The 72,089-nt window shown below is 36.2% G+C and overlaps 3 protein-coding genes and 1 long non-coding RNA gene across 5 annotated transcripts; 3 read left to right on the top strand and 1 right to left on the bottom strand.

Annotated features, from left to right (window-relative positions):
- Positions 1–23,305: 23,305 nt before the first annotated feature.
- On the top strand, positions 23,306–27,627 carry LOC108999621 (beta-glucosidase 12-like). 2 transcript variants are annotated; one of them, XM_035685538.1, is made up of 13 exons: positions 23,306–23,555; positions 23,671–23,743; positions 24,546–24,604; positions 25,080–25,155; positions 25,307–25,384; positions 25,499–25,586; positions 25,685–25,940; positions 26,086–26,201; positions 26,327–26,547; positions 26,657–26,688; positions 26,855–26,957; positions 27,063–27,171; positions 27,267–27,627. In XM_035685538.1, the coding sequence occupies exons 1-13, from the start codon at positions 23,391–23,393 to the stop codon at positions 27,433–27,435; spliced, it is 1,545 nt and encodes a 514-aa protein (XP_035541431.1). In that variant the 5' UTR covers positions 23,306–23,390; the 3' UTR covers positions 27,436–27,627. The 2 variants fall into 2 exon arrangements, with proteins under 2 accessions (XP_035541431.1, XP_035541430.1); XM_035685537.1 differs by having other exon boundaries at positions 23,363–23,555; positions 26,855–27,171.
- A 14,597-nt stretch (positions 27,628–42,224) lies between these two features.
- LOC109018336 lies at positions 42,225–44,424 on the bottom strand. Its single transcript, XM_019000489.2, has 5 exons — positions 43,938–44,424; positions 43,195–43,725; positions 43,055–43,101; positions 42,795–42,890; positions 42,225–42,671 (listed from the first exon to the last, which is right to left on the bottom strand). The coding sequence occupies exons 2-5, from the start codon at positions 43,214–43,216 to the stop codon at positions 42,456–42,458; spliced, it is 381 nt and encodes a 126-aa protein (XP_018856034.1). The 5' UTR covers positions 43,217–43,725; positions 43,938–44,424; the 3' UTR covers positions 42,225–42,455.
- Positions 44,425–45,788: 1,364 nt separating this feature from the next.
- On the top strand, positions 45,789–49,340 carry LOC118344548. The gene is made up of 4 exons (XR_004798361.1): positions 45,789–46,145; positions 46,832–47,166; positions 47,266–47,376; positions 49,092–49,340. It is a non-coding gene; the product is annotated as an uncharacterized LOC118344548 (long non-coding RNA).
- Positions 49,341–49,779: 439 nt separating this feature from the next.
- Positions 49,780–50,822, top strand: LOC118344547. The gene is made up of 2 exons (XM_035685536.1): positions 49,780–50,352; positions 50,685–50,822. The coding sequence occupies exons 1-2, from the start codon at positions 49,800–49,802 to the stop codon at positions 50,717–50,719; spliced, it is 588 nt and encodes a 195-aa protein (XP_035541429.1). The 5' UTR covers positions 49,780–49,799; the 3' UTR covers positions 50,720–50,822.
- The last annotated feature ends 21,267 nt before the right edge of the window (positions 50,823–72,089 follow it).

The raw sequence follows: 72,089 nt of genomic DNA, 5'->3' as shown, positions 1-72,089 counted from the left end.
TGGTATACAGATACAAAACATTTTATTTTCATGTGCATATCTCAAAACGTATTATTAGAAAAATCAGAGCGACATTTCAACCTTTTCATATTCATAAACCATTTCATATTCAAGAACACTTTGGCATAACATAACTGAATATTTTCATCTTATCATATTTTATCTTATCATATCAAATACCATGTTCAACCCCCGTGATAGGGTTGTGCTATCCCAGGTGGCCAAACCAGGCAGTATCACATTATGAAACTTCCCATTTTTCAATCTCGGAGCCCCGAGTGTGTGCACAGGAAAGAACACATAAAAGACCACTTTGTTTCTAAAGTGGTTGCACTCATATCATATCATGTTTGTACCAACCATATCACGTGAACCAGTATCATCATATCAAAACCATATTCATATCAGAATAAAAACAGATAAGTATGCCAAAGGTTTTTCATATCCATATCATATCAAACCACATGCTAAACACATTCACATCATTTCTATTTGATCAAAAATAGATCCAAATCATTTTCATATCATATATACAAAAATTCACAAATATCATATTCACTCTTTTGCACATTTCATAAACATGTCAAATATTGCTCATGTCCACACTATTCATGTCAAGAAAAAGTATTTTCCTCTTTCATTTAGATTTTCATGAGTGAGTACAAAACACACATACTGAGGTCGTTTTCACATTTTCTTTTAAAAAACATATCATGCATATTTTATAAACCAACCTCAGTTTATTTTCTTTATTTTTTTATGCAAATCTAGCATAGTAACCCCATTTACCTGACTCTTGCAGTGTATTATCTATGCCTTGAAAATGACCTCGATCAGTCTCGTCACATAAACATAAAATAAAATATATAACGAAGTGTTAAAAGACAATTTTACACATCTTCTATCTAATAATTAAAACCCATAATCCCCAAATCCTATTATAGCAAAAACAACTCACTAAGACAACCATATAGAAATCTGGACAGCCTGTATTTCAACCCAAAATACTATATACCAATCTTAATGTTGACCTTTACGCCCACCAAAATCAACGTCAAATTCAAACAATCAAAATATCAACCCCACTTCAATGGCCCCTAACTCCATGCAATCGTCACGACTCAACCAAAACGACAACAATGCAACTCCAAATAATCAATAATTCACACTCATTTCAATGGCTCATAACCCCAGGCAACCACCAATAATTTAACCAAAACAACACTACACAATTCCAAAACTCCTCCCGCACAACCTCGACAAAACCCAAAAGTCCCAATGTGTAACAGTCACTTTACCCTTTCACAAACTCCATTATCGCACCAATCCCCAACACTACATCAGCTACTCTCTACATCTTTCCTGCAGCATGAACGATAACAAGACCCCCAACTAGCCACAACAATTCCCAACCGCTCAACACAGCCAACCGAGTTTCATATACTTAAGCCATTCATCCATGAATATTCTAACAATGCATAAATCACATCAATTTCCAAAGCTAGCGTTCATGATTACCCACTTCGAAATGAGACCGTGCTACTCCACTTTCCACTGAACCCGATAGCAGTACACTCCGAGGTGATAAATTCAGTGTGAGCAACGTCAACTCGTAAGAGTCTTGAGAATGAAGGTGCACGACGAAGTGATTTGTGAAAATAAAACCTTGTGAGTGAAAAACAGAGAGCGGTTACGCGAGGGTGAGATACATTGGATCCAATGAAGAAAAACAGAGTGCAGAAAAAAAGAAAGAAAAAGAAAAAGACAAAAGAAAGAAGAAAAGAAAAAAAAATGATTTACCTGTACCAAACTGAAAATTTTCACAAAGCACACTGCAGTACCACAAGTAGCCGATCAATAGAAGATCGTGTGTGTGTGTGTGTGTGTGTGAGAGAGAGAGAGAGAGAGAGAGAGAGAGAAACTCACAATCTACAGCAAAAAAGAAAATGGAGGGACGCGTGAGGGAGGAACACCCAATCTGCAGAAAGATGGAGGAAATTAAGGGCATGCGATTCGGACTCACAAAACCAACCAAACGAAGAGGAAGAGATGAAAATGGGAAGTGAAAGTGGATTACGCGTGGAAGAGGCGTCTGAGTGAGGAAAACCCAGAAAAATAAAAGAAACTGAAAGAGAAAGAGGGGGAGAAAGAATCGGGGAAGAAGAGAGGTTGAGGAAGGAAATACTTACCCCCAAAACGACGCCGTTCGCACACCTCCAAGGAAAAGGGTTGGGCCCTCACGCACGAACCAGCCTCACAAACAGAACTGGGCCTTACAAGGTGGGTCTACCAATAGTGGAATTCTGATATGGTAAATTTATGTGTTTCATCAAAGCAATAGACCACCAAAAAAGGGCACAAATGATTTTGTAATTGGAACTTGAAAATTCAAAGTAAAACTCAGTTAATATTATAAATATGAATATTGCGCAATACGATACTTTCTTAGTGTTCAAATAATAAAATAAAATAAAATAATCAATTATGAATAAAATCATTCATAAAGATATTGATTTCTCAAAAAGAGAAATTATATTTAGAATATGAAACTTGAAAGAAAAAGGTCCTACCAGGAGTTGAACCCAGGCAACGATGCCTCAGTCATGAGAGGGTTGGGCTTCATGCCTTGGGGAGTCGATGATAGTCTTAGGGTTTCAAATTTGGGAAAGGATGGATGGGAGGAATGGAGGCGATGATGGCTTAATGGTGAGGGGCTTCAGGCCTTAGAGAGTCGATGAAATTTTGGGAGTGGTGTTGTGGAAAGCGATGACAAAAAGGAAAGTACACACGAAAAGAACATTCAAACAAACACACGACACAAGATTTACATGGTTCGGCAACTTACCTACGTCCAAGGGAGCTACAGAGGATTTTATTTCTTGAGGAATAACACGACACTCGGGCAAACCTATTTATTGGCCAAATATTCGAGCAATTTATCGAACGGCTCAAGAGCGAACTCACTACTTAACTCTATAAAATTATATCAAACATTACTCTTCTAAATATTGGTGAGTGTTGACTCCACACATGTGTGATGTCAGGGTATTGACAACAAGTTGAATTGGGTCATTATTTGAACAAAATGAGGTTGTCCTACAATTCTTACCTTGCAAAGAACTTCAGTTGGTTCTGTTGGTATTGTTGATGTCGTATTTTGCACGGCCTTGGGCCAGGCCCCAGCAACTCGGGTCTTCAGAGATGGGCCTCGATCGGTGTTGTGTGAACCCTCGGCAGTGATCCGATGTGGCTATACAGTGCCGGTTCGTATGTCCATGGCGATGAACAATATTTAAATGCATAAAATAAAGAGATGAACACACAGATTTTACGGGGTTCTGCAATGGGCCTACGTCCACGAGGATTTAGGAAAAGGAGATTCCACTATAATAAGCTTGTTTACAGTCTCTCATTGGCTCTCATTTCTCACTGTACAATAGAAGTTGTATAGCTATTTACTGGAGAATCCGTTCTCTCTGGAGCTCTCTGGATAAAGATGAAGTCTTCTAGTCCAAAGAAATCGAAGTAGCCAATCCCAAAAGTGAAGAAGTGTCCCCTCCAAAAAAGTCCTGAATCCGTAGGTCCCCCCCCCCCCCTCTCTCTATCTTCTGCTCCTCACTTACTTTAAGTCAGTTCCCTCCTTTTCTCTCCTGACTCCTTATACCTTACTTTATATCACCTCCCTACTTTTCCTCTCCTGACACCCCTTGCCTTAATCCCTTCTTATGCCCTTACCTTCCCTCATACTTTATTTTCTAGTGAGTCCCCCCTCATGTCTGGGCATACGACACTCTATGGGCCGAGGAAAAACCCTCTTACATCACCCTGCCAATTCCTATCGGACTTTTTCAATAGGAACTTCATAGTCTGTTTTTTCCTGCTAGTCGGTCCTTAGGAGGGGTTCTACCCCGCCGAACCTTTATGTCGTTGCTTTGTCGTTTCGATTTTCTTTATTCTTCTTTCCCTTTTCTTTTCCTTTGATCACCTTTTCCATCTACTTATGTCTTTCCTTTTGCCGCCTTTTTCCTATTGCCGCAATCATTTTGCCCCTTTTCTTTAGCCACCTTTTTCATAGTCGCTCCTATTTTATACCCCACCAAGCCTTTCATCTCTCCTTTTTCTTTCCTTTAACTTTGTCCTCCCGCTTTTCCTTAGTTTTTTTTTTTTTTTTTCATTTGCTCATTCCTGCATTATAATAGCGATAGTTTCTATCTTAGAAGATTCATCTTGATAGAGATTCCACCGATAAATATTTTGTAGCAGACCCCACCGAACAATATTTTCTAGGAGATCCTGTCAAATAATATTTCATAGAAGATCTAGCCGAATAATATTTAGTAGATGATGATCCTGCTGATAACTATTTATAGATGAAGATCCTCCTGGGAAGGATAGTAGGAGACTTCCTGTATAAAATGACTTTGTGTACTTGATTGTGTACTTCCTGCATATTATTTCCAGTTTCCCCTGCACTGTCTTTTTATGCGCATTGTTATTGTACCGCTTCCATGTTTTGTTTTGTGTTGTTTCCATACTTTTCCTTACTGTATTTCTTCACGTACTCCTGCTGCTCTCCCCATTTTTTTGTAACTCTGCATTGAGTAATAAAGTAAATATGTGTATCCGAATGTACCTTCTCCGTATGCTTTTTGTTTGCTAATGCTTTGTGCGGCTTCTCTTCTCGTTATTTTGCTTCTTTTTCATGGAACTTCCTTTCTTCAGCCAGTTGTAAGAGTCAAACCCGCTCTCCATTGGGGTAGGGTCGAGCTACCTCAAGCTAACCTACCCTTTTTTCTCCCCCAAGGACGTCACTTCTTCGGGCTGCTAGTACAGTAGTCCACTCCTTCGCCATGATGGGAATCAGGGTATTTTATTCTGGATGGCTGTATGACGGTCCCATTCTCCTCTGCTAGAGGGATAAAGCCACCTTTAGGCAGACTTTTCCCTTTTTGGCCCCGCAAGAAGGTAGGTTGTTCGGATAGTTTGTAACTGGACTTGCTCCCACTCATTGACATCACAGGGAAGGGTAATACTTTGAGCCAGACTAGTGCTAGACTCACTCTTCACTCACAGTGAAGGTTGGGGTAAGTATTCAGGAAGGATGTATACCAGTCTCGTTCTCCTCTGTGGGAGGGATAAGGCCATTCTCGAGCCGACCTTGCCCTATGGCATCCCACGAGAAGGTAAGTTTTCGGGCAGTCTGTTCTTGTACCCGCTCTCGCCTGTTGACACTTATGAGGAAGGTAAAGATCTCTAACATCGGGTAGCTGAGGACTACCCGCACTTCATCGAGAGAGAAATTAGGCAACCTTAAGGTCTACTTTTCCCTATGGTATCCCTTTGGGATGTAAGTTAGGACAGTAATTGGTTGGCCGCTCCTTCACCATGAGGGGGGTTTGGGTAATTTATTCTAGAGGGTTGTATGTCTATCCCGCTCTCCCCTATGAGTAGGTCGAGTTGCCCTCTCGCCTATCACCATTCGTGGGGAGGTAATCTGTTCCAGCAGTCTATTAATGAACCCGCTCTTGTCTGTTGACATTACAGGGAATGGTAGGTTGGGTCAAGCCAACACTGATCCCACACTTCTTCGCAGCGGAGGTTGGGGTAAGTCATTCGGGCAACTGTAAGCTAAGCCCGCTCTCCTTCGCAGGAGCGATAAGGCCACCCTCAGGCTGACCTTTCCCTATGGTGTCCTGCGGGGAGGTAAGTTATTGGGACAGTATGTTACTAGACCCACCCCTGCCTATTGACGCTTACGAGGAAGGTAAATTTTTATCTTCGGGTAACCAATGACCGACCCGCACTCCTCCATAAGAGGGGTAGAGCAGCCTTTAGGCATTACACTCATCCCTTTCAACTCGCGAGGAGGTAAGTTGTTGATGGAATTCCTGTTTAGTAGAGTTGACTTTGTTGATGGAGCTTGGTTGGCTATGTCATTTTAGTGTCGTGTCATACAAAATAGAATTCACACCACAAGAAATAATTACGTTAGTAAACCAGAATTCACATAGGTTTTGAATAAGACAAACCAGAGCATGTTGTTGTTGGGTGGATTTCTTGCTATTGCTTGTACGAAATTGCCTGCAATTGTTTTGTCATTTCATTTCTTCGTTGCTCTTCCTCTTTTTTTTGGGAAGTCACTTGTCTTCAAATTTGTTCATCTTCCCCTGATCGTGTACTGTCGTGATGTTGTCCATTGAGTAAGGTGGTGGACCACGTGCTCACCATGCGCGACCATGCATGACCGTGATGTCCTTCGTTGACAGATTTTGCCTGATGTGCATTGCTGCATGGAAGTGAGAAGAAGACCATATGTACTGGTTGGCAAAGTGGACCAAGGAGCTGACCAAGTGCACTGGCTAAGGAGTTCCACTCAACCTATGTGGAAAAGGAGTGTGCTATTCGAGAAGTAATGGGACAACGTGCCATTGTGCACAGCTAAGGAGTGATTTCTCGCTGCTGTCTGGCCGTGGAAAGGGAATAGTTGTGCTTGGCCGCATTGCATGGCAATGGGGAGGAACCGTAGAGGTGAGGCTGTGGAGGTGATGCCGTGTAGCTGAAGCCGTGGAGTGGCTACGTAGTGTTTGTTAAGCCTGTGCAGAAGGACCGCGGAGTGCATCCTCCAGCCTTTGACAAGGGCCGTGGAGAGGCACCATGAAGAGGTTGGTTGATGAGCCATGGCTGCTGGTGGTACTAGCCGGGGAGAGGGTTGTGGAAGTGTTAGGGACCCCGGTCTAGTCCTCCAGCACTTGCCTCGCCAATCCAAGGTTAGTCTTGATGTGACCGAGTCTAAGTTCCTCTCTTGCTTGGTCCACGTCCAAAGGTGGTCAAGATGACCAATATGCCAATGTGAGGTTAAGGATTTCGGCTAGTAAAAGTATAGGATGTTGGGATTGGAAGATGGAAGTGCACGGCTTGGAAGTGAGTAGGGAAGCACGGCACTAGTGTAGGTTTAGGGTTGTCCGAAATGGAAAGGGAAGTGGTGTCTAGGGTTTGCCTAAAGTGGGATGTGGAATGATGAGTAAGCTAGGGTTAGCCGAAATGGAATGGATGGTGGGCGGCTAGGGTTACCAAAAATGGTAAGGGGGACAAGAAAGTGAAGTTAAGGTTTGCCAAGTTGGAATGGATGGTGGGCGGCTAGGGTTACCAATAATGGTAAGGGGGATAAGAAAGTGAAGTTAAGGTTTGCCAAGTTGGGATGGATGGTGGGCGGCTAGGGTTACCAATAATGGTAAGGGGGACAAGAAAGTGAAGTTAAGGTTTGCCAAGTTGGGATGTTGAGTGGGCGGCTAGGGTTGTCTAAAAGGGGTTAGGGTCACTTTTGGAAAGTGGCTAACACCTTTGTTGGCCGAATGCAAGGGGGTACACGGATTGAAGGAATGACAAGGGTGGATAATTTTATGAACAAAGATGAACTAGGATGAACATCCAAGAACACGTGAAGAACACTAATGCACTAGGATAGATAAAATAGCAAACATACAATCAAGTCTTGATTCACGAATTGCACATGAAATGATAAACTACAAAGATAGATAAATCAAGTGGGGATTCACGGATTGCACCCCAACTTGCCCAAGTGCTCTTGCACCGAATTGTTGATCTCTCACAAGTGTTCTCTCTCAAGAGTTTTTGCCAATAGATCCTAAGGCAAATGCATAAGGTTCTATATATAGGGAAAACAATTTGGAAACCCCCATTGGGTCCCTTCCATAAATAAAATAACTCAAATAAAATAAATGAAAAACTATAAGTGAATGGCCATGGACCAAGCCTTAGCCGTGGCATGCATGGCCCATGATGGCTAGGGTGATGCATGGTTGTCTCGGGCTGGATCATGGTCACATGGTGCTGCGTGGTTGGCTGCAGGTGCTGCATGGTGCTTCATGGTGCTGCATGGTTGGCTGCGTGGTTGGCTGCTGGTCAGCCATGGTGCTGCATGGTGGGCTGCAAGGCATGGGCTGGGTGGCATGCCTGGTGGGCATGCCACTGGCCTGCTCTGCATGGCACGGGCTGGGGCCGTTTGCTGGATGGCATGCCTAAGGGCATGCCACTAGCCTTGCGGGTGTGCTACTGGTAGGCCATGGTTCTGGACTGGGGCTGTGCGCGCTGGCTAGTCTGGCTTGTCTGGCTGGGCTGGCTGGGCTGGCCATGCTGCACAAGGTTGTGCGCATGGCCCTGTGGCACCTGGGCGCGCCCAGGGCCTTGCGGCTCCTTAGCGCGCGTGCAGGCCTACGCACTGGGTTGTGCATGCACGCACGGCTTGCTGCTGCGCCCCATGCCATGCGCATGGGCTGTGCTGCGCGCAGGTTGGCTTGCACGTGCTTGCCATGCTGCATGCATGGCTATGCGTGCGGGCTGTAGCCCACTAACCTCTCCAGCCCGTGTGTTGGGCGCCCCATGGTTGGTTTCCCACTCACCAAGGCATGGTTGAGGGCTAGCCAAGTTGTCCCCCCCCCCCACCATGGCTAGGGCATGGGCGGCTTCTCTACGGGCAACTCGACGTGGGGGTCTAACAAGAAGCCAGTTGTTGACCGCGTAGAGTCCATTAGGAGGTGGAGCCTCGTCCGCTGTGCATGACCATGTACAGAGGATCTCAACATGGTGTAGGGCCGTGGAGGGAGGTGGTCAGGGACCACCGCAAGGACAGGAGACGATGCCGGTGATCTATTTGGTGGTCGCCAGAGCTAGGCCGTGGAGAACTCTGGGTGTGCTTCATGGTCGGGTGGCAATGGGCCATCGCCTGCCCGCCTCAGTGGTCGGAGACCGTCACCATAGCGACAGAAGGCACCAGCAGTACTGTTGGTGACCATAGGTGCAACCCCCTGGCTACGCCACGGCGGGGTCGTGGCTTACTAGGTGCATTTTTGTGCGCCATCATGCGCGGCGAGGATGGGTAGGACAGCCCACGAGTGGGGGCCCCCGGGCCAGGTAGAAACTGCCGATGACCGGTCGTTGGAGGGTCAATAAACTCCACGACGAGGTGGCGTGTGGCGCCCCCAATCCCCCTTATATAAATACGCCGGGATCGAGACGCCCGGATGGTGACAACACGGTCATGCATCCCAACGAAATGTGCCCAAGTGTGTGCAACGCACAAATGTGCACAACCAAAATTTGCAGCGGATAATATTATAAGTCAACTAAGTACCAGAAGTTTAAATACAAATATCCAAATAATTTATCTTTAAAAATTTATACAGTCATCCCAAATATATTGCGAAAGATAAATATTAAAAAGACTAACATAATACTATCGATGCACGAGAGCAATCCCAGATCGCTCTCCTCATGAAGCCAAAGCCTAAGACTCATCATCCTCATCTGCATCAAAAGCTGCGATACCATAAAACGGTACCGCAGGTAAGTATAACCCAAGTAACAACGTAATAAAAACGCATTAAGTACGACCAACATGCATGCATAAAAGAATATATATTTCTCTCAAAAACATCGTTTTCTCCGAAAACGATTAAATACAACACACTCCAAAATCTCATTCGTAAAATACTTTTCCAGAAAATGGGTTAGGTAGAACCCAACCATTTATCGGACACTGTAGGCGGGACTCACAGGCGGGACTATACCACCATCCCTGCTTACCACCATCCCTACCGCGTGCACCGTAGGCTGGAATCACAGGCGGGACACAACCACCATCCCTGCTTACCACCATCCCTACCGCGTGCACCGTAGGCGGGAATCACAGGCGGGACTCTACCACCGTCTCTGCTTACCACCATCCCTACAGTTCCTTTCCACACAATAGATACGTATCAGAGCACTGTAGGGGGGGGAATCACAGGCGGGACTGTACCACCGTCCCTGCTTACCACCATCCCTACTGCATGCACCATAGGCGGGAATCACAGGCGGGACAAAACCACCATCCCTGTTTACCACCGTCCCTACTGCATGCACCGTAGGCGAGAATCGCAGGCGGGACTCTACCACCGTCCGTGCTTACCACCATCCCCCCAGTTTCTTTCCCCTTTTTCCTCAAACCAGTCAATCCAAACATTTCAACATATTCAAACCATTTTTCACACATGAAATAATGATTTTCCAATCACACATGCACATGAATGCAAAACACGAAAACCCAGTTTTCTTTACAATCATGGTTACGCATGAAATAATGACATGAACATGCACCAACACCAATCCATAACAATCAACAACCAATTCAACCAAACAACTCCAATCGCAATTCCATCCGACCCCCGAACTCCTCGGCCTCAGTCCGGCATATCAAACAAATACAGTGTATGTGTTAGTGTAAAAATACATTTAAATTACGAAAGTTCTTTGGAGAAATACTTACAATGCAATATTGCAATTTCCGAAGGATCCCGAAGTTGAAAGAGGCGACGTCTGAGCAACACCACAATGTAAAATACACTGTGGCCGTGGGTCACAAATACAAACTTTTCAACGGAGACAAACGAAGACCCAAAAATGATAGGGTAGGGCCTAGAGAGGTCGGTGAAACCAATGGTGGTGGTGGTTTGCCGTGGGTGGCGGCGCAAGGGGTGGTTTTAGGCCAAAAATGTACAAATCGGAAATGGACTTGTGGGACTTCACCGGTGACGGATCGGAGCTAGGGTTGGGTCCATTGGGTTGCCAAGAGGTCGGGGATGAAGTGGTGAGAAGATGGTGGCCGGAGGTGGCGCGACGGCGGCGTTGGAGCGAGTGGTGGCCGAGCGTTTTGAAGGTGCGTGGGGGCTAACGGCGGCGCGGATGGAGGTGGAAATGAAGGGGGGTGGTCGCCGGCCGGTGGGGAAGCCAATGGGAGGGGCGGAGTCGCGCACGGCGGCGCGACGGCGGCGGTCTAGGTGAGGAAGGGTGGCACGACGAGAGAGAGAGAGAGAGAGAGAGAGAGAGAAAATCGCACTGGAGAGAGGGAGAGGAGAGAGAAAAAGAAGAGAAAAAGAAAAGAAAAAGGGAAAAAGAAAAATGGAGGGAAAAAATGAGGTCCAGTACTAACATCTTGGATCACAAAAATGATCTAATGGCAACGATTTTAAAACAGCAAATCATTTAAAATAATTTAAACGTAATGATACAATGAAAATAAAATAATTAAATCTCACAATCAATTAATTTAAAAGAAGAACAATTTAAATGTACAACAATAAATAAATATTAAGAAACCGTAACAATTTAATTTTCACAATTTAAAGATCATAAAATAACCCATTTAAAATATCCGATAATTTTAAAACAAGAGAATAAATTTTTGAATAAATAATAATAAATCCTTCAACAAAAATACACTAAAATACGGGGTGTTACATGGCGCAGGGCCCCTCGTGCACTGTGGATGGCACTATGCGTGCCATGCACAGTCTTGAACATGCATGGCACAGTGCTCGGCTTCTGTACACCCGTGTATGCCCCCAGTATTTTTCAACTGTATTGCAAAGCACACGCAATGCATTCCCATCTTAGTGGCCGAGAAGTTTGGTTCCCGGCCTCTCGTGCTTTGTGTGCATGGAAAGCACTTTTGTGCACGTCCACTTGATCACTTAGACGAGGGAAAGTTCACTCGCTCCTTTCTTTTGCAGTATTTTTATAAAATTAAAAGTCGAAAGGTTGAGGTCACTTATCTGAAAGATTTTCATCCGTTCCTCCGATATGAGCTCCTTGTTTTCTTTGCGAAGGATTTGCACTTTGTCGATCAACTTCATCACCCATTCTTCTATGATTTTCAGCCTTGCCTCCATGCCTTCCTCTGTGTCTCTTCCGAGTCGCCCAGAACGGGTTGTCGCAGGCAGACGAATAATACACAAGATCTATTATGATCTCATATATGGCACCATTGTTGATATCATATTTTGTATGCCTTTGGACTAAGCCCCAACAACTAGGGTCTTCAGAGATGGGCCTCGATTGGTACTATGTGTGAGCCCCCAACAGTGGTCTACGACTGTACGGTGTCGATCCATACGTCCATGGCGATAAACAATACTTCACATGGTTTGGTACTGGGTCTACGTCCATGGGGGTTTGGAGAGCGGAGATTCCACTATAATAAAGTTGTTTACAGTCTCTTATTGATTTTCATTTCTCACTGTACAATGGAAGTTGTATAGCTTTTTTCTAGAGAATCCGTTCTCTCTAGAGCTCTCTGGATGAAGATGAAGTCTCCCAGCCAAAGAAGTCGAAGAAGCTAATCCCAAAAATGAAGAAGTGTCTCCCCTTAAATAGTCTCGAATCCGTAGGTTCCCCCCACCGTCTATCCCTCAATTGTTTTAAATCACTTTCCTCATTTTTTCTCTTGATACTTTACACCTTACTTTATGTCATCTCCCTACTTTTCCACTCTTGACACCCCTTGCCTTAGTCTCTTATTGTTCCCTCACCTTTGCTCAGACTTTATTTTCTAGTGAGTGATCCCCCCTCAATGCGTGGGCCTATGACACTATGGACCGAGGAAAAAACCCCCCTTCCAGGTATAATGCGTTATTTCTTCCCTCTCTTTCTCCAATTATGTAAATTTTCAAGCCCAGAAATAATATGGACAACCAAATTTGAAAATCAGGTCAAAGACGGGCTGTGGGCTCTTGAATCTCGATCCATAGGCATTTGCATGTGTGCAGAACGCCTATTGTGTAGTGTCAAAAACGTGCACTTTGTTGAAACGAGACGTGCATCTTTCTCCTTTTAATAGTCACTTTGAATGCAAAGAGGTGTTAAGTGACGTGATATAGTTTTACAAAATTAAATTTATAAATAGTTGATGTGATACATTAAATTTATTTTATAATAGAAAAATTTTACAATCTAATAATATATTATATCAATCCATATCTATCTATAAATTTATTTTATTAAGATCTTTTTGTGATTTTAACTTTTTTTTTTGTTTTAAATATAATATTGATGTTACGTAAAATTTTGATTTCGGTTGAAAATTCGAATCGTAAAATATAATATTATAAAATTAAGACAACTTGAAATAATTAGATAGGTCGAGTCATAAGATACTTTGTTATATTCTTTTATTCCGTAGACCATATTAGGATAATCCCAAAGAGAGGCAAGTCCCCGCTGCAAGTCACCGCTAATGTAAAGGTAATATTTTTTTTTATTTATATTTTTTATCATTTTTAAATATTTTTAAAAAATATAAAAAATATGTCAATATACTAAAAATTACTTCATTAATCATGAAGTAAAAGAAAAAAAAAATCTCTAAACTTTCAAATGGAGCGATAACTATTAAGTGGCATAGTAGTTTTTTTCTAATCCCAAAATATCATTTTAATTTCATTCTTTCCTCTTCTTTCAAAATTAATAATATTTCATGAGTTTAATCTAGATCGATGTGTTCCTCCTAAAAATAAACACTTAAAAACAAAACAAGGAAGGAAATGAGGGGAGGAGCTCCTCCCAAAGCTCCCACCCCCTCAAGCTGTTTCGGATTGGAGAAGTCTTTTTTTTAGAGAGAAGTTAGAGGTTCTCTCTCTAGGGATTGTTGAGATCGGCTAAAGCATCTCTATTTTTTAAATGTTCCCTTGAGGGCTAGTATTCCCATCTGTAGTGGCTGATGGCTAAGATCTCTCGATTTGCTTTTACTGTATTTATGTTCATGTTGAGCTGCAGAATTTGCTCAAATATATGGCACGATGTTCTTACTATTTCCCCTTGCCTTCGTGACATGATCTGGATGGTATCTCTTAAATGACGAGAGAAATAAACATCGATCATATACATAATTTGGGAAACTTAATGTGCATCGATTCTGTAACATAATTTGGTTGGAAAATTTACTTCTGGATGTAGCTTAAACTTCTTGCCCCTTGCCTTCAAAGAATTCCTATAAGATATTATTCATTAGGTTTTTAGTCGAAAGAATTTTTGTTTTGGATTGTATAATTTACTTTGTAGTCAAATAATAATAGATCACAAACACTTTAGGCCCTTCAGCTTTTGTTTCATGATTGATGCAGTCTCAATGCTTGTTCAGTTAGAGTGACAATATATTTTTCAGTTTTGATCATCTCATGTATTTTGGCAGTCAAATATATATGGTCATGATCTGTTGTCAAATATATTTAGGAAGTCAAATAGATACATAGTTGTCAATAAAAGAGGAGAAAACAAAAAAAAGATGATGATCTTACTACTATTTAATGTACCTTAAATAGCAGCCTCGTTTTTTTTCTAAGATGAAAGTTGAAAGTTGAATAAAATATTATTATATATTTTTTTTAATATTATTTTTGTTTTAGGATTTGAAAAAGTCGAATTGTTTATTATATTTTATGTGAAAATTTAGAAAAGTTGTAATGATTAGATGAGATGAGATGAGTTGAGATAAACTGTGAAAACAAACGAGGTAATAATATTATTGTTTGAGTTGCTATCATTAATTTGCTTCTCATCTCAGAATGATTATTTTGGTCTTGCTAATTATAAGTTTGACAGTCCATTTTGCCTTTTAAAGATGGCAGTACCAGCTATTGCTTAACATTGTTTATAGTTGTTATATATAAAGATATATGCTCATAAAACTGATGTGATAATTTTGTGATTATGGTTCTTATCTGAATTCCATTGTTTGAAGTGCTGATCAAGTTATTCTGTATTCTTTGTGTTTGTGGTGGGAATGACAAGAATGCCTAGCCAAGTGCAAGGACAAGGAAGAATTGAGGTATTGAGGTAGTTGCCATGTTCGGTGTTCCCATGTGTTCCACCTCAAGTGTAGATCAATAGATAGCTCCACAGCCTCCAAATTATCTTGTTGTCCTCTTTGTAAATTCATGTATTAGGACTCGGATTGGTCCTGCTTTGTATAAAATTAATATTTTCATGTAACTCTTAATTTAGAAAAAAAAAATTAATAGAACCAAAAAAAATTAAAAGAATATTATTAAATTTATAATATTTTATTATTATTTTAACTAATAAATAGATAATCTAATATGAGAATAAGTTTTGAGTGAAATAACCAAATATAAAATTTTATATTTACACTTACATAATTCAATAATAATGATGGTCTTACGTATGGCATATGCTGATCATATATATTCCCAACATCATATATATTCCACATGGCCCATATGGCACGTTGGGGCTAATTCTCTGTCAGTCGGATAATAGGTCATGTTATGATTTATAATAATGTAGTCTTCCTCCTACGTACGTCGATCGGGCCGCCCGAGGCGCATTCGTCATTCTCTTTGTATATATATATAACTGCCTAGCTGGAACTTTTTATTTTTTTCCGATTATTGAATATATTATCTTATAATGAAATAATATAAGATATGAAATTAACAATATTGCAAGAACAGCCAGGTCCAAGCGTTCATCGATCACGAGATTTATCGTATCTTTTTTTCGTGTCTTTTCTAATCATTATGGTGTTGCATTATTTCAAAAGCTAGCTCAGGGGAATGGATCTTATCTGCATGTATTTTTCACCGACGAAATCTATGATATCCTTGGGGGCGGGAATTAAAAAGATTATTAACCTTCAAGTCTTGTGGCTGTGAAGAGCCCAAATTGTTTGCTGTTTTTTTTTTTTAACATGTGAGAGACATTAATGTCGACCATGCATGCTTCCTTCAAGCTCGGCCTGATCTGGTCCAAACATATGGTTTTTCATCTCAGATCTTATAACGTCTAGCTAGCTCTACTACGTTTTAATGTAATATCGATGTTACTCTTTTTAAATAAAATTATAATATTATAAAATTAAGACAACTTAAAATAATTAGGTAGTCGAGTCATAAGATACTTTCGTATATATATTCTTTTATGCCGTGGACCATATTAAGATAGTCCCAAAATATCAGCATTTTAATTTCATTCTCTCTTCTACTTCCTTCTAAATTAATAAGATTTCATGAGTTTAATCTCGATCGATGTGACTAGTCATGTTTTCCATATTATGAAATTTTTAGTTTTGTCGTATCATTGAACATAATGTAGAACATTCACGTTGGGGCTAAGATATCTTAGATATCGCACATGCATGACTCATATTCTGATCCATACATATTCCATAATTGATTCCAAAATCTTGTTTTTCTGATAAAAAGAGACATTAATGTCCAATCATGCATGCATGCTTCTGTCAAGCTTGCCGGCCTGATCAGGTCCAAACATCAGATCCCGTTTAGATAGTAAAAGTATTTTATTTTATCTTATCTCATCTTATTATTATAATTTTTTTTTAATTTTCACACAAAATATAATAAATAATTCAACTTTTTCAAATTTTAAAACAATAATAATATTAAAAAAATAATATTCTAATAATATTTTATTTAACTTTCAACTTTCATCTCAACTCATCTTAGTATCCAAACACCTTAAGATCCCGTTTGAATGTTGAGCTGAGTTGAGATGAGTTGAATTCTTTATGATTAGTAGTGAGTTGAGATGGTGAATTGGGTTTTGTAGAGCCCACTTAAGATGAGTTTAAATGTGTTTGAATGTTAAGATGAGTTTAGATATATTTTTGAGAAGTTGAAAAAGGTTGTGAATCTCACGTATAAAGATATGCTGAGTTAAAAAATGTTACAAGTCCTACGTGTAAAGAAGTTTTGAGTTGAAATGAGTTTAGTAATTTGAGAGTTGGGTGTTTGAATGTTAGATTCAACTTAAAATTAGACTGAACATAATTGAGTATAAGATCTCAATTCGATCTTCTTCATTGAGTTAATAGAAATATTCTGTGAAAAAGAATGTTGATTGTGATGGGTAAAATTTAAAATACTTGTAAATGTAAATATTTGTTTGGTCATTGAATTTAATTAGAGTGAACTTCAAGATTATATAGTTGTTGGATGGAACTATCAGACCTAAAAAAAAAAAAAAATTACTTCACCAGATCTAAAATATTATTAAAAATACTCACGTATGACAGAAAAAAATTCCAAATAAATAAATCCCGACTAACATAAAACCAACATTAAATAAATTAGACATTAAAGCTTAATGCTAGGCAAACCAAGAAAATTCAACCCAAACAAACCTCACATACGTAGGGACAAATCATCGAAACCCCCGTATATATACATAATTTTTCTCCCCTTAGAGCATTGGTAGTGGCTTCTCTATCTTCATCTTCATTTTCAAATTTAAAGAATATGTCTTTAAATTCATCTACATTGGCTTATCCATCTCTAAATTTTTACATAGCTATAAATAGTGCTTCTTCAAATTTGAAGAAGCACTATTCATTCTTCAAACATTAGTTTACTATTTTTTTCTCTCTCCTACCCTTAAAATCAACTTTGTAGAATTTATATTAAGATGATTTTGATACATAAAATTTGTATTAAGTTGATAATACAAAGTGGATATTAACTGTAAAATATATATAAAAAAATAATTTTAGGAAACAAATAAAAAATAAAATAATAATAATATTTTATTATTATTTGGTTCAAAGATGCATAAACTAATGTGAGAGTTTTTTTTCATATGTAAAATCATTCTTTAAAAATAATAATTTTACATATAAAAATGCATAAACCACTACCAATACTCTCCAACCTTGCAAGAAAATATGCAACCTTATTACCTTCTCCAACTGGTAACTATCACTATCAGACGCCAAAAAAAAAAACAAAAACTATCACTTTCAGACAATAGCTACTAGCTAGGTTCAAAATTTCTATTTTTTCCTTATAATTCAAAGCATTTTGATGAGTGCCTTTCAACCGTACGTAATGTATTGTCTCTGGGCTGAAAAATTGGTCCCGGTTTTTTGGATCGGTTTTGCTGTGATTGATGGATGTACTCTGTTCAGGGAACTGCATTTATTTATCATGTCTTTGTGCGGCGGCACTGGCTGCATGGGACCTATGGCTGTTGTATCTCACGGGACCTGTTTGAACGTAACTGACATATATTTCAGGCTCAGTACTACTGGCTAGGCGGGCCAAATGACTTTGATTTTTGCCATGCAATAATTAATATTTTTTAAAAATAAAAAAATAAAAGATAATTTACGTGATCAAAACTAAAAACTTCAAAAAAGCATGTGATTTATATTATATATTAATTAGTAATAAATAGTTGTAGTATAATAATTGTTTTACTAGTTTTCACTGCAATATTCCCATAAAAATCACATGAGTGCAATAGCATGTATCGATCATATCTTAGTACTCCCAAGAAAATACAGAGCTGTATATGCCTAGCTAGTGATTAACTACGGCTTGTTATAAACTGTATTCTTCTTCTGATTTTTATTTACCCTTTTCTTATCTTCTAAAGTTTCGAACATGCGATAACTCCAAAAGACGCTCCAAATTAATTTGGCTCCTTTATTTGAGAGCCTTATCCCTGATCATCTTATCACCAGCCAATATAATGTAGCGGGCCTACTTGTATATATTGATCAAGTACAAGCTATTGTTCAATGGCATGTAATCTATTGCACAGTTGCACTCACCCAATGTACAGTACTGATTTACCTCCTTCTTAACACTGATCTGTCATTACCAAATGGCGTCAAGTATTCCATGCATGCATAATTTGCCTTTTTCTTATTATTGATCTGTCACCATCAAAGGACTTGGAACATTGCATGCATGCATGCGTACTAAAAGACACTTTACATAAAATATATACTGAATTGAGATATGTTCGTTACATGATTTACGTCAAATCTGATGCTACAGTGTATATATATATATATACAAAATATCATTTTCTCTTCCAATTAAAACAAAATTTCATTATGACATTTCGAGATCACCATACGTGGCCTATTTGTTACATTCATTTTCCAATATTTGAAAATAATTTATCTTTTAATTAATCGTTGTGGTACCAGTACTACTGGGCACAGGAACACGTTGATCGACTAACGTCCAGTCAACAATTACCAGGCCAGCCGGGACCGATGCATAGTTGTTTATTGGCATTATCTAATGATCTACACGTGCCTAGAAAGAAAGAAAAGACAAATAGATCTGGACGTATTTTCCCTTTATAAAATCTAGGTTTAGGTTTACATGATATATACACATATAATATATATAGGTATTTATATTAATATAATTACATCTTTCAATCGAGTAGCGATGAATATCATTATATCTTTCGATCGGAAGAGAAGCCAGGAAAGCCAGCTAGCTCAGGCCAAAACACGTTTTCCTTTTTCCTTTTTCCTAAAGAATTTGTTTAGAGGATAAGTTTATATGACTTTTTATTATACTGCATGCAAGCATGCTGATGATCAGCCATACATTATATACACATTAATTATACTGGAAAAGTCTAAAATTTCCAAGGGAATCAATTAGGCGCTATCTAGCTGGACCATTTATTTGAACATATATATATATATATATATGCTGAAGCTAGGAAATTATACATAGACGGTGATCTATGCATTACATGATTCAGAATCCCCACATACACTATAGTCTATAACGACAGCGGAAACACAGGTGTCTCGAGTGGCTAAAAATAATTAGAGCCAGTTTTCTGCATTTAGGCAGCCAAAAAAACAAACACAACATGCACCACTTACGATAATTCCAAATTGAGAGTCCCTCCACTGACCACATTAGTGTCGACCTTCATTCGAGAGCGGTCGAAAGCCTAATTATCTCTTGTATGTTAAATTGGAACTATCAATTTGAATCTATATATAGACACATGACACACACACACACACACACACATATATATATGTATGTATGTATGTAAATACAAAGTTTTCCAAACATTAAAATATATCTTTGTCCAATCATCTCCTATAATGAGGCCTCATACATTTATAAAATTAGGGTAACACTATATAACACAAACCATGAATTCAACACAATTATAGTACGAAAAATAAACAAGTTTCAATTTGATATAAATTGGTTTGGATCAAAATAGGTTAAGCCGATAAGACATGACTAATAAACGGATAAATTGTGGGTCAACCCGGAAACACACAATCAACCGGTATACGGCCATGAATAAGTTCTATTTTTAAAATTTATAAATCTTTAACCTTATATGTATTTTATTGTTGTTGGAAATATGTGATATTAATATTAATATTTGACTCTGTTATATCTTGAATATCTATTAAAATCTTTTTGTTGATATGTAATTTTATTTTTTTTTAAATAATAGTTTTCTTATATATTACTAGATTAGATTTTGATAATAAAATATTTAATCATATATTCAATTGTAATTGTAAATTATTTTTATAGTTATCATTGTATTACATATGAAATTATATTAATTGAATTAAAAAAATAAATCTACGGGTCATCAACTCAACCCATGCATTTATATGAAATAGGTTAAATAGGTTGAAGTGAGCTAAATGAGCTGAAACGGGTTTAATGGGTCATGTCCAAGTTAACTGAATAAAAGTTCATTACTAAATAGTTTAAGCAAACCGGTCGTATCTTATCATGTCACCCATTAATTAAATGGGATCACTACAACAAATTTGAGATTTTGGGACGAAATTATTTAGGGACGAAATTTTTTTCATCCCTAAAAGTCATTTTTTGGAACGAATTTTAAATTTCGTCCCAAAAAATCGATGAATTTAGAAAACCGTTCGAACGTCAAAATAACCGATCGAACATTTTTTTCTGCGACGAATTAAATCGTCTCAAAAAATTTTTCCCGTTCGAACGTGAAAAAATACGTTCGAACAGTAAAATTTGGCGGATAATTACTTTATTATGGCGGGAAAAGTTCAAAAACGTTCGAACGAGAATTTTTTGTGTTCGAACGGAAAATATTTGGTGGCAAATCCTGGCAGGAAGCTTTCTAAACCGTTCGAACGGAATATATTTAGTTAGAACATATTCAAGCACCACATTTATACATTCGAAGGTATAATATTAATCTCGGTACGAAACTCAAAATATAAAAAATATCTATCATATATACAAATTCATTAATTAATTTTATGTAATTAATTTTAAAATATTTTAATGATTTCTTTTACGTTAAATAAGATATTTAGTAAATAAATATTATCAATCACATACATATTAATCAACCAAATAAAGCAAATTATCAAAATGCCATATATATTGTTCATAATTACAACAAAAGAAAATATAAATAAAAGATAAAAACTATGATGCGAGGTCTCTACACACATCCTCGACTGCAGCTAATTGTGTCTCTACTTGTGTCAGTCGAGTACTAACTGTGACCTGAGTTGCATTATTGGCATTAATCGCTGTACGTAACTCATCAACCTCTGTACGTAACCCAGAGACGGTAGCCATAATCTCTGTACGCAACTCAGACATGGCAGTATGCACTGCATCAATCACTGCTGATGTGTGTACACCGATCTCAGCACGCAATATGTCAGCCATCTCCTCGCGAATATATGTGCGTGATGTCTCAGCCTGTGTAGATGTCTCACCAGCCGAGACACCAGTATCTCCTGGCTGCCCATCTCTCTGAATCTCAGCCCTGTCAGGAACAGCTCCACGAAAACGAAATCTAGAGTGTCCCGTGCTCCATGATAGGGTGGTGCTATTGATCGGTGCCATCGGAAATTGGGAACGCTCGGCAGGTTCGGACACAACCCCGGCATGTAGCAAAAATCGAGTGATGAGGATCCCAAACGGCAGTATATCTGTCGTAATAAACCGTGCCTCTGATCGGATCCTCTCAAATATATAACCAACGAGGTTGATCGGGATGCCACGAGCGACCCGTATCATAAATCTCGCTCGATCCATGGGTCAATATTGTTGGCAATGATGAAATTCATAATCTTGAAGAAAGAAGATAAATCTGCCTGCCTAATACTCTTGGAGCCATTGTACACTGGAGCATCTGGACCAACAATCAAGTCTCTGACCTCGTGATCAGCAAGTGTATCTATCTCATCTGTGTAATCTAGTCCTTCGTCCTGAGACATAGCTGCATCACCTGAAGGACCAGACTCTCTAAGCGGGAGGTTTGGATAGGCATCAAGAAGCCTAGGAATACCCAGATATGCAGCGAGTCCATCCGCTGAAAATATAACAGGAGCTCCTCGGACACAGATCCTATATGCCCCTCCATCGTCTGGGCTAGCAGCACCGAGCTCTTTATAGAACTCAGTAACGATTTCAATGAAGGAAACGAGCTCCATTCCTTCTTCTCGCTGATCTAAGATTGGTGCCCAACCACGATCATTGAATACTGATGGGAGGGAATGACCCTCCCATATAAGAGCGACAAAATCAGACAGTTTTACCTGTCGCTCAAGTAAAACGGTTCGTTCTCGAACTGTTTGGATGGAAGGTTCTCCTGATCTACCACGTTTACGGCCCCGATAAGACATTATTTATGATCCTGCAATTTAAAAAATAAAATATACATTCAAGATTAGTGATAAAATCTAATTACGACTAAAAGATTTACAAAATTATATACTAATAGCAATTTAATAAATTAATTGATAGAACATATAATCAATTAAACGATGAAAACAATTTAATAAGCTAATAAAATGTTAATGGATTTAATTTAATAATTAGCGTTCGAACGTCTAAATATATGGTCGAACGGACAATTAATAACGTTCGAACGGGTCTATCAAGTTCGAACGTACAGGTTTACCCGTTCGAACTAACTGGTTAATACCGTTCGAACGTAAAACAGATCTAACTCGGCCATGGCTGAGTCAACTCAGCAGCCATGAAAATACTCAAAAATTAATCGATTCCGTGGTTTCTTCGACTAAAAAACAAAGTACTCTTCATTTCTAAACATCCTACGATAGATTTATGATGTTTTACGGTAATTATTAATGAAAAAATGTAATTTTTCGAAAAAAACAAATAAAACCATAAAATTATAAAATAAACGGTAAAATGAGTTTGAAAATACATACCTTTAGTTGGGAGGGAAAATGTTTGACGTATGTGCAGATCACGACGGCAGATGGCGGTGAATGTAGTGCGTTCAAACGTTTTCTCGCTTTTTCAAACGGTGGGGACGGCGGCGTGAGAGAAATCGCTGCCTGCGATAACTTATACGTGCATAACCGTTCGAACATTAATAGTAAATGTTCGAACGTTAATATAAAACCGTTCGCCCGTTACTATTTCACGTTCGAACGGAAGTTTGTAAGTTTATTAAAAAATATATTAAATGTATACTATATTTATATTCATATAAATTATTATAATATATATACTATTATAGTAGATTATATATACTGTAATCTACTATGTAATATTATAATATATATTATAATAGTAGAATACTTTAAATGAAAGCATAATAACTTATAAAATATTTTCTTATAGTATAATAGTAATATATCATAAGTTAAAATGAATTATGAAAACAAACTAGCTAGGAAAAAACCCAATTGGCTTGCCTCTTCTCCTCTATAAAAAGCCGAGTTAGTGACACCCACAATCACACCAAAACCCATTATGGCGATGAAAGGGTGCATACTCATAGGCCTTCTTGTTCTTGTTTCCTCTTTCGCCAACACCATCAATGCTGAAGCTATCACTACCAGTTACGGCATTTCTACACTCAACAGGACCAGTTTTCCCGAAGGTTTCACTTTTGGTGCAGGATCATCTGACTATCAGGTAAGCCCCAGGTTTTCTACATACATGTTTATATCTTACATATTTTGATTTTTATTACGTTCACAAAATAAGTCATGCATATACGTGCATGCCCCAATAAATGTTTGAATTCCAGTATGAAGGTGCAACGCCGTTGGAAGATGGTAAAGGAGAGAGTATGTGGGATTATTACGTCCACAAATACCCAGGTCTCTAATCTCTCTCTCTCTCATTCTCTGATCTCTCTCTCTCTCTCTCTCTCTATATATATATATATATTACGTAAGAAGCTTTGATTGTTTTAGAGAATATAAAATAACTAAGTTTATCTATATCTATGGTCTCAAAAATGAGAAAATTATTATTTCAGATGACATGAAGACGAAAAACTAAGAACGTACTGCTATTTCCAGAAGAAAAAAAAACAATTTGACATTTTGGGAGAGTTTTGTATATAAAAAACCTTTTAATTCATCTCCTCTCATCTCATCTAATCTAATTATTATAACTTTTCTAGATTTTCATACAAAATACAATAAATAATTCAACTTTCTTAAATCTCAAAACAATAATAATATTAAAAAATATATTTTAACTATATTTATTCAACTTTCAAATTTCATCTCAACTCACTATCCAAATCTCTGATTAATCTCCGAAGTGAAATGCTAAGGCTATAATTGGAACACAAACTTATATCAATCAATTCCAAACCAATCATTGATAGGACTCACTACTATTTCAAATTCCAATAAAAAAGTTAAACTTATCTTAATCTACTGCATACATTCAAACCTGTATATCAACCTATTTACTTCAAACACGTTTTAATGAGACCCACAAAATACTAATATACACAAATCAACTTAGATCATGTCAACTGAAATCACCTCAGCATCTAAATATATAATATATGACCCACTAATCATTAAAATATTTTCGAACTAACTTTGTGGTTAGGCTTGTGCTTTAGTCTTAAATAATATTAATTGGATTTGTTTCAAACTGTAGAGAAAATACTGGATGGCAGTAATGGAGATGTAGCTGATGATCAATATAATCGCTTCAAGGTACGCGTATCCTTTTCTTTATAACCCGTTTTGTGGATAAATAAGAGGAGTAAAAGGTATATACCACATAAGAAAAAAATTAAATTCGGTAGCATTTTCGTTCCGCTTCCATTCTATTATGATGAGCTAGCTTTGTGATCCATATAAAAAATTATTTAAATAAAATACATGTAGCGAAAGCTATAGCATCACCCAAATATCATTTTCTCTTCCAATTAAAACAAAATTTCATTATGACATTTCGAGATCACCATACGTGGCCTTTTTGTTACATTCATTTTCCAATATTTGAAAGTAATTTGAAAATAATTTATTTTTTAATTAATCGTTGTGGTACCACTACTGGGCACACCATGTGGAACATGTTGATCGACTAACGTTATCTTGGAAAAAAAAAAGGAAAATGCTTTTTTTCTAACATTTTTATGCTCAAAAAATAATTATAAAAGATTAAATGTCTTTTTGGAAATTTTAGGAGGACTTTGTGCTTCTGAAGGATATGAATGCAGATGCATACAGATTCTCAATCGCATGGACCAGACTGATACCAAGTAATTAATTACATGCTTTTCTGGATCAATGATATATCTCTAGCAATCAATTTCCGATGCCTATATATATTCATTGTCTATTTTTTAAAAGCTTTCGATTTGATATATAATCATAAGTCACAAGTACTATTCGTTTGTGTTCAATTTTCAGCCGGAAAGATTAGTGATGGTGTGAACCAGAAAGGAATCGACCACTACAACGAGGTCATCAATGATCTCCTAGCCAAAGGTCACGGGCGTCTACATTAATCTATCACCATATACTAATAATGAGGTGGTCATGTCGACCCATAAGTAATTCATTGATCATGTATTAATGGTACTTAGAATTATTGAAATGCAGGTCTTACACCCTATGTGACACTCTTCCACTGGCACGTCCCAATGGCCTTAGATGATGAGTATGGCGGTTTCTTAAGTCAAAGCATTGTGTAAGTGATGACTAAGTCACGACCGTATCACCAACATTGCATATATAGAAACAAATGGGTAATTCTAATATATCCATCCATGCGTACGTAATTTTTAGGGAAGACTTCAAGGACTTCGCAGAGCTTTGCTTCAAGGAGTTTGGTGATAGGGTAAAGCATTGGACCACCCTAAACGAGCCTCATATGTTCACCAATGGTGGATATGCAGCAGGGGTTTTAGCACCTTTTAGATGTTCGAGCTGGCAAAATTTGAATTGCACCGGTGGGGATTCAGCGACGGAGCCATATACCGTCACCCACAATCTGCTTCTTGCTCATTCAGCTACCGCAAACTTGTATAAGACCAAATATCAGGTTCCAATACTATTTTATATTTACCAAAGTTGAAGTTTACACCAACAAAATATCATATATGCCTTCGTCGTACGGACTTTTGTGTTGACTTAAACTAGATCAATAGCCATGGCTTGATTAACCAAATCACGTTCACTATGTTCAGGCAGAGCAAAAAGGTGTTATAGGGATAACACTTGATTGCGATTGGGTGGTGCCATATTCTCAATCGGAGAAAGACCGTGCTGCCGCGTTACGTGACGTTGATTTTAGGTTCGGATGGTATGTATTTCTTTAATTAGTTTTTTTCCCTGTTCACACCTGTTTTTGTTTTTAAATTATAGGACGATTACATCGCAATTCATATCCTGATCTCAATTTGTGGATGGTTTTATATTTTGTTGCAGGTACATGGAACCCTTAACAAAGGGTCGCTATCCCCTCAGCATGCGTACGCTTGTAGGTGAAAAGCGATTACCCAGATTCAGCGTAAATGAATCGGAGCTGTTGATCGGATCATACGACTTTATCGGATTAAACTACTATACTACCAATTATGTTGCTGATAAACCTGAAGATAACTCTCTGAACAAAAGCTACTTAACAGATCCTCGGGTTGAAAAAACAGGTACATACGAATTCAACACTCGAAAAGCTAGCTAGCATTGATCGATATGTATATCTTATCATGTATCGAATATTAACTACATCTTTTTTTGATTGGCTGTGCATGGCAGGTTCGCGCGACGGGGTCCTCATTGGTCCACAGGTATATGAATTATAAGTAAATATATATTTTTCATTGTATAAGATTCCAAATGGATGATATTGGATCTCACAAACGTTGTCATCTGTACCAACAGTACATGATGACAAACGAAAACAGTCTTGGGCAAATTTTTATGTAGTGATCAGTTATTTTCTATAAATCTCAGGCTGGTTCAAGTTGGCTCTATGTCTATCCTGAAGGAATTTACGGTCTTCTTGTCTACACAAAAACCAAGTACGGTGATCCAGAAATTTACATCACTGAGAATGGTAATTTTCTCAACCTTTTTCAATTATTGTTGCATAAAGTCGATGGTGAATTCTTGTATGTCCCATTTAATTATCTAATTAAGCTAAACTGTAATCTTTTATTAGGAACCGATGAGGTCAATAATGCCTCAATACCTCTAGAGGAAGCTCTTATGGACACCCCCAGAATTGAGTATCATTATAAGCACCTTGTGCAGGTTCATAAGGCTATTGGGTAAGTGCTTAATTCATACAACTCTCTCTCTCTCTGTCTCTCTCTCTCTATGTATGATCTATGACCTTTAATTCATTTTTTTTTCCTTGGAATAGGGAGGGCGTGAAAGTAAGGGGATACTTTGCTTGGACATTCTTGGACGATTTTGAATGGTTTTCTGGTTATACGATTCGATTTGGCATCCACTTTATCGACTATGAGAACGGATTGAAAAGATATCCTAAACTTTCAGCATTTTGGTTCAAGAATTTCCTCAAGAAATAGAAATGAAGATTTTCGCATTACGAAGTACCAGTCCCTATCAAACTGGGTGGTCTAAGATCAATAAATTGAGCATATAGCTCTTCTCAATGAATATTGTACTTTTTAATAATGTAATTTTCTTTCTGAATTGGCTGAAACGCTTGCAGAATAATAAATTGCTCTACGGATTATGCGTGGGTTGTCAAATTTTCACATCTTTTGTGTGTTGAAATTTTACAAATTAACCGACGTTTGGATGGGAAATTTTTTTTCAAATTTTCACACAAAATATAATGAATAATTCAATTTTTTTAAATTTCAAAATAATAATATTAAAAAATAATATTCTATCAATATTTTATTCAACTTTTGTCTAAAACCATCTCATCTCACTATCTATTGACGTTATGAAGATAATTGCAGAAATCAAGCTATTGACATTATGAAGATATTGCAGAAATCAAACCAATTGCATAAATCAAGCAACATTGCATTTTGTAGCTTTACCTTCCATTTGTAGCATCATTTTCCCTTTTACAAATAGTGTACATATTATGTAATTGCAGACAAGATCAATAAAATCATTTTACAGCCAAGTGCATATTTCCTCTCCGTCTTTACGTTTCTTATCATGGCATCAGAGCAATTCTTTCTTTGGGATCTCTGAAACATTTCCACAAACACCATGGCTGCATCATCCACCCAAACTCCATCGCAACTCATTAGTGACCTCACATCCCCATATTTCCTCACTGCTGCCGACAACCCTGGAGCAACCCTGGTTCCAGAACTCCTCACCGGTGATAATTACCCATCATGGCGACGTTCCATGCGTATGGCTCTCAATGCCAAAAATAAATTTGTTTTTGTTGATGGCACTTTAACAAAACCTGCAGATGTGTCCATAGCTACACTGTGGGAGAGGTGCTGTGACATGGTCCTTTCTTGGTTACTCAATTCCATCGACAAATCCCTAAGGCAAAGTTTGATCTACTGTCAAAATCCTTTTGAAGTTTGGAAAGACTTAGACCACCAATTCTCTCAAAGCAATCATCCACGGTTGTATCGTCTCAAGCGTGATCTTGTCAACCTCCGTCAAGATTCCATGACTGTTACAGCCTACTACAACACCATCAAGGGGCTCTGGGATGAATTGCACAATTTACAGGAACCCACTTCTTGCACATGCAGTGCTCGAGAAAATGCTTCAGCAAAGGAAAACATAGAACATTTATTCCAATTTCTCATGAGCCTTAATGATTCCTTCAACAATATCAGGAGCCAAATTTTAGCTATGGATCCACTACCACCATTGCCAAAGCATATGCTACTGTTCATCAAGAGGAGATACAGCGCCACCTTTATCTACCTCTCTTACCCACACCTGACAATACAGCCACGGCTGTTTCTCACCCTTTCAATCAAGTCCACAACAGAGCACGAAATGGCAAGAAATGCTCCAACTGTGGCAAAGAAGGTCACCCGGTTGAGAGCTGCTATGAGATTATTGGATACCTAGCCCATTGGAACACTTCCAAGCCTAAACAGAAGCCTGCTGCTGCCACTGCCAACGCAGTATCTTGGGCATCTTCTCCTTCCACTGCAAGTGTAATTCCTGGCCTCCCCACTGACACGGGTGCTTCGGCACATGTAGCTTCTATGAAATTTCTACCACATGCTACCCACATAACCTCTTACTCTCAGTTTCTTACTTTACCCACAGGGGCCACGGCTCAAGTAACTCACACGGGCAATATTCAAATCCTAACTATTTTGCATATATAATTATTTAGTATAACTAATACTATAGTGATTTATAGTATATCTCTTTTTGACAGAACAAAAGGAACTCGATTTTGGAGAATGGTAATGAGGCAAATTCCGAAGGTGTTGGAGCAAGCAAAATGGAAAGTGCGTGAAGGCAAAGTCTCATTTTGGCTCGATTCATGGGCTGGAGATGGTCCTTTAGCAGACTCTTTACTGATCTTGGAATATCCCAAGTAAAGATATGTGATTGCAAACTGAATAACAAGCGAGACATTTACCTCCTGGAGAGGTTGGTGGGAGTGGAAAAAACAGAGGCCATCATTGAAGAACTTGGGAACCCTTGAGAGGGGAAGGACTTGCTAATATGGACCCCTGCCATAGATGGGCAATTCACGATTAGGAACGCATGGGACTGCCTGTGAGTAAAGGCTCCTGAGTCCCCATGGTTGGCATGAGTGTGGCATGAGTTCTTACCAAAAAAGATGTCAATTATGGTCTGGAAAGCATGGAACAATAGCATTAGCATGGACAACAGACTTAGGAGGATTGGGATTACAGTGGTCTCTAAGTGCGATTGTTGCACTAGAGGAGGATATGAGGATATTAACCATGTCTTCTATGATGGAGATTTCACCCAACAGATATGGAGAAAATGTGCACAAGCATTCGGTGTCCCATTCCTGGAATACACCACATGGAAAGAAAATATGAAGTTGTGGTTTAGGCATGCATCTAGGTCTTCCCAAATGGGGGTAATTTTGGGAGCTCTTCCAACTATTATAACATGGAAACTTTGGCTAAGGAGATGCAGGTTACGCATGGAAGGTCACGCAGAAACGCAAGAAGAAGTTTGGCATGCAGTCTGGTTCTGGCTAAGAAGAATAATGAAAGAGTCTTCAAAATTTTGGAAACTTGCAATTGGGGATCAAGAGACGTTGCAGGCACTAAATATTTTAGTTGTCCCTGTGAAACAAAAACAAATCCAATTGATTAGATGGATGAAGCCACAACAAGGAAAACTCAAGCTAAACACGGATGGATGCAGTTTGAATAACCCAAGGGCTTCAGTTGCAGGAGGACTCCTCTGAGATGAGTAAGGTAATGTTGTCTTTGCATTCTCTGAAAATCTGGGAATTGGTAGCAGTACTACAACAGAAATTAAAGCCATTTTAATTGGGTTGAAGCTATGTAAAGAACAAAGTAGCCTGAGAGTGGTAGTGGAATCAAATTCTTTGATGGTGGTTCGATGGGTTAACAGTGATAAGTGTGGAGTGTGGTATCTTGAGGAATTCTGGAAGGAAATTTTGAGACTTGAAGGAGAACACTTAATCCAACATGTATTTCGGGAAGGGAACGCCCCTGCTGACTACTTGGCAAAATATGGTGCTCAAGGGCAAAAGGCGTAGAACCAAAACCGGACTAGTAATTCAATTTATTTGTACACCCCTAACTACAAATTATTTTTCATATTGATCATCGATCATAAATAATGTTTTTTGTATTTTTACTTGGGATCCATGTTAAGAAGGCCAATATTATATAACAAAAAACTTTACAATCCATATTAATAAGTTTATTATTTCTCCTAAACTTAGTTTTAATTTTAATTTTGAAGAAGCCATGCACATCCTTAAAAATAGATAATATATTGAAATTAAACAAAATTTTAGGACTATAAGAAAGAAAAAAAAAATGGAGAGAGGCCTTTCTAGGTTTATTTAAATTTTAGAAAATTTTAGAGAACATATGGAAATTGTTAATTTTACGAGGGGTCATTTTCTATATTTGTAGAATTATGTATAAAATTTAGGGGGTATTTTATGTTTTGCCCCCCTAAGTATAATGTGGGTCCGCCACTGGTTGTATGATCTTGCATTAATTGTTAAGAAAACATCTATTCATATATCAAAAAGAATCTCTTTTAGGGTTTCTGTCGTTTCGATTTTTGTTGTCTTTGCATTTATCATATGTGATATATATGCTGAGGTTTATATATTACAATATTCTTAATTTGACTGGTTATTCCTTAATCAAATATTCAGTCTTTGAGAAATTGATCTTATACATTATAGCCTCTGGGGTTTGCATGTTCACCGATAATTATTTGACTTCCCAAGCATGTGAGAAGTTCTATTCAAGAATTTTTTAATTCATTTGGGGGAAATCAAACATCCTACTTGCCTTCATCTAATGGAGACCTATCTGCCAAGTCTATTAAATTAACCTTGCATTACCTATCAAGAAACAAGTAGTTTCACTTCTCATCCGTGAGTTCTTATTTCCCTCATAGCAGCAATTGACTATTAAAAAAAACTTTTAACTTAGGATGAACGAAAATTGTATTTACCGCTGTTCATCCTAAGTTAACAATTGACTATTATAAATAAATACACTTGATAAGGAGAAGACTTCCCTTAACAGACTCTTGAGTATCTAGAAGATCACTCTATTCATCCTAATTGCAACCTAGAAGACAACAATCCTTCCAACTAATTTCGTCTCACATACAGGATAATTGATGGTATGAGTTTTTAGGCTCATCCTCTTTAACTTCCGTTGTCTTCTCTTTTGCTTTCTTGTCTTTTCTTTCTCACTCTCTAATACTTTGGCAACCTTACTTTCTATCTTCCCTTCATCCTTATCCTCGTCTCTCTTTAATTTCATGGAGGTCACATCAGGTGTTTCCTCATTGAACAAGCTTGATGCTCGAAGAATTGTTTGGCACGACAATCCCAATTAAGTTGTTGGATCCACTCCGCAATAAAGCATTGAAAACCCAACTTAATGTTTGCCGGAGTGAACAAGCGATGTCACTGTTGATTGCCTCTACATGCGTGGATGATTATACTACAAGAAAATAGGTTTTTTTCAGCGCACTAATTTGCTGCAAAAACCACCCATAATCGCCGCAAATATCCATTTGCAGCCTGTCTCATATCGCTACTGGTTGGTTGCGAAAGAAGCGCCCTAATTGATTTTTTTGTAGCAAAATCCATATATTATCACAACAAGTATTTATTAGCGACGCACAAAAATTTGTCGGAACAAGTTACTTTTTCACCGTAATTAGTCCAATCAAATTACGACATAAATGGTTGGGAATGCCTTTTTCTATCGTAAATTTTTCTCACTGCTGAAAGAATTTTAGCCGCTGCAATTACATATCGCTTTTTCCCAACGAGAGACAAATCTGCCACAAACCATTGAGTTTTTTAGGCGCTTAGTCGTCGTCGCAATAAAGCCATGAAGATGACAGAAAAGCGTCAGCATTGGTATAGATTAAACGCTGCAAAATATTTTGGTGTCCATTTAGTAATCACCGGTATATGATTAGCAATGATTTCGTTTGGCGACGGAAAAGAAATATTTGTGTCAACCTTGAGTATTCGATGGTATAGCAACGTAATTGGAGCGAGTCTTAGATGTTGCAAAGGACCTTGAATTGTGTATCTAATTGCAAGGAATTGTAAAAGCGCTGCAATTAAACTTTCCAATCCATGAACTCAAGTGCCAGCAATGAGGCCAATTGATTGGTATAAGAAGAATTCGAATTGATGAAAAGCTTGGTTAATTCGCCGTATAACCATTCATGGTGCCTATCTAAAATCTGGATTCTTTTCAATATTACCCCAATTTAAGTGCTTAATATTATTCCAATTTTTGGATGCACAATCAAATCCCACAATTTTCCAATCAACCTAAGACTTATAAAGAAATCTGGGTTTCAATCTGTACATGTCACAATTTCTCAAATTTCATTGTTATATATATTCGATATCCATATATATATATAATATATATATGAATAATGGTATAAATCATACTTTCATCCTATTTTGATCATACTAAGTAGTTATGGTATATTCATCACCATTAGATGATAAAGAAGCATATAATAAATTATCATTTAATAGTAATAAATGTGTCACATCATATTTAGTGGGATGAAAGTGTGATGATAGTATGGTGTATAGAATTTTCCTATATATATGTTGTAGATGTAAAAATTGTAGCCAATGAAACACTATTAAATCTGGGAAATTACTATCTGGAAATTATTCAACTCATATATTTGAGTGTTCAACATCAGAGTAATAGATCATACAATATCTTCAAACAGTTTACCTAGTTGTCCAATAATTATACAAGATGATATTGTATATATGTATTATTCCCCACTGAATCTGGAAATTTATACATCCTACTTACCACACTTAGCTAACAGTTATATGGGCAACATCCATTTGGCAGGTACATCCTTCACACATCAGTTGTTCACAGGGAACTTTCCCTACCAATCACTACCATATTGATCCTTTAGTGTTGTTCTAGTAAGAGAATTTGGCCCATAAGCCCAACGTCAACACAAATATCAATACTCCATTCATTGATCCACTTGAAACAACAATAACAAAGCTAGTGAGTGTAGCAGCTTTTCACCAAGGCATCAACCAATAATTGACAACCAATCCCTTTGCTCAACATCAAAATTAACTATCATGCTGCCAGAAAATGACATGCTTCATAGTGTATATACCAATCCCATACTACACACACCACCAGAAAATTCATGATTTGGGCCTATTTCATTATTACCTTAAATTTAAGTACTTGTCATACATATATTTCTCTCTAGGTAGAGGCGACCCTATTGCCCCTAGTGCAATTTTCTTGTGTTTCTTCTGAAGTCTTGATCTCTCTTGATCAAGATCAGTGGAAGAAAACTTGAATGAGTTGTATACACGACTAACGTTAACAGAGAAGGAAACAAAAGAGGTGGTGGTAGAATCGAAAAAGTCGGAAGATGCTATTCTCAGTGGAGGCAAGTGCTTGATATTGAAGTTGTTAACAGAAAAGCATTACAACAAGAAAATATTCAAAACTACTATGAGAAAGCTTCACGATCGGAACTGCAAACTCGATTTCGAGAGCTAAGCGTAGTGTTGTTCCTTGTTGAGTTCGATGATCGCAGAGACAAGGATCGGGTAATCAGATAGGGTCCCTGGTTTTTTTGATAACCAACTTGTGTTGGTGAAGGAGGTTGACGGCTGCCAACAGGTGCAACAAATTCAACTCACAAATGCGTTATTATGGATCCCGATTCATGATCTGCCTCTCATGGTGCAGAATAAATATGTAGGGTGCTTCATGGGGAACAAAATTGGCAAGGTAGAAGAGGTCGACTTGGATGAGGGTGAAATGGCATAGGGGGAGTATATGCGAGTTCGAGTTGCTGTAAATGTTCTTGAGCCATTACTATGAGGCACAAAAATTTCCATTAATGCAGGCAAAACATCTTGGGTCTGATTCTCCTACAAAAAACTTCCAAACTTATGTTATGGATGTGGTCTCCTTGGCCATGCAGAGAAGGAATGCCAGTCATAAAAATACTCTGAAGGTGATGTCTTTCCTTACGGTGCATGGCTGAGAGCCTCTGGATTTGGTGTTCGACGCACTAGATGGAAGATGAAGGAAAATATCCCAGTACACCCACAAACCCCTATAAGGCAGCCCTGAAAAATGTGATGGCCACAGCTGGGGTTCCTGCGCAGGGAGGAGCAGGTGATGGGGGTTGCGGCAAGGTTGACTGAGTTGTGTTAGGTGATCGACAACAAGCGAGTTTTACGGAGAACTTTGTGGGGCGTGGACCTAGCCTCGTAGAAAAGGTGATCTCCTCGAAAATAACTAAGCAAAAGGAGAGTCTCGAGGAGGACAGAGCGGAGATCGCTTCGAAAGTTAACTCTACGACCAACGTAGCTGCTGACGGGTCTAGAGATGGGAGTAAAGAACAGTTACCTCACAAGGATGGGCCAAATAGTGAGGGGTATGAGGAGTTACACCTCATGTCGAGTTACGCTCTGATACAGGAGGATACTAACTTCCCAAGGGACCCTGAGCAACATCAGTTTAGGACTGAAAGGGTTGTGTTGTCATTAGTCTTGAGGGAGGGGACTACTGAGATCCTACATGGGAAGTTAATCAAAGCAGCTAGACTTAGCCTCATTGAGAGAGAGGGCTCGGTAGACCATTCGTCTAGTCCCAAGTGGGGAAGGCCTTGTAGGAAATGGACTAGAGCCTACCCTCTTTTGCTTTTAAATCTAACATATAGCACTCTACAGCAGTTTGAAAAAAGGGAAGAGGAAGGCCACTCTACAGCCTTCTAAGGCTTCGAAGCGTGGGAGGTGTAGTTTGAAGGAGGATGGGGATGGTATTACAACCAATTTATATCCAACGGTGGAGGCTGCAATGCAGCCCTGCCGACGCCAATGAAAGCCTAAACCTGGAACTCCCATGGGTTTGGGAACCCACGAGGAGTTAGAGCATTTCATGACTTGATCATGAGGGAAGGTCCTAGTGTGGTGTTTTTACAAGAAACTAAGATGACTACTCTTCATATGGAATGTGTATGTGCTACAATGGGTTTTTGACTGTTGTTTTGCAGTGGCCTGTGAAGGAAGAAGTGGGGGTTTGGATCTACTTTGGAAGAATGAAATAAATTTATCCATTAAGAGCTTTTCCTTCTATCATATTGATGCTGAAATTCAGGATGATGAGAGGGGGATTGATTGGAAATTGTCTGGATTGTATGGTCATCAAAAATTTGAGAAAAGAGGAGAAACTTGGAGTTTTCTCTGAGCTCTGGAGGAAAATGGGGATGTTCCTTGGCTTGTTTGTGGTGATTTCAAGCATGCAAGACATCTTCCCTTTCATCACCATTGACCATACATTCTCCCTCAGTCATAAAATGTTTTTTCCTAAGATTATGTCTAGTAGGCATGATCTCTTTGACAGCTTTCCAGGCATATATTTTCCCATTAGAGGGAAGTTGCATCTTTCCAAATTTCTTTCCATAACCTCTTCAAAATTGCAGCATTCCAAGATTCCCCACATTGCTTACAATGAGTTAAAGATCGAAACAGGCTATAGGCACTCTTTACAGTATAGTCACCATGTGTTTCCTGAGTCCAATAGAACAGGTCAAGCCCTCCATGACTTAACACGATATTCAAAATTTTTGAGGCCACACTAGATGAAAACATACCATCCAATAAAGAGTCCACAATTGCTTCTTCCTCATGAGCCATAGCCCCACCTTCACTCTGTATAGTTGGCAATTTTGGCGTCCCAGGTACCCAATGACCTTTCCAAATCCTTACTCCATGACCAGCACCAATCCTCCATTGACAACCAGCTGCCATCTTGTGTATAGTGTTCCAAATACCTCTCCACAAGAAAGAAAGGTTGGATCCCATTTTAGCATCCAAAAGCTGGTTCCTAGGGAAATATTTAGCTTTGAAGACTTTATGCAGCAGAGAAGATGTATTTTGCATAATTCTCCAACTTTGCTCCCAGCCTGTTTAGTCTCACACATCTTAGATCAGCTCATCTAGTGAATTTTATTATAATCCTTCTTCTGGCCCCACCATAATTTAGCTATCGTTCAAGCTAAGTGCACAAGGTGGAAGGTAGTTTAAAGCAACTCATGGAATAGGTAGGGACGGACAGTGCAACAACTTTAATCAGAATTTCTGTTCCCCCAATTGAGAGCATAGTTTCTTTCCACCCCTGCAGTTTTTTCCAGACTTTATGTTCAATATCAGAAAAAGCTTTGTATTTGGACCTCCCAACCAAGGGTGGAAGCCCTAAATACTTTTCAAACTGTTGACTGTGCTGCACCCCCCAAAGCTCAAGTATCTCAACTTGTTTAGCAATGTGCATATTACTGCTAAAAACAATACTTTTCTTTTCTTTATTGATCTTTTGGCCTTAAGCTACTTCATAACAGTCCAATCAATCTTGAATCCTCTAGTTTTCATCCACAATAGTCTTGCCAAACAATAGGCTATCATCAGCAAAATGTAGATGAAAAATGTTAGGAGCCCCTCTTCACACTTTTACACCTGTGATTTCCCCTCTCCCCTCAACTTTTTTGAGCAAAGAAATTAACCCCTCAGTGCATATGAGGAACAAATATGGAGATAAAGGATCCCCTTGTCTAATACCTCTAGAGGGAATGATAGGTCCTTTAGGCTCTCCATTTATCAAAACTGAAAAAGAGACAGATTTAACACACATCATCACCGAATCAATCCATTGAGCAACAAAACCCATTTTCTCCATAACAGATGCTAGATAGGACCATTCCATTCAAAAATATGCTTTACTAATGTTCAACTTAATGGACATAAAGCCTTCCTTACCATTCCTCTTGTTCCTCAGAAAATGTATCAATTCATAAGCCACAAGGATGTTATCAGTTATAAGTCGACTAGGGACAAATGCACACTGAGAGCTAGAGATGATCACATCAAGCACATTTTTAAGTCTATTTGCTAGAACTTTGGATATTAATTTATACAACACATTGCATAAACTAATAGGCATAAACTCATAAATCCTCTATGGCTTATTCTTCTTAGGAATTAAAGTAATGAAAGTGTGATTGAGGGCGGGAGGTAGGATACCAGTTATGAGGATTTGTACAACAGCATTTGTCACATCATTCCCCACTATGTGCCAATATTGTTGGAAAAAAAATTGGGGCTCATACCATCTGGTCCAGGTGACTTAGTAGGATGCATTTGGTCTAAAGTTGTCTGGACTTCTTCTTTGGAAAATTCCTTTAGTAAATCATCATTCATTTCTTTAGTAACTTTACCATTTAGGCCATCCAAAAAATCCAAGTTATTGCTTTGTTGCTTAGACTGAAACAAGGACTGAAAGTAGCTCAAGATGGGATGGTCTCTATTCTCATCGTATTGCCATATCCCATCCTCAACTTTCAAACTGTTGATTCTGTTATTACTTTTCCTCTGAGAAGCCTTGTGGTGGAAGAACCTTGAGTTTCTATCCCCTCCCTTAAGCCACAGAGCCTTTGCTCTTAGCTTCCAAAGGATTTCCTACCTCTCCAACCGTGACTGGAGATTGTTTCTAGCATCCAACAAAGCCTCTTTTGAGACCCTACTAGTATCCTCAAGTTGCAGTCTTTGAATGTTGGCTCAAGCTCTCCTTATGTTTAAAAGTATATGTCCAAATTTCAATTTGTTCCATCTTTCTGACCCCCTGCTGCAACTAGTCAATCTGTCAGCTATATCAACCATGGATCTTCCTTCAAAGCTCCCTTGCCAATGTCTCGAAATGATATCCTCACACTCCTTATCCTCAACCCATATGGCCTCAAATCTTAACAGTTTATGTCTGGCCTTGTTAGCTTAAGCACTGGGAAGTAATATAATTGGCAAGTAACCTGAATGAGCTGCAATGCCATGAACAACTCAAGCAATAAGGAAGCATTCACTCCATTTGATATTGGCAACATGTTCCATACCAAGAATGATGAATTGTTTCTTGATGTGTCCTAAGAATCCTACAGCAAAGTTTCCAAGAAACCTTTGAGCTGTTTTTTTTTATCTGTTGGAGCAGTTGGTATAGAAGAAACATGAGGATTTTCGAAGAGAAGAATGTGAGTCCAGAGGCTACATTGGAAAGTATCTTGGAAATGCAGAGATCCTTCAAAGCACTGAAACACAACCATATACCTGCTGGAAGGCATCACTATAGATGGGAAGCTCCCCCTCCTGGCATTTTCAAACTCAATGTTGATGGAGCATTCTCTACTAATGGAGATGTTGCTGGACTTGGAGCAATCTTAAGGGACTCGAAGGGGGCTGTTCTAATGTCTACAGCAAGGAAGGAGCAGGCTACTTTAAATGCAATGGAGATAGAGCGTTTGGCTATTTTGCGAGGCCTCCAGCTTAGTATCCACCTTGGTATTCAACATCTAGTGATTGGGAGTGACTCTTTGTTGGTTACCACTGAATTTGCTAAACTAGGATTTTCAAAGGCTGCAATTGGAAATATTACAAAGGAAGCAAAGGAACTGATAACTCTCTTCAACTCCTGTGCAATCCAATATGCTAATAGAAGCTGCAATGCAGCAGCACATGCACTTTGGATTAGTTTAAGGAGATTAGTTTATGGTGGGGTTCATACCCAGATGTAATCACTAATATCTTTTGGATTGATTCTCTTGTGTAAGCTTTTGATTGTGATGAAATGAAGTCAGACGTCCTATAAAAAAAAAAATGGTACCTACCATACATATCATCTATCATACTCAACTCCTTAATAAAATAAATAGAATTGCCATACATATAAATAACACCACAATCATGTATTTTTTTTTTAATGCTATCATATAGTAGCACCACTATTGAACTGAACTTGTTTATAAGTACTACAACATCTGTCGAGGTTTAATGCATCCTGGTTGGGATCAGAATAGAAGCTAAACTAGTGACTAATAGATCATGTTGAAAAGCATTCAACCCAAAATTTTCTATCCCACCAGCATTGACAGAATAGATCAATCTGCTATGTTACTCCAATTGAATATAAGTGGAGTTTATAATACAAGTTGTGTAACTTTACTAGGAGTACTGAAGTAGCCTACTTAGTTCAAAATACATGGGTACTGACCATCATGTTTTTAATAAGAGTTTACCCCTTCCTGTGTATCTATATTATGAAAACAGAATACTACACTGATTCAACACAGTCAAATTTATATGACATTTCAGTATAACCCAAAAAGAAGTTGTTGATGAAATGGAAAAAGCATTGTGACTTAGAAAGAAATTACCTATCCATCCACACTGAGAATCCCCCAACCAGTTTGGCAGCTCTCTGAGATCCTTCATGAGCCAAAAGTATCCTCCAGAATACCACAAAGCCCAATTGTAACACAATACTAACAAAATACTTTAGTAATGTGGCAGAACACCCCTTACTACTAACAAAATACTTTAGTAATGTGGCAGACCACGGCTGGCCATATACTTACTCATCTCAAAAAGGTAGAATGTACAAAAAAGTGGCTTCTCAAAGTATGTTCTGTAACACCCCGTATTTTAGTGTATTTTTATTGAAGGATTTATTATTAATTATTCAAAAATTTATTCTCTTGTTTTAAAATTATCGGATATTTTAAATGGGTTATTTTTATGATCTTTAAATTGTGAGAATTAAATTGTTATGTTTTCTTAATGTTTATTTATTGTTGTACATTTAAATTGTTCTTCTTTTAAATTAATTGATTGTGGGATTTAATTATTTTATTTTCATTGTATCATTACGTTTAAATTATTTTAACTGAATTGCTGTTTTAAAATCGTTGCCGTTGGATCATTTTGTGACCCAAGATGTGAGGACTAGACCTCATTTTTTTCCCTCCATTTTTCTTTTTCTCTTTTCTTTTCTTTTCTTTTCTTTTTCTTTTCTTTTTCTTTTCTTTTTCTCTCCTCTCCCTCTCTCTTCCCGCGTGCGCTACGGACCCTCTCTTTCTCCCTTCCGCTGTTGTTCTTCGTCCGCCCGTAGCGCCGCCGTCGTGCCGCCGTGTGCGACACCGCCCGGCCCATTCTCTTCCCCTCTCGCCGGTAGCCCCCACAAGTCCCACGAAGCCTCGGCGTTCTTTGAGCTCGCGCGCCTCCGTCGCGCCACCACCGGCCACCATCTTCCTACCACTTTATCCCCAACCTCTTGGAAACCCAATGGACCCAACCCCAGCTCCGATCCATCACCGGTGAAGCCCCACCAAGTCCATTTCTGATTTGTACATTTTTGGCCTAAAACCACCCCTTGCGCCGCCACCCACGGCAAACCACCACCACTATTGGCTTCACCAACCTCTCTAGGCCCTACTCTATCATTTTTGGGTCTTCGTTTGTCATCGTTGAAAAGTGGGTATCTGTGACCCATGGCCACAGTGTATTTTACACTGTTCGGCGGCTGTTTTTCCACTTCGTGCGCACCCGTGATCCTTTAGAAATTGCAATATTGCATTATAAGTATTTCTCCAAAGAACTTTCGTAATTTAAATGTATTTTTGCACTAACATATTACACTGTATTTGTTTGACATGCCGGACTGAGTCCGAGGAGTTCGGGGGTCGGATGGAATTGTGATTGGAGTTGTTTGGTTGCTTGATTGAGTTAGTTAGTGGTTGTTGATTGTTATGGATCAGTGTTGGTACATGTACATATCAATATTTCATGCATGATCATGTTTGTAAAGAAAACTGAGTTTTCATGTATTGCATTCATGTGCATGTGTGATTTGGAAAAGTTATGATTTCATGTGTGAGAAATTGGATTTGTTTAGATTGATTGATTTGAGAAAAAAAGGAAAGAGACTGTAGGGATGGTGGTAAGCAGGGACGGTGGTAAAGTCCCGCCTGCGATTCCCGCCTATGGTGCATGCAGTAGGGATGGTGGTAAACAGGGATGGTGGTTGTGTCCCGCCAGTGATTCCCGCCTACGGTGCATGCAATAGAGATGGTGGTAAGCAGGGACGGTGGTAGAGTCCCACCTGTGATTCCCACCTACAGTGCTCTGTTATGCATCCGTTGTGTGGAAATGACCTGTAGGGATGGTGGTAAGCAGGGACGGTGGTAGAGTCCCGCCTGTGATTCCCGCCTACGGTGCACGCAGTAGGGATGGTGGTAAGCAGGGATGGTGGTAGAGTCCCGCCTGTGAGTCCCGCCTACAGTGTCCGATAAATGGTTGGGTTCTGCGTAAATCCTTTTCTGGAAAAGTATTTTACGGATATTTTGGGCCGAATGAGATTTTGGCGTGTGTTGAAATTAATCGTTTTCGGGGAAAACGATGTTTTTGAGATAAATGTATATTCTTTTTATGCATGCATGTTGGTCGTATTTAATGCATTTATATTACGTTGTTATTTTGGGTTATACTTACCTACGGTACCATTTTATGGTATCACAGCTTTTGATGCAGATGAGGATGATGAGTCTTAGGCTTTGGCTCCATGGGGAGAGCGATCTGGGATTGCTCTCGTGCATCAATATTATTATCCTAGTCTTTTATATATTTATCTTTTGTAATATATTTGGGATGACTGTATAAATTTTTAAAGATAAATTATTTTGGATACTTGTATTTAAATTTCGGGTACTTAGTTGACTTATAATATTATCCACTGCGAATTTTGTTGTGCACTTTTGTGTGTTGCACACACTTGGGCATATTTCGTTGGGATGCGTGACCGTGTTGTCACCATCCGGTGTCTCGATCCCCGTGTATTTATATAAGGGGGATTGGGGGCGCCACATGTTCCTAGGCAGCTCCCTGAGTCTCTCTAGGAGACTCTCCTTGGGATTGCCTCTCGGACTGGTATGTGTTCATGAATTTGTCAAACTGAAGTTGTCTCTCCAAAAGTACCCTCACATGCCCACTGAACTCATCATATTTTTCCTTTTAATGCTCAGCCTCCTTTTTATGTCTTCCCATTGCTTCAGCGTATTGCTTATTGCATTCATGCTCAGTTACCCGAGCAATCTTCGGTATTACCATCTCCTTTAATCCTTTAGCATACCCTACTAGTGCACCTAATACCTCCCTAAACACAGATCTTGTTGCATATGTGGTCTGCTGCTCTGGCTCTATATCATTGAACTTTCCAACCATGGATTTCTACACAAGCATATTAAATCAATAATTTCATTACCTGTTTCTATATATTGTTGGCATCAAGTTAACTAGCTTAGATAAAATGCTGAAACAAATAAAATCCAAGGTAGCCTATAGTTGTCTCACATAAATCTCTTTAGCTTCTTCTGTCATAAACTTTCCCTTCTTGTTAGACCAGCAGACATCTTTGTAGAACTCAACCAAGTTGGATGTCATGGAACACTGCATGATCAAGCAAAAGTGTTACCCATATTGCATCATTAATTGATAACAAGTTATATACGAATCTGGTCCTCAAAATTATATGTTGATTATTAAAAGAAATTGAGCTTAATTTGAAATTGACAACAACTGCAGTATGGTAATCAACTATAGGTAGCAAGAACCTTTTCCTCTAGTATCCTCACAAATGATGATTTTACTTTGACAATTTCTGCAATATGCATATAGTTAATTTCGGCTAGGCTTTGAACAAGAAATGGTAAAAAAATGGAAATTAATGGAGAAAATATTTGACACCCAATACCTTGAATGCGTCGCTTCCCCATCGCCCACACAACTTAACCCAAACCAATGGGTCTACCATAATAGACCCACTATTGGCCAATGCTTCTTCATGAGTTGCATACCCCAAATACTTCTTGTGCAATTAATGGTGGAAAGCATTGAAACGCTTTTGGAGTTGTTTCCATAATATTTTTTTTACGATTCTTCATTTCCCAATCGAAGATGAAATTAGCTTAAACATGTATGTGATTAGCCATCATACTGATGAAATATTGTAAACTTGATTTAAACAAGATAGATGTATTTGCCAGGTTACCCGGACACGGTCTATAAGCTCATCTTTCTCAACCATCGGTACATCAGTCCAACGAGTATAGCTCATATCAGCATGACGCTTGAAGATCATGTCACCCTTGTGGTAAACATGGTGGCGTTCTCACAGCATGCTTTTGAAGTTTTTCAAACTCGGTGCACTTTGCAGGCCTGTGACCACATTTATTCATAGCCTGGACCAGCGTAGAGGGTATTTGCACCGAGACTCGATCCACCACTGTAACATTATTCAGTCTTATTAGTGTAGGGGATTTGTATGTTGTTATGCCATTAAAAACATTAAATAAATAACAATTGAGTTAACATAAAAATTTAGCACCATATATAAGTTATCATTCTCATCACGACTTGTATGTGCAGCTATGTTTGGATTAACAAACTCTGTTTCGACCACAATGTCTAGTGGCTGCATTGAGTCATCAGAGCTACCTGTATACTCATCTCTAAGAGTCCATGAATCGAGTTTTGGACCAAGTTGTGGTGACTATTTGATGCAAGCCCTGCTCGTGTTGTGGCTCCACCGCAATCGTGCCTTCTTCCTCTTCCACTTGGTGCCATCTTGTCTTAACCCAGTTTCCTAAAAGTGCCAATGCAGATTTAAAGCTTCCACTTACACCCAAACCAGTGGTCACTTACTACATAACAGCACCCTTCACATGTGCAGCCCAGGTATTAAATAAAGAAGAATGTGTAATAAACCAAAGGCCTTTGAAACCCCGTAGTGCTTAACTATTTTCATGTTAAATATTTCTATATATAAACACTTCCTCTCTCCTTAGGGATGACAAGTAAACACATTTTTTGACACGATGCTGATTAAAAGAAACACAAGATGCCTTGTTTGCAAACACAGCTTGGAAAAATAATATATATGAAGACAAGTGACATTGTGACTCACTAAAAAATAAGCAGCACAAAGGCTATCCTAAGTTCAAAAGAGTGTTGCGTAATAATTAGGAATAAATTCTTAAATTATCTCCTTAGAGAAAGTGCTTAAAAATCAAACTCGTGTAAAATGATGAAAATATTTACAATGAGAAAATAAAAATAAAAGTAATGATATGTACAATGAATGGAGGAGTGCAATGAAAAAGAAAAATTTACTGGTCATGAATCAGATTCATGTTCGTTGGATTTGAGTGCAGCGATGAAAAGTAAGAAATTAAAATGCAAGACAGTAAATTAAAATTGCCGGAATTAATAAACTGAAATTTAAAGAAGCAAGAAAAATAAATGACATTAATTTAAAATGTATAAATTAAAAGTGCAAGAAAATTAAATGACAAAAAATTAAATAGCGGGAATTTAAAGTGCAAGAAAATTAAATGACATAAATTTAAATATCAGGAATTTAAAGTGCATGAAAATTAAATAACATAAATTTAAATTTAAATGAGCGAGAATTAAAAGTTCAAGGAAAGTAAATAACTTCAATTTAAATGAGCTGGACTTAAAGTAAACATGCAATAATTCATCATAACTTAAACTGAAATAAAATAAAAATAAAGCTGAAAATGGAGGCTACAGGTGAAGGAGGAAAGCTTGGCAACAACGGTTGATCCAACAGCGTTACCGTACTCCTTCTCTTCACCTGAGTTTTATTTAAAAAAATAAAAACACTCTCTGGAAGCTACAGGTGAAGGAGGAAAGCTCGGCAACAACAGTTGATCCATTAGTCATCAACTGTGTTACGGTGCTCCCTCTCTTCGCCTGAGCCTTATTTAAAAAAATAAAAACACTCTCTACTCTAACAACGGTCTGCCTAATCTAACACTACTCCTAAAATCTCACTTCTAACTGTTTTATTCTCTACTTCCTAATGGTTTCTTCGTCCGTTTCAAGCCTTTATATAGGCTTCAAAAACCACTGTGAATAGCAAGAACCAAGTGAAAATGCATCGTGTCTTCGTCCGGTTTTTGCGTCCCTTGTCTCCCACTCAGAACAATATTAAAAGTTTCTTGTTTGTAATCTTGCTTTTAGCCGTGCGTCGAGCCTACGTTCGTGAGTGCATGTGTCCAACGGCGTGTTGCTTTTTACCCATTTCGAGTTGTCCCGTTATGTAAAGCAACACTAAATTTCTGCGTTTTTCTTTTTCTTTTTCTTTTTCTTTTTTTGTTTCGTCTCAGGCCAAACGAAAACTGTTCGCTTGAATTTCTCTACGTTGCGTCGAGCTTTCCCTTTTATTTTTTTTTCTGCAGTTTCAGCGTGTTCTTTCAAGCGAAACCAGCGTCCGTTTTTCGTTCTTTTCTTTTTCTTCCAGCATGATTTTTTTCTTTTCATTCTTCCCGTTTCTTCCTCTTCTTTTTAATTTCTTGTTTCCGTCTTCCGTGAGTTGCGTCCAGCATCCATTTTATTTTTCTTTCCGTATTGCGTCCGTCTCTCATGTTCTTCTTTCTTCCTTCTCTTCAAATTTGTTTTGGATGAAGACCCGATCTTCTTCTGCTGCTCTACACTTCTCTTGAAAAGCAGAGAGCTTATGTCGTAACACTTGGTTTTCCCCTTTTTATTTCCTTCACCTCTGTACTCAGGTCCTGAAGTTGCTGCTAATGCTGAAGCACTGAAGAGTACTCCGGGGAGAGGTGATGCAACGTGTGGTTGGGCTGTGACGCACGGAAGGTCACGGCTGGTGGAGAAAGGGTAGGTGCAGTTGGACGTGCGGAAGCTGTGGCCAGAATGTGTATTTGAAATAGTAGTCTCTGTTATGTTTCTGTTATTTCTGTTTTTAGTAAGTTGCCTTTTTAGTAACAGAGTAACGTTAGGTTTGTTACTTAGGTATTTAAAATATTTTTCTTTCCCGCCTAATACACATGGCGTATAAATATCTTTGTCTTGATCTATAAACATTAAGAGTTTTGAAGTAATAAAAGATTTTCCTCGGTTTTGCATCCTCTTTATACTTTCTTGATATCAATCTTTACATGGTATCAATTTGAAAAAATTCCCACGCGCAATGACTAATTCTTCTTCAGTATCATCTTCTCTATCTGATCCTTCTTCTGATTCCTCCAGCCCTTATTATCTTCACCATGGAGATAGTCCAGGATCCATTCTTGTTACTCAAGTTCTCATTGGTGACAATTTGTAAGACCCAGCCACTAACATCCATGCATGTGGTTCACGGTTCCATAAACTGTCGCATGGGTTCTTGCAATCCGTTACATTGCACAGGTCCACGGGTTCACACCATTTCCTTCTTTTTCCATTTTCATGCCAGTTCTTTCTTCTCCTTTTATTTAGGTTTGATTTATTTTCTATTTTTAGTCAATATATATGTTAAGCAACTTCAACCCTAGACTAAGTGTCGCTCGTTCCCCACTTCACAGAAGGCCATGGTTTCTCTGCAAAACACCAAACCGAAGGCTCGGTCTGCAACCAGTAAACCGCCACCAACAGAGCCGTTTTTCGTGCTGCAACTCCACCAAACACAGTCTCGCTGATACCTCAATCACTCGGAGTTCTTCCCCCAGTCGTGCGCCACCGTCCCTCCGAGTTCCACGTCCAGTTTCTCAGCTGCCGGTTAAGACTTCCCCACCCCCGTTGTTTTTACACCAAGAAACAGAGGAGCTTTCCTCCATCCGTGTGCTGCCAACCTGTCAACCCACGCCGCCAGCCGTCGTCGCACCACCCTCAGTCTGTCGCACGCCACCTCTGTCCCTCGGTAAGCCACCAACCTCCCTCACTGCATCTCCCCTTTTCAGCTTTGCTCTCTCCGCCTCTCACTCGCTCACCTCGCCCTCTCTTCTTCTCTCATGCTCAGCCCAGCTCAGCGGCAACTCTGCCACACTATAGCTCTTCAGCCGCACCCCACGGTCCCGCCAACCAGCCCTGTCGCGCCGTACTCCTCCACGCTTGCCTCGGTCTCCTTGGAGTAAGTCCCTGCCACTGCTTGTCCGTGTGTTTTACTCCTTTAATTTTGTTCTTATGAGTTATATATATATATAAGTTATTAACCTAATAGTTGAGTGTTATTATCAGTTTACCCTCAGTGTATGTTCCAGATTTATATTTTTGAATGAGGGGTCTATTTGAGTATGTTAAATGGGTTTTTATTTTTAAGTCTCATAAAATATTGTAATTGCGTAGATGATATTTTTAATAATATTGTTAACTAAAGGAAGTAAACCTATTTTTTTAGAAAGGAGTTTTTCATGGTGTATTTTGTGTTTGAAATGAGGGCCGCATGTGACTTTTAATTATTTATACTTGGGCACATGTGGGTTTATTTTGTTAAGTTGGTATTTTTTTAGAGACTGATATTTTTATCGGAATATTTATTAAGTAAATATTGATGAATTTTCGAAGTGATCGGTAAGTGTAAAAAAAATCTTGTTTTTTAAATCCTTTTAAAAGAATATTGTTGATTTAAATAAAATTATCATTTTCTACTCATGATGACCTCAATATAGTTATGTTATTTGGTTTCTTATATTATAGTAAGATCTCAAATGTAAATAAGTTAGATTTTTAATGTTTTAGTTGGAGTTAGTAAGTTGGATATTAATGAATTAGAAAGTGATGTTGGTATTTTAAGAATAATGAGAATTTTGGGTTTGAGGAATTAAAAATGGATTATTTTAGAAGTTGTAGGCTTGAATATCGAAATACGAGATTGATTGGAAATTTATCGAAATTTACGTGATTATCATATAGGTGACAATTAATTTTTGTTCGGCATTGTTGAGGAAATTTTCAAAAACTAAGAAATCCAGGTAAGCGGGATTCTTATGCTAGATTTGCATAAAAAAAATGAACTGAGGTTGGTTTGTAAAAATGTGCATGTTGTTTTAAAAAGAAAAAGTAAAAAACAACATCAGTATATGTTTCGCATTCCATCATGAAATACGTATGAAAGAGAAAAAAAATGTTTTTGACATGAAATGTGTAGACATAAGCAATATTTGACATGTTTCTGAAATATGCAAAATAGTGAATATGATATCATTGAGATTTTTTATGCATGTGATATGAAATGATTTGGATCTGTTTTTCATCAAATGGAAATAATATGAATATGTTTTACACGTGTTTTGATATGATATGGATATGATAAAACTTTGGCATACTTATCTGTTCTGAATATGGTTCTGAGATGATAATACTGATTCACGTGATATGGTTGGTACCAACATGATATGATATGATATGAGTGCACCTACTTTAGAAACAAAGTAGTCTTTTACGTGTTCTTTCCTATGTGCACCCTCGGGGCTCCGAAATTGAAAAATGGGAAGTTCACCATATGACACTGCCTGGTTTGGCCACCGTTGATAGCACAACCCTACAACGGGGGTTAAACATGGTATATTTTATGATAAGATGAAGATGTTCAGTTATGTTATGCCAAAGAATTTTTTAATATGAAACGGATCTTTAAATGTGAATAGTTGATTTTGAGTATGAAAAGATTGAAAAGTCGCTCTGATTTTCTGATAACATGTTTTTTTCTGAGATCTGCTCATACAAATAAAATGTTTTGTTTCTGCATACTAAACTTTCTGAAAATGCTCATGTTTACATATTAGTATATGTTCTTTGCTTACTGAGTTGTTGATAACTCACCCCTATCTCCATAATATGTTTCAGATAATTTTCATGCAACAGCTGAGAATCAGGAATAAAGAGTACTTGCATGATTTGTGGATCATAAAAGACTAAGTGCCTTAGGGTACAATGACTTTTGAAGGGTCTTTTGATAGCGTTGATATTTTATGTGACTTTGGTATGTTGAGTAATGAATATTTTTAGTCTTTGCGAAAAAGTTTATGTATATCAACGAGACACCACTGATGTGCCCTTATGTTGGAACATGGATATTTGTGTCGAATAAATAGGTTAATATGTTATGGAGACTCTAGTTTATTTTAAAAGTATTATTTGGAAATGATTTTTAGGTGATATGAGTTAACTCTCCGGATCCTCTGGGACGGGGCGTTACACAATTACCATACTTGGCGTAGATCCATGCTAATGGCCCTTACTGCCAAGAGCACAGTTGGTTTCGTTGATGGCTCTATTGCCAAACCAGCAGTTACATCTTCTCTTTTTCATAGCTGGACCAAATGCAATAACATGATTTTGTCTTGGCTTCTTAATTCTCTTTCTAAAGAGATTGCTGCTAGTGTCATATATGTCGAATCTGCCAAGGAAGTTTGGTCTGATCTTTAAGAACGTTTCTCTCAAGGTAATGGTCATCAAATCTTTCAACTACAGAAATCCATTGCTTCTCTTATGCAAAATGATCTTTTTGTTAGTTCCTATTTCACTCAAATGAAAGGTTTATGGGATGAATTGATGAACTATAGACCCTTACCTGTATGCTCATGTGGAGGTTTGCGTACACTGATGGCCATGCATCAACAAGACTATGTTATGCGATTCTTGATGGGACTGAATGACTCATTCTCTCAAGTGCGTGGTCAGATCCTGTTGATTGATTCACTTCCCCCTATGAACAAGGTTTTCTCTCTTATTCTTCAAGAAGAGCGTCAGAGAGACATTGGATCACCTCTTGTTCCTCACATTCCCTTTGCTGCACTCTCATCAACAGCAAAACAGGCTCTTCATATTAAACCTTCCACTAGCAAAGATAGACCTATTTGCTCCCATTGTTCTATTCCTGGGCATACAATCGAAAAATGCTTCAAGTTACATGAATATCCTCCTGGATATCGCTCCAAAGGAAAATATTCCACTCCATCATCTTCAGTTCATCAAGTTGCTGGTGATTCTATGTCTTCATTTCCACTCACACCACAGCAATGCCAACAGCTTATAGCTCTTCTCAATTCTGAATCACATGCGTCTCAGACAGCCAATGTGATTTCTTCAGTTGATCATCTTTCCGGTACTTTTTCTTCTATTTTTTCCATTAAAACAACATTTCCTATGCACAATACTTCAGATGATTGGATCATAGACACTGGTGCCACGGATCATATGGTCCATTCGACTTCCTTTTTCACTTCTTTTCATTCCACACATAACTCGTTTGTCAAAATGCCCAATGGCATTTCTGCACCAGTCACACACATTGGATCCATTCATTTGTCTCCACAACTCATTTTGCATAATGTTCTTTGTGTACCATCTTTTCATTTCAATCTTCTTTCTGTTAGCCAACTAACCAAGTCAACATCTTGTTGTTTGATTTTTTCTGGTGATGCTTGCTATATACAGGACCTCACCCATTGGAGAATGATTGGGAAGGGTAAAGCCAAAGGAGGATTATACATACTGCATAAACCAGATGATCATGTTACTCTCCCTTGTAATTCAAATTTCAATTCTGCATTTGTTTCACACTCTAACCATTCTGAGTTTGATATTTGGCATAAAAGGTTGGGTCATCCATCCTTTTTCTCTAATAAAGTTATTGTCTTCTATTGTACCTACTGCTTCCATAAATAATGACATTCCATGTTCAATTTGCCCACTTGCTAAACACAAAAGATTGCCATTTCCTTCTCACAGTGCACATATTTCTTCATGCCTTTTTCAACTTGTTCATTGTGATATATGGGGCCCATTTCAGTCTCAGTCATTGGATGTTTTAAATATTTCTTAACCATTGTAGATGATTTTTCTAGAAGTACTTCGGTTTATTTGATGAAGTCAAAATCTGACACTCAAGTGCTATTGTAGAATTTCATTAATTTGGTTGCAAATCAATTTGTACAGCAGTATATCTCATTAACAGAATTCCTTCTCCTTTGCTAGCAAACAAAACACCATATGAACTACTTTTCAAAAAACCACCCTCATATTCTCACCTTAAGGTGTTTGGCTCTCTTTGTTATGCATCTACACTAGCTCATAATCGATCCAAATTTGCTCCTCGAGCTAAAAGGTGTATTTTCATTGGCTATGCTCTTGCTATCAAAGGATACAAACTTTATGACCTTGATAGTCATATTGTTTTTGTCTCTCGAGATGTTGTTTTTCATGAACACATCTTTCCTTTTAAGTCACTAAATCAAAATCTCAGTGCCTTACCACAATTTTCTCATGTCTTTCCGACACCTATTCTTGATCAACATGTCTTTTCCATCCATTCTAGAAACTGATTCTACAGACACTATCCATTCAAAATCCACACCTATAATACCTATTCATACAGAACCTGTTCATAATCAATCCACACCTTTACAAGATCATTCTCTTCCTAGAAGATCTTCTCGAGTACATAAATCACCTGGTTATTTGCAAGATTTTCATTGCCACTTGGTATCCTCACAGGCTTGCTCTTCTTCATCTTCAACTGGGGATTTTGGTTCTTTATCAGGTAAGCAATATCGACTTTCTCATTTCATTGGTTATTCTCATTTGTCATCTAAACACAAAGCCTTCACCTTAGCTCTTTCAACTTTTGTTGAACCCAAGTTTTATCATCAAGCTGTTAAAATTTCACATTGGAGAATTGCTGTGGCTGAAGAAATTCATGCCTTAGAAAACAATAACACATGGACATTAACTAATCTTCCCCATGGAAAGAGCCCAATTGGATGCAAATGGGTTTCTAAAGTAAAACTAAAATCTGATGGGACACTCGAGAGGTATAAAGCAAGATTAGTTGCTAAGGGTTTTACACAACAAAAAGGAGTGGATTACTTTGATACTTTTTGTCCAGTTGCCAAAATGGTCACTGTCAAGTGTCTTCTATCCATAGCAGTTGCAAAAGGTTGGCATCTAATCCAATTGGATGTCAACAATGCTTTCCTTCATGGAGATTTGTTGGAAGAAGTTTACATGTCCTTGCCTCCTGGTTTTGGTGATAAGAATGATACAAGAGTTTGTAGGATGAACAAATCCTTGTATGGTTTAAAGCAAGCTTCAAGACAATGGTTTGCTAAGTTTTCTTCTACCATTCTTGATCTTGGTTTTAAATAATCCAAAACAGATTACTCTCTTTTTACACGACTGCAAGGCACAAGTTTCATTGCTTTACTAGTATATGTGGATGACATCCTCATTGCTAGCAATGATATAGAAGCTATCAATATTTTTAAAACCTTCCTTGATCAGAAATTCAAGCTTAAGGATCTTGGGTCTTTGAAGTACTTTTTGGGTTTGGAAGTTGCAAGGAATAGTTCTGGTATGTCTTTGTCTCAAAGGAAATATGCCTTAGAGATTCTATCCGATACTGGATTCATGGGTTCTAAACCTGTTAAAACTCCCATAGAATAGCACCTCAAGTTTTCTCGAGTTGATGGTGCTCTTTTGGAAGATCCTAAGGCTTATAGCAGATTAGTGGGTAGACTTCTTTACCTTACTATCACACGGCCAGATATCACTTTTGCAGTTCACACCTAAGTCAATTCATGGACTCTCCTCGAATGCCTCATCTTCATACTACTCAAAGAATTTTACAATACATTAAGGATTCTCCTGGCAAAGGTTTATTTTTTCCTACTAGCTCCAATCTTCACTTGACTGTTTTTGCTGATTCAGATTGGGCTGGTTGTCAGGACACTCGAAGGTCTATAACAGGTTTTTGTATTTTTCTTGGCACATCTCTCATTTCATGGAAATCTAAGAAGCAATGCACAATTTCCAAATCCTCAGCCGAATCTGAATATAGAGCCATGGCTCACACAGTTTCTGAACTTGTGTAGTTACTTTCTTTGCTCCATGATCTACAAGTTCCTCACACTCAAGCTGTTGCTCTATATTGTGACAACAATGCTGCTATTCATATTGCCACTAATCCTATGTTTCATGAAAGAACAAAGCACATAGAGATAGATTGTCATTTTGTTCGTGACAAGGTCCAAGCAGAAGTTGTGAAGCTCTTTCATGTTTCATCTCATCATCAATTGGCAGATTGTTTTACTAAACCATTAGGATTTCCCTTGTTTTCTGATCTTGTATCCAAGCTGGGCCTTATCAATATACATGCTCCATCTTGAAGGGGGTGTTAGAAATAGTAGTCTCTGTTATGTTTCTGTTATTTTTGTTTTTAGTAAGTTGCCTTTTTAGTAACAGAGTTACATTAGGTTTGTTACTTAGGTATTTAAAATATTTTTCTTTCCCGCCTAATACACATGGCGTATAAATATCTCTGTCTTGATGTATAACATTAAGAGCTTTGAAGTAATAAAAGATTTTCCTCAGTTTTGCATCCTTTTGATACTTTCTTGATATCAATCTTTACAGGGCTGCGCAGGAGGAGGCGACATGCGGCGGATTAATTGCTCTGTTTTGGTGTAGAAAAACAGAGGAGGAGGCGTGCGTGCGACGAGACGTTTTGGTGTTGCTGTGGAAGACGTAGTGCATGGGCAGAAGTGCAGCTGTTGGTGGTGGCGAAAGGATGTGCGAAGGAGAGGTGCATGGCAGAGGTTGCCAGCCTTGCTGCCGTGACTGGTTGAGCTGAGCTTCACCATGTCGTGGCTGAGGAAGCAGTGGATCATGGTGCAACTGGGTTGGAGGTGCAGCTGGACGTACGTGGGCTGAACATGGAGTATGCGGCGTGGATGGTTCACGGCTGTGAAAAGGGCAGTGCATGGTGATGGTGTTGCCGTGTAGGGAAGGCTACGTGGGTGCTGCTGGACGTGCGCAGCGATGCATGGTTCGTAGTGTAGGTGGCTGGCAGTAGGGGCGGTGAGTGGTGCATGCGGAGGTTATTTCCTGGACGTGGAGCTGCAAGGTGGAGAATTAGTTGCAAAACAAACAAGAAAATAAATAATTTAATAGAAAAAAAAAAGAACTAGTTAAATAAATAAATAAATAAATAAAGGCAAAAATAAAACTAGACAAAAGTGAAGAGTAAAATATTAAAGGTGTGTTGTGCATGTGGAGATGCATTATCAAATTAAATCACAAATATTAAAATCAAGCATAAACTATGCTATTAATCAATTTCAATCACAGCCTAGATTTATGCTTCTTAATTATTTTTTAATAAAATAATTAAATAATTAAAAATATATTAATTCTAAATACATAAAATATATAATAATACAACTCAATCATATTGAATACCATGTTCTTGATGATAGCCACCACCCAGAATAAAACACATGTTGTTACAAAATAAGTGAGTCAAAAAATAAACTGAGAAGATATAGGACATAAGTTATAGTGGACCAAAGTTAAACATCCTGATGAAATTGTGAACAATAAAGTATTGTGACAGAAAAGTTTCCTATCCTTTCAACATAAGACGGTTTCCCATACTTGTAATGCCCCAATACACAAAGTTGTAAAAAGTGGAAACTTTACTCAAATAAACTGAGAATATACACTCACAGTGCCTCAAGAAGAAAGCCCATGTTCAGGATCCCCAAACACGAGTGCAAAAGGGACGACAACTTTAGAAAAAAAAGAGGAAACGGTAAAATGCAGTGTTCTACTTTTCAAACACCTCCTGCCATCGACTTTTGTACTTTTCTGTCAAAGAAAGATTTGGATGTTATGTTAAAGTTACAACTTTAACCCTTAAAGTATTTCATTTGGCACCTGACTCTCCACCTGTGAATTTATTGTAAAATATTTACACTTCAACAAAATTGACCTTCTTAACACATTTTACTCTCTCATCTCCAACCGTTAAATAATATATTTCCTGATCTCGATCGCTAGCTTCTATTGAATAATTAACACAAAATATTACATTCACAAAGTCCTGTACATGGAGACAACCAGGATACATGAGTCCAACTACTTAATGTTCTTCTTCTTTTTTTCTAAGCAAGCTTTAGCATTAAAGAAAACATTAAAGAAAACAAATTGGATTAATTACACTTTTCTCTCTCGATCTTTCACTCAATGCACCATGTGCCTCCGAAACTAATAATTGAATCAAAATAGACACTTGAACTTTCAAAACTTACCAATCCACCCTTTCTGTCTACTAGCAGTGTCAAACCTAATGAAACTTCACTGCATGTGTTGCTCATGTGCATAACATTCACTGTAAAGATGTAATTTTCATCTAATTTATTATGATTGAGCGTATAAAATATTAAATAATATATGTTATCAATTAATAATAAATCATAAATCATTAACCGCATATAAAATGTATGATATTCTTAATAATAAATCATACTAAATAATAAAGTCTAAGTTAGTAAGTAATAACTATCAACATCATAAATATAATTATAATATAATTATTTTAATAACTCATTAAAATATTTTTTTAATGAGTTATTACATAATCCACATTAATAATTCACTTAATTTTAATTTAGTAATTTAAATAGTTTTTTTATTAATTTATATATAGATATTTTATATTTTATATGGTCAATGATAATAAATTAAATAAAAATTACATTTTTAAGTGAATTTTCTCTAGATTTGACGCTGCTGGTAAAGGAATAAAGGATTGGTAAGTTTTGAAAATTTGAGGGACGACTTTTATGCAATTATTAGTTTCGGAGACACATTGTGAATTGAGTAAAAATTTGAAAGGGTAAAGTGTAATTAACCCAAACAAATTACACAAGAGTATAGTTATGAACTTATAGAACCAACAATATATTAAAATTACTAAACTATATGTTCAAGGCAGAGATGGATCATTTCCACTGCGGAAATCAAGAAGGCAAGGAGGTTTTTTAATCAGTGATATGCTACCAAACACATTGTTTGATGCAGCCCATTTGCTAAGTTGTGCGCCTATCGATTTTGGTGTTGATGAATTTTCTGAGATGTCCATTTTTTAAAAGCCTTAATAGGGATGAGCAGTCTAAAATTATGTTGAAGATGGACCATTCAGAAGAAAAAGAGAGGTTGTTGATAGCTTCAGCCACCACTTGACAATCTCCTTCTATAACTATATTCTGGAATTTTCTACGAAGAGCCTCCTCAATGGCCAACTTGGCAGCCATGACCTCCCCAAACATTGGATTGATGGAGTTAATATTTCTTGTGGTTGCGAAGATCAGATCCCCAAAAGAGGACCTGCAGATTGCAGTAGTAGTGGAAGAGTGGTTCCTAACTTCTATATCATATGAAATGGAGAAATGACCAATTGGTGGGGGAATCCATTCAGGAGGGATGACTTTTTCCTGCCTCTTGGTATGCCACATCAGCTTGTGTTCATGGTAAATCCTAAGAACCAATTTTGAAAAGGTGAGACGATGTTAACTTTGAGCATAGTGTATGACTTGATTCCTAAGGAACCATACTGAATCCATGGCTATAATAGAGAAAAGTTGAAAGCTATGGGATTCTTCTGGATCTATATTCAGGAATTTTGAAGGATCCAAGGTAACCTTTAACCATTCTTTGAGGAGTTGCTCAGCAAAACTGATTATGTTCAAAGGCAATGGAGAAAGTCTCCATAAGATTTGGGTGTGAGGGCACTTTAAAAAAAGATGGTCAATGGATTTGTGGCAAAAAGCAGGCATTTTGTGGAAAAAAAATTCTATTCCCACAAAATTTCGTTGTGGGAAGCTCGTGGGATAAAACTCACTGGAAAAAGTATTATATCCCACGGAAAGCTTAAGTCATGGCCAATAAATACCTTTTCTTACGAGACATCTCGAGGCAAAATCCGAGTGACTCGCCGCAATTAGTACGTTCAACTTAATCAATGATCGTGGGAAAATGCTCAATTTCCACGGGTGCTTCTCGTGGGTATTAGTATTACCCACTAGATTATGTGGTGGGAAAAACACTTTCTCCCACCGGCTTGGTTCGTCAGTAAATGTATGACCAAACTTGTCCCCACCGAGGCTTCCATAGGAAATACCATATTTTCCATGATTACATCTCGTAGGTAATAGTTTTTCATAGAACTAAACTAGTTTTTTCCCATAAGCTAGTTGATCAGTCGGTAATAATTAATTACCATGAACTTATTCTGTAGGAAATAATTTGCTACATTTCCTACCTATTTATCTTTTTCCAACAAACACTTCCATGGGTATGAAATTTAATGTCCATAAATCAATCATGTAGGAAATAATTTTGGTGGTTGTGTTTAGCAATCATTTTTTACCTATAAACTGTAGCTTGTGGGGAAAAGTGTTTTTTTTTTTTTTTAATATTAACATGCGTAAACAATAGCCTAGATTTGTGACATTTCTCACAAATTGTTAGCCAATCATTACTTTTTCCACATTCTTATATCAATGCAATCAAGCTTATATATACACGATAAAATCTGTTAGGCTAACAATATACTAGACAATAATAATATATGCAAACACTCAAATTATGTGATCAACTAGGCATCAAATTGAATTTGTTATGTAACATACTGCAATAAACAGTCACAGGACTATAACATAATTATATATCAATATGTTATAACATTCTAATCAGGACCATTGTTCAATTAAGGCCATGGAAATACATGATTAATGTTTGTTGAGTGGGAATGACAGGAGGGTCATCAGTATGCATATATGATACTACAACTTGACTCCAAATTAAACACAGCTTCATTGAATTCATGACGTATTTCTGCTACTTTTCATCTGCCCAGATGACCACCAAATATTCTCTTCATCCACACATGAGTGGGCTGATAGAGACCTGAATAAAGCACAAAGATGTTAGCCCATGAAAGCAACGTGTGCCTCAGCAATAATAAGCTTCCATATTGTTATTATTGCTTAAAATATCTGTGTCCACATATTTCATGGCATAAATCTCCAAGTTATAGTACTGGTCATTTAAAGCCACAGACAAACTCACGATGAGGAGGTCAAATCCTCTAGCAAGCTTAAAATCAAATAACAAGTATATGCCTGAAAGGTTTTAAAGCAATATTTAATACCATGTGTGCTTACATTCATTAAGTCAACCGAATCTGCTAGCCGTTGAAGAAAAATTGTCTTTTAGGCCCTGAAAAGTGTTGTCTTGCTCAAGCCCTATATAAAATAATGGGGAATATATTTGAACAGTAGATTCCACTACCAAAAAAATATGGTTCAATATCAAGCCAGCTTTAAACAGAACAAGTTTCAACTTCACTCCATTAAATCATTTACTAAATGAATTTAATTTGTCTTCAAGCCACTCGAGAGTGCTGATGCCTCAAACACATTTCCACATGAGCTGACAGAAATGGCAAAGTGGCAAAGTAGAGTAATATGTGATTAAAAGCTGCTGCAAATGAGATTCTTTCATTGCCATGTATGACAGGAATTATTATGTCAAATTCTCCATTTTACTCGAAATTTAAATATAAATTGTTTAAATTTGGGGATTCAACCCTATATGAAAGAATTCCAGTCTATATATAATTAGGAGCTAGCTCATGAGAGGCATTTTTTCAGCTTATTCCACAGTAGGCATATCGCTGCTATTCCACTAGTGATTACTTTTGTTGCCTCAGCTTGAGAGAAGAATACCATGAATCGTCATAATTTAAGAACCAATAATGAAAAGTAAAATTGAGAAACTGACAATGAATAAGTAGGTACAAATTATAAGCAGTTTTTGTATGTCCTACAATTCTAAGAGCCAAAACTGCATCGTAGGTTTTTTAAATACTTCTTTGTATCATTTCCGCTTGCCATTCACTGCATAACAACACAATAGGATAAAGTCATATTAGAAACATTCAGTTTTTAGAATATATATGATATTTTCTAGCAAACCAAGCTCACTACGTACAATTCTTAGAGACAGAGGCTGAGGGATCTAGTTTGACATTTCATCTTCATCGGTGGATATCTTTCCTGAGGGATTGAATTGATCATGAGCGCTACTGGTATCTTCAAAAACAGAGTCCAAGTCAGCGTCGTTGATCGTTTGCCTCCATTTATATTGCATCTAAAAGGCTTGTTTCTACATCATCCCTATGCAAGGGATCTACCACGTCAACATCTGGACAATCGACTGATGTGTATACATATGCAGATTCTTCCTCTTGATAGGCATCACTATCACTTGGGGCGGAATCATGAGCAGGTGACGAAGGTGCAGTTGGAATGTCATATACATTCCTGTTTATGAATTTCTATACTACATGGCAACTTCCTTTAACACTTGTATCTTTAATGTAAAAGAATTGGGAAGCTTGGCATGCCAATTGAAATGGTTTATCCTTATACCACGTCCTATTCATATTCACACTGGTGATATGGTTATCTTTTCGAATGCCTCACCTTCGATCACCAACGTCATGCCAGTAACATTTGAATAAGTACACACGGTGCCATCCCATGTAATGTAATGCCACAACATCCATTACAACAACGTAGAAGTCTATACTATTTGATTGATGGTCACCAATAACGAACACACCGGAATTTTGATTACGACGCCATTGTTCAAGCTGCTTCATGTGGAACCTTTTACCGTTCATAATGCAAGCAGCATACGATGCAATCCAAGGGTCAGGACTGCAAGCGAGTGCATATAGATCATCAGCTACCTCAACCGAGTTCAATGTACACAGATCTTGAACCTGCAATAAATAGAGAAGGGAGCATAGATTGATAGTTAGAAAGGTTGTTTCTATGGTTTCACTCACATATGAGTCTTGCGAGGGTAAGAAGAGGATGTACACGCTTCTTGAACCTGGTCGGAAACTCTTTCTCATGAATATGATGGAAAGACTTTGGGTAACTTTTCTTACACTTGTTGTGGTGCTCACTCACTGCACACACAAGTAAGAAAAGAGGAGATGTACTCTTGGCATGCATATTACTATAAGAAACTAAATTGTATTCCTCAATTTGACATGTATGATGTAACATTGTTAGAGGATGCTTACTCTAGGTAGTTTCTAATCTTTGTGCAATTGCTGAGGACATACCATCGAGCTGTTAAGAGTTTATCGTCTAATTTTTGAGAAGTTGCCATACCTAATGAGCATACTTTTTGAGAAAAAACTGAGAAGCTAGTGTTAGGCTCATCTAAGTCCCCAGCATCAACATTTCAGTCTGGTCGATCGAATCAAGTCTCAACATCACTGAGATAAATTGAACAAAATGTCAAGCTTTCTACTCGAATGTATGCATCTACTATTGATCCTTCTAGCCTTGCTTTATTCTTAACATAGCGCTTGAATTTGCCAAGGTACCTTCCAAATGAGTACATCCACTAATATTGAACTGGCCCTACTAGCAAGGCATCACGTGATAAATGAACCGCTAGATGAACCATGGCATCAGAAAATGAGGGAGGGAATATCATCTCCAACTTGCATAGAATTACAACGATATCAGCTTCGAGCTGGGCCAAAACATTGACATCAAGTGTTCAAGCACACAATTCTTTGAAGAAATTTCTCAGTTTAATCAAGGCCATCTTAATATCATTTTTTTAAGTACCCACCAACTGCAATAGGTAGTAGTCTTTACATGAAAACATGACAATCATGACTTTTTAATCCCGAGATTTCGCAATCACGTACAGACACACACCGAGCAATATTGGTAGCAAACCCATCTGAGAACTTCACATCAGACAGCCACTGACAAAAAGTCTCAACTCTGTATAATGTGAAACATGCATGTGGCATTGTACACCAATCACCATTGTGCCTCAAATGTAGTTCCTTTCCTATACTGTGGTTGGAAAGGTTGCGACGTGAATTGATATTATCTTTCATTTTTTGAGGAATATTCATTAGGGTTCCCAAGATGTTTATCGCAAATGTTCTACTCAATGAGCATAATGTCGAGATTATGACGAAGTTTCAACGTTGACCAATATGGAAGATTGAAGAATATTCTACTTTTTCCAGTTCAAGTGTTCAGGAGGGCATTTCCGCTTCTTTCCTAACTTTCCAAATTGCACATCTCCAAGAAGCTATAATTGATTGGTTATATCGAACCCATATAACAATTTAGGTCAGATGCGATGCTCTTCTTTATCGTTGAAAGGGCGTGTTTTTTATCTCCAGTTGTGGTTCTTGGGTAAGAACTAATGATGTCCCATATAACAATGCTTTCGCCCATTGTGCAACCACATTGATTTCGTTCCAACATTGCATGATGGACATGCTAGTTTCCCTTTAGTTTACTAGCCTGAAAGGTTACCATATGTAGGGAAGTCGTTAATTGTCCACAATAAAGTAGCATGCACTATGAATGTTTCATCTTTCGAGGCATCATATGTGGTGTGAATGAAGGGGGAAATGTGTTCGTTAGAAAGGAAATAAAATGCATTTTTACGGCGGTGTGACTTAATCTCGTCATAAAAAGAAATATTATTGAAGTTACTAGAGCGTCGCGAAACATATATATTTTTGCAACGATGGAAGTCGCCGCAATATGTTCAAAATTGCCACAATGTTGGTCCAATTGTTGACTCGCACCTTTAGTCCAAAATCGCGCGATAATTTTGCGACGACACAAAAGTCGACGTAATTACCTGACATTCCCATCAATTTCTGATGCGGCAAATCCAAAAACACCGTAAAAGGCGTTATTCCGTGTAGTGACATAGCTTCCTCAATTTTTCTGTTGATTTCCTCAATTGTATAGATCAATTTCATAAACCATCTTCTGTTGTTGGCCAGCTCGATTCTTCATACCTTGGCCTTAATACCAAGTGACAAGAGCATGAGAAAAATATAAGGATTGTTGAATTCATTTGAGGGAAATCAAACATCAAATAAGTTAACAACTTACTGTTAACAAGAAATTTTCCTTTTCATCAATGAGTTATTTTTCCAGACAACTTATATAGGCTTTGAGTCTAGAGATTAAAGAAAAATGTTGTGATTAAAAGACTACTTCTAAAAGCTCCTGAAGATAACATTTTGGTCTTACTAGCAACATGATAAGAAATAATTACTAAAATTTACTCACCAAATCCTTAATGAAAACTCCTAATCCAGAATCAGTAATAACTTCATAGACTGTGAAACCAATAGAACTGTAATTTAGTGTGTCTATGCTAGTTGCTATTTGGTCTATTGTGGTATCACTAGAATCTGCTATTGTATTGATTGATTTAGACTATGTAATATCATAGATTATATTTGTTTTCTATCTGGCAAAAATCTTCTCTATTTGTATGACTTATTTTGTTGTGGAGCTTTAAGACCATTGGCAAGGGTAAAGGAAAGGGGAAGAAGTTAACTACTACCAATCATGACGATCCTGGAAGTGGTGAGGAAGAGAAAAATCCCACACAGAAAAGAAGTGCGCGACCCCAGAAACTGCTGAAGGATGAAATTGATGAAGAAGAAATTGAAAAGATAGAAGAGGAAAGACAGTGAGAATCCAAAATCTGGTACTCCCTGTAACGAGCTGAAGAGTCCTGTTTTAGAAAATGGAAAGATGAAGAAGTGAAACTCACAGGTAAAAGAGAAGCCAGGTAAAAGTGAAACTCAAAGTCTGGTACTCCCTGTCGGCTTATTCTTCTTGAGTCGCTGGGGATGTGTGATTAAGTATTTTGGTTAACTTAAGTTTCTTATGAACGTGTGTTCTGAAGTATATAATTAGACACCAAAAGAGAAATTAGACTTCAATGCACTACTTGGATAGTTGGTGGAGACAAGTGTAGCATGGAAGAAGACTAGCATTTGATTTACCTTATTTGGAAACTTGGGACTAGCATTAGATTTTATTAATTGTATAGATTTTTAAAAAATAAAAATAAAAAATGTTGAAATTAGTAGTTTGTAAATAATGTTCAAAGTTTCAGATTGTCCTTGAAGCTTTCTAAATAGAGAAATTATATTTGGAATTTTAGGGTAAGTCTCACGCACTCTATTTTGTCGAAGAGAATGTGCGAAACTTGAACTCCCTAGAATTGTATTTCACGTTACTCTTCTAACTATTATTGAGTGTTGACAACGGGTTGAGTTGGGTTATTATGTGAACAAAATGAGGTTGTCCTACAGTTCGTACCTTGCAAAGAACTTGGGTTGGGTTTCGTGTCAGCCTAGCCAGCCCAAGCTACATGGCCCAGTACTTGATCTTTAGCTAATCGAATTGAAGAAATTTCTTTTCTGAGATTTTGTTTGGTAAATTCTTCTAATTGTTTTACTTTCTTACAAGTCAAGTTCTCAATTTTCACAAATTAATATTTGAATTTCAAACAATTTGCAATTAGGTACTTCAGCAACTGACATTACGTACTTCCCGTTAAGAAATTAACGATAGGACTGTCAAGTCAGATTAGTATGCCATGTGTCAACTTTCAATTGGCTGACGTGAATATTGATGTCGTGTCAGCCAATCAAAGACTGACACATGTTTTTTCCATAGTTTTCTAATTGTAAATTTCTTAAAATTCGGATATCAAGTTTGTAAAAGCTAAGAAATGTGGTCCCAAATTACAAAAACGTAAAAACCTAAATACTGATTTTACAATTAACTCTAATTTTTTAAAATATATATATATATATATATGAAATCGGCTTTCATAGACTTTTGAGAGAATTTGTGAGGTCTATAAAAATAGGATTAGATCAAAATATATATAAAAAAAAATTACAAGAAATTGATCAATAGAAAATTTGTTCAAGAGAAACCTTTTTAGAACTATTTTATTCAAATAAAAATACAAATTATATTTTAAAGAAATGCTCTGTTTTTATCAAAAAAAAATACAAATTATTTCATGTTTGAGTTCAACAAAATTGTAAAAATTAAAATTAAAAAATCTTAGATATAGTCATAGAACATTATCCAATACTCTTTTCCATTGGCCAAACGTGTCTCATCGAATCCCTCTCTACTTTTTCCAGATCAATTTGGCATTAGTGACTTCAATTCCAATAAAGGACATGGATATGTGACTGATTTGATAAAAAGCCATCTCATATGTATCTGATTTGGATATAAAAAATTATCTTATTTTATTTCATTTCATTTTATTTCATATCATCTTATCATTAAGAAATTATATTTAATAATATTTTATTCAATAATGTTATGTCGGTGGTTGGGTGCACAGCTTGATTACACAATGGGGACAGATGATTTCTTGCACAGATTTGTACCAACATTATCTCTATATCTACGAAACTTCCAATTCCGAGAAATAGCAACGGCATAGGCAAAACTAAGAGAAATTATGTATAGAATGCCAAAATTTCCCTATTTTTGTCCAAAATAGATCATATGCATTGAATTAGCCATGCAGGCTAGCTACATCGTTTTCAGTAACAGTAATTCTATAAATATGTATGATACAATAATTTATGCTATCTTTCTTTATGCATGCCGAACATGTGATTTATTATTAGATGATATTAAATTACATATTTTGTTGTTAACTATAGTACTATTTTGATGTATAATTTTTTGTACTTTTTATGTATTTAAAAAATATAGGTAGAAATTTTTTATAAATACTTGGGTGGCAAAGATATAGTTGGGTTAACTGTTGAATTTTGAAGATATTACTAAAGTTTATAAATCATGTGTTGATTTGAAATTGATGCACATTGATTTTGTTCAAGATGAATGCAACCATTTTATAGTTGCATAGACTTGGGTTGAGATGAATTTTTTTACGGTCCATTAAATTTGATTTGTACCAATTTATTTTGTATAGAATGCAGTAAAAAATGTAGATAAAAAATAACTAAATGGTGATGGATACTATATAAATACGGCCTCATGATAATTGGAGGAACATGAAATGATGAAAGTGGGAGAAGAGTGTGATATATAGAATTTTGCTACCATATTGGTTGTTGAAAATTATGAAAATCAAAATAAATAAAAAATTATTTAAATAAAAAATAAATATGCATTAAAACTTAGATAAAAATTGACAAAAATAATAATTTATTATTAGATAGAGAATTTAGGGGTCACAAACCAAAAATTTTGGTCCATTATTTTTTTCCGAACCGGCCTAGACTTTTAGCTATCGGTCCATGAATATTCTTTCCTCTTTTTTCTTTTTTCTTTTATAGAAAATTAATGCAAAAGATTAAATAAATTAATAAAATTAAAATTAAGTGAGATCTTTAATGTGGATTATGTAACTAATTCATTAAACAAACAACTTATTATAATTATATTTATCAATTTATGATGTTAATAGTTACTAAGTTACTAACTTAGTATTCATAACGGTCTATACTAAAATTTTAACATTTTATATATGGTTAATGAATATTAATTAATTTCATTGTCTGTAGATTGTCCACGCTAATATGAAAATTAGGTATCTTAACAAAAATTACCTAATTACTTTAATTATGTGTAGATATTAGAGTATGTATCTTTATATAATAACATTATTCATCATATGATATATTAGTTAATTGATAGCATATTAACATTCATCATATGATTTATTATTAGATGATATTAAATTTCGTATGTATTATTTTCTCTCTACGCCATATATAACATATATGATGTGCATTATTTTTTTCTCTATAGGTAGATTACAAAATTAATGTTAATGTGATTGGATAATAGTAACATATTTTGTTGTTGACTATAGTACTATTTTGATGTATAATTTTTTGTAGTTTTTATGTATTTAGAAAATATAGGTAGAAATTTTTTATAAATACTTGGGTGGCAAAGATATATTTGGGTTGTTGAATTTTGAAGATATTACTAAAGTTTATAAATCATGTGTAGATTTGAAATTGATACATATATTGATTTTGTTCAAGATGAATGCAACCATTTTATAGTTGTATAGACTTGGGTTGAGATGAATTTTTTTACGGGAATTTTACTACACAACCTCCATCACACTCCACACTCCACATTACTTTAAATTTTTTAATATCTGTTTTTAATTTTTTTAATTTATTCTTTTTAAATTATTTCAAATTTTCTATTCATTATTCATATAAAAAATATTTGATAAATAAAAAAAATATTAAAAATTAAAAAAAAAATGTGGAGTGTGGAGTGTTGGGAGGTTGTAAAGATTTATTCTTTTTACGGTCCATTAAATTTGATTTGTACCAATTTATTTTGTTTAGAATGCAGTAAAAAATGTACATAAAAAATAACTAAATGGTGATGGATTCTATATACCACCTCATGATAATTGGATGAACATGACAGGATGAAAGTGGCAGAAGAGTGTGATATATAGAATTTTGCCACCATATTGGTTGTTGAAAATTGTGAAAATCAAAATAAAAAATTATTTAAATAAAAATAAATATGCATTCAAACATAGATAATAAAAATTGATAAAAATAATATTTTATTATTAGATAGAGAATTTAGGTGTCACAGACCGAAAATTTTGGTCCATTACTTTTTTCCGAACCGGCCCGGACATTTAGCTATTGGTCCATGAATATTCTTTCTTTTCTTTTTTCTTTATAGAAAAATTAATGCAAAAAATTAAATAAATTAATAAAATTAAAATTAAGCGAGATCTTTAATGTGGATTATGTAACTAATTCATTAAACAAATAACTTATTATAATTATATTTATCAATTTATGATGTTAATAGTTACTAACTTACTAATTTTGTATTCATAATGGTATATATTAAAATTTTATATTTTATATATGATTAATGAATATTAATTAATTTTATTATCCGTAGATTGTCCATGCTAATATGAAAATTAGGTATCTTAAAAAAAATTGCCTAATTACACATAATACACATATTACAATGTCACATTTTTTCTCTTTAAGATTTAAGAATATATGAGAAAAACTATATAAGAGGATGGGAGAATATTATATATACGCAAACTATACGACACATCAATATCTCCCAATTAAAATTTTATCGACTAAAGTAATTTTCAATGACTTCTGGAACATCAAGGTTCAAATCTCAGTCCTAAGAGCACTCCAATCGCTTTTGTATTATATAAAAAATATAAATAATTTGAAAAATTGTTCTAAAAAAAGCTTCATCCGATTATGTAAAATAAATTGTAAAATACATTTAGTTACAGTAGCCCGTTACATGTAGCAGGTACTGTTTATCTTGTAAAAATTTTTTTATTGTTGATATTTCATTTACTCCCTCATTCTTATTTATTTTAATTTTTATCATATAAACAAATTCTTTTTATTGTTCATCATTTAAAACACATATATTTCATTTTCTTCTAAAAAATATCTTGAAATTATTTTTAAACCAATTTTTTCATATTTGATTTTATTTTCAATTTTTATTTGGTTTATATATTTTTGTTTTACGTGTATAGGACTGAATTATTTTATATTGTATATAAAAATAAATTGTAAATATAAAAAAATATATAGATATTGTAAATTGATTGGTAGAAATGAAATGTTTAAAAAGAATAAAAAAAAATTTGAATGATATAGAGAAAAAAATAAGTTGATAGATAACATATTGTAAAAATTAATATATATAATAAAAAAAAGATTTAGCAATATATTTTTAAAAATAAGATAAAGTATACACAGAGAGTGCTGTAATAAAGTAATAAGCAAGAACTTTCACTATTGTCATTCATAAATCATGTTGGGAAAAGTTAGACATGACGGTGGTGGCACATGAGTAACGACGTCTTTATAACTCATCAGCACTTGTCTTCACGAAAAAGAAAAAGAAAATACAGAGAGCTTTCTGTCCGTTGATTTGAACTGGTAAATAATAATGCTGTCTAATCGGTTCTTACCTGCATTGGGATATCTTAGTTCAATTATTTTAATAGTTATGTCGTGTAAAAATCTTAAATGTGCTATTTTTTTTTTTTAAACGGGGATCTCATTTTTTTAAAATGATTTTTTTTTTACATTTTTTCTTAGGAAGATTTTTTTTTTTTAATAGTTTGTGTGGGATTTATGAATTTGAGATTTGTGTACATTATTTTTCGTATTTTAAATAGTGCTTTTAAACATAGGTTAAGGGTGTGTTTGAATGTTGAAGTGAGTTGAATTGAGTTAAGATGATAAAATATTATTATTATTTTGAGATTTGAAAAAGTTAATTTATTTATTTTATTTTGTATAGGAATTTGAAAAAGTTGTAATTATGAGTTGAAATGAGTTTGGAACTCACCCTAAAAGGACTATTTCTGAATGAGACTTCCAATGCATTTTTTCTCCTTTTAAGGATCGGTTTGTATTGAGTGAGACTTTTAATAGTCTCATTTCATATCAATGATACAATATTATAATAATATTTTATTTAACTTTTAATTTTTATTTTAATTCACTATCTAAATTCTTAAATTTTTACATAGAATGCAAGGAGGTGTTATGTATCATGTAAGTTTAATAAAAATAAATTTATAAATTATTGATACAATGTGTAAAATTTAAAAATAAATTTATAATATATTATGATAGTTTATAAATTTATTTTTATAAAAAAAAAATTCGCCAATCTAACATTTCTTTTAATTTCTTTTAATGTAATATCGATGTTACTGTTTTTAAATAAAATTTTAATTTTGGATGACAACTCGAAGGGTAAAAATATAATATTATAAAATTAAGAGAACTTGAAATAATTAGGCAGTCGAGTCGTAAGATACTTTGGTATATTCTTTTATATATATTAAGATAATCCCAAAATATCATCTTTTTAATTAATTATTGCATTCATCTTCCTTCTAAATTAATTAGATGAATACTACACGACTTCTCCAACTTCTACGTATCATATTTTTTAAAAATTTTTAAAATTTTTAAATTTTTTTTAAATTTATTTTTTTTAAAATAATTTAATTTTTTATTTATTATTTTTATATTAAATATTTGATAAAATAAAAAAATATATGATGTGTGAAATTTAAGAAATTGTATAGATTTTTTCAATTAATAATATTTCATGAGTTTTTAGTGTCGATGGATGTGACAAGTGATGTGGCCCATATTTTGAATTTTGAGTTTTGTCGTATCATTGAACATAATGCAGAACATTCACGTTGGGGCTTATCATGGATATGGCACATGGCTCATATTCCCAACAAGGGATCCACATATATAGTCTTTTTCCTAGCAACGTACGTCCATCGGGCTGCCTGAGGCGCATGCATCATTTCTTTTGTATATATATATATAACTGCTAGCTGGAACTTTTTATTTTTTTCCTCTTATTGAATATATTATCTTATCAAGAAATAATATAATATTATATGGAACAAAATGGCAAGAACAGCGGGTCCACACGTTCATTGATCAGTAGATTTGTCGTATCTATTTTTCGTGTCTTTTCTAATCACTATGGCTTTCAGAAAATAGTAATCTTATCTACATGTGTTTTTCACCGACGAAATCTGGGTTGTTGTGAGATATCCTTGGGGGCGGGAAAAAGATTATTAACCTTCATGTCTTGGGGCTTTGAAGGGTCAAATTTAGACAATTACTTGTTTGCTGTTTTTCTGATCATGTCAGAGACATTAATGTCCATGCATCCGTCTGTCAAGCTTGGCCTGACCTGTAGGTCCAAACAACTGGTTTTTCTGAGATCTTATAACCTCTAGCTAGCTACTACTTTTATCCTGCATCAGTGTCTAAAACTTCACATGAAATGATTCCATTAGTTTGAATCCCTGATCGATAATTGAGTTTTTTCCTTTGAAATTTCGATGTTGCATGTTGTAGCCACTTATAACTGGAGCATTGTTCGATTGTACTTGAGGGATCTAGCAAGTTGGTTTGTGCATGCATGCATGCATGCACAGATATATATATATTGAGATCATTTACGTAAGAGTTATTAAATCGATCTTCTTCATTGAGTTAATAAAAAGATTCTGTGAAAAAGAATATCGTGATGGGTAAAACCTAAAATACAGCTTGTAAATGTAAATAATTGGATGGTCATTGAATTTAATTATAGTGAACTTCATTATATAGTAATTGGATGGAACAATTAGACAATGGCTACTAGTTTCAAAATTTCTATTTTCTATTTTCTATTTTCTATTTTTAGCATGCATTTTGACGAGTACGCGCCTCTCTAGGAAAGACAACCGTAATCGATTGTCTCTGCGGCTGAAAACATGGTCCCCATTTTTTGGATCGGTTGTGTTGTGATTGATGGCTATATATATAAGGGCACTGCATTTATTTCTCATGTGGAAGATCGATGCAGCCGAACTGACCTTTTGTCTGGCTAGCTGAGACCTATGGCTGTATGTATACTACAGGAGGATAGTTATAGCTTACATTTAATTATTCAGTTATTTTTTTTATTTGAATTTGGATTTAAAATATGAAAAAAAAAATTAACATTTTGTATAATTTTAAAAAATATAAATATAAATTAATGTAATCATATAATTTAAGTAAAAATTAATTTAATTTTATAAAAATTAATTTTTTTAATTTTATATAAAATAAAATTTATTTTAAATTAAATTAAATGATTATATTAAATTAAATAATTATATTGGCATTTGATTGAATTTATTTTTTAAAAATTATATAAAAAGTTTATATTCTAAAATTTTAAATACCGATTCAAATAGTAAAAACAAAAAGTAGCTATAAAAAAGCAGTAATAAAAAGAAAGAAAATAATTTACTTATAATATATTGTACAACATATTATATAATAATGTATTAAATGAGAGGTATATTTATAAAATTATTTTATTTTTATAAAATAATTTTATAAATATATTTCTCGTTTAATAGATTATTGTATAATATATTATATAATATGATATAAGTATATCATTACTCTAAAAAGAAAGGTAAAGTATCATTACCCATTACCGGACCTGTCTTTCGAACTGACATATATTTCAGGCTCAGTACTGGTTAGGACTTAGGCGGGCCAAATGCTTTGATTTTTGAGAAATGTTTCAGGACTCAAAAAATGTCCGAATGGATTTTTTTTTTTTTTATTAAATGATTAAAATAATATTTTTAAATAATATTATGAATTTTTTATTTTTTTTAAAAATAATTATTATAATTAAAAAAATATATTTTTAAAAAAATACATTAAAAAAAAAGTATGACATTTTGAGTCCAGAATTCGGACCGTAGTAGTACTCTTGCTTTTTCCTATGCAATAATCCATATACATATTTTTTTAAAAAAAATAGAAGATAATTTATGTGATCAAAATTAAAAACTTCAAAAAAGCATGTGATAAACATTATATATTAATAGTAGTAAATAGTTCCTTAAAAAAAAAAAAAACAGTAAATAGTTATAGCATTTTTATTGTTTTACAAGTTTAAGGCACATTTTTGGATACATAAAATAATAAAATTGTTTTATTATGAATGAGTATTACTAATCATCATATATCATCATTCTATGTATCACTTATTATATTTTTTTATTTTTTTATTCTTCCAAGTTAATTTATTATGTATGACGTAAGTTGTAAGGATAATAAGTATAATTTTTTATTATATATAATAGAAAAATTAACCAATAGGTTTTTAACTATGTCAATTTTTACGGCTTCAATTTTCAAATATAATTATATAATATATTATAAAAAATGATGTGTGTTTTTCATTTTTTATTAAAAAAAGGTTGACGGCCTAACGCTTCATTCATTTTGGCAATATGAGAAAGTATACATTTTGGCTTTTTATAGAGGAGTTGAGGCAAGTTGATGGAACTATTTACTTTCATCTCATTTGACTCACATACAGAGAGATAAGTGCAAACTAGGGAGTAAAAAGTCATATTAATAATGATGTTATATTAAAACCCAACGTGTTCAGTACTGTATACAAAAAGATTAAAAAAAAAAAAAAAAAAAGGAAGAAAAATCTCAATTGGCAACTTGCCTCAACTCCTCTATAAAAAGCCGAG

The sequence above is a fragment of the Juglans regia genome, chromosome 14 (genome assembly GCF_001411555.2).
Source record: "Juglans regia cultivar Chandler chromosome 14, Walnut 2.0, whole genome shotgun sequence".
Classification (NCBI taxonomy): Eukaryota; Viridiplantae; Streptophyta; class Magnoliopsida; order Fagales; family Juglandaceae; genus Juglans; species Juglans regia.
Note: the sequence above shows the minus strand (reverse complement) of the source record. Positions and strands in the feature narration are given on the sequence as shown.

Excerpts from the sequence above, each read along its gene's own strand:
- LOC108999621 (XM_035685537.1), top strand. The coding sequence starts at position 23,391 with ATGGCGATGAAAGGGTGCATACTCATAGGCCTTCTTGTTCTTGTTTCC. Across the intron at positions 25,587-25,684 it reads TTCTTAAGTCAAAGCATTGT|GGAAGACTTCAAGGACTTCG; the intron begins GTAAGTGATGAC and ends CGTAATTTTTAG. Across the intron at positions 27,172-27,266 it reads CAGGTTCATAAGGCTATTGG|GGAGGGCGTGAAAGTAAGGG; the intron begins GTAAGTGCTTAA and ends TCCTTGGAATAG.
- LOC118344547 (XM_035685536.1), top strand. The coding sequence starts at position 49,800 with ATGAACTATAGACCCTTACCTGTATGCTCATGTGGAGGTTTGCGTACA. Across the intron at positions 50,353-50,684 it reads TTCAGTTGATCATCTTTCCG|GACCTCACCCATTGGAGAAT; the intron begins GTACTTTTTCTT and ends TGCTATATACAG.
- LOC109018336 (XM_019000489.2), bottom strand. The coding sequence starts at position 43,216 with ATGGGGAAGCGACGCATTCAAG. Across the intron at positions 43,102-43,194 it reads GGGGAAGCGACGCATTCAAG|AAATTGTCAAAGTAAAATCA; the intron begins GTATTGGGTGTC and ends TGCATATTGCAG. Across the intron at positions 42,891-43,054 it reads TGAGGATACTAGAGGAAAAG|TGTTCCATGACATCCAACTT; the intron begins GTTCTTGCTACC and ends TTGATCATGCAG.